Here is a 72,089-nt window from a genome sequence, read left to right on the forward strand (position 1 = left end):
CTCACCACTCAAGTCTGCTCTCTAGTCTGATGTCCATTCATATACAAACAATGAACCAGGTCATTTACATTTATTAGTCTATACTATTTTTACATGATAATTTTACTCATACAGACATCCAAATATCTTACTAAAACCCAGAAACACCCATCATATCTACTGCTGACCCCTGGCCCACCAGTCTGGCAGCCCTGTTAAAATAAGCAGCTATGGTATGGCTGTTTTTAAAGAAGTCTCTTTAAAAAGAGTTATAGGACTATCCATCTCATAGTTCCTAGAGATGGAACACCCTCCCCTAAGCAGCTGAACTGAATGAACACCAGATGCTCTCCTTTCCCCAAATGACACTCTCCACGAAGACAGCACTGAACACAGAACCACGGGACAGAATAGAGCATTGGGCCCAGGCAGTGCACCCTGAGACTGTCAGTGTACCCTGAGACTGTCACGTTAGGCAAATGAGCAGGCGCTGATTTCCAGGGAGCAGTGTCTTGGGCTGCCTGAGGTTAAGGCATGTGTCTGCCAAACTACGGGTGCCTGTTGGAATTGGAATATCATTACCACAAAACAGGATTATCTTGAGCAACAATTCCAAATGGGATTAGAAATAACTCTTTGTTACTCAGAAACAATGGGCCATAGCAGTAGGAGTGGGAGGAACATCAAGCCCAGCACACTTTTCTGGGCACATGGTGGTGGCATTCTGGGCACTTGGCCAGCACCCTCACCCATCCTTCCTTGCTGGGGAAAACTGGGTACTGTCCTGCACTGGACAGGTGGCCACCTGTGACAAAAGCCAGCCTACATCAAGGTACCCTGCTCAGGGGTCCCATGTTCTTAGGGTCCCTGCCAGCTGCTCCTACTAGTACATCTCTACTTTCCCACCTTTGTGAGCCTATGCTCACAACAGTCCTTCTGGAAATGCTCTCCCCATGCTCCCCATGTTACCTAACAAATCCTGTCCATCTTTTAACATCCAACTCCTCTAAAAGGGCCTCTTTTCCTGCTGCCGACTCTACACAGCATCATCTCCTCCACAGCACTCTACGTGTTCTTCTCTGTGGCACTGAACACATTCTGCCTCATTCTCCAAAGTGGAACTTCTTTTATCTGTTTTCTGACTGTCAGCTTTTCAAGAACAAGGAATATGGCTTGTCTGTTTTTTACATTTCTCAAAATCCATCTAATACATCATGGGTCATCAAGAAACCCTGACAGGGCTGACCTGACTCCTAGTCTCAGCATCCTTTGGTCCATTCCATGGCCTTGCTCCCTCCCCCTTCCCTCCATAGGCAGTGTAGTCCAGTGGAAAGAGCAAGGGTTTGGGGTTCAGAAAGACACAGCTTCAAATCCTGGCTCCTTCTTTTACTAACTGGACAACCTTGAGCAACTCTGAGCTTCATTTTCTCTCCCTGTAAAATAGGAAAAATTATCCCTGCCTTTCTGGATTGCCCTGAGGATTACAGCCAATAAGTGCCTGACATGGGCCCTAGCCCTACTCTACAACATGAAGCCAGACCAAGAATAGGCTAGAAGATGGAAGAGTCTCTATGCCCCTAAGATGGGACTGACATCCATGTGATTGGTCAGGCTCCCTAAGGACCTACATTCAAGCACAGGTATACTGGTACTCTACCTGCCCCACATATGACTAGCCAGCAAGAAAGAAGAGACACCCAGGGAAGCTGCCAGTGGCCAAGCTGCAAGAGCAGCATCTGCTCTTCACTCTAAGAACACCTGTGACGCTGTTGGAGCCCATAAAGAAAGGCCTATAAAACCTCTCCTGCAGGACAGCAATCTGGCTTAGGCCATTGGTTTTTTAAAGACAGGGTTAAATGCATTCTCTCCCCTTAGTAAGGCAGAGGGAAAATAAGCAAATGCTAAAAATAAATGACTGCTGTGAGAGGGAACTGAATGGTCTTCAGCCAAGGATGGCAGCACTTTAAAATTAACAAAGCCCAGGTACCACATCCAGGAAGGCCTTGGTGAATGTATGTTACTCACTCATTAGCCGAGTTCCTCAGGGACCCTGGCCAAGCAGGGAAGGCAGTGCTGGGAACCAGTTCTTCTGACACTGATGAAATGCACTTGGGGAGAAAAGGCAGAAAGAGGGAGGGAGACTCCTGTGGGGAATTTCAAACAGTTCTGCTGTGCTTCATGTTCTGCCTTGCAGTTCTCACCTTCTCTGAGGCAGGGGCTTACAAAAGCCACCACCAAGCCTAAGCAGAATCAAATCAAAATCTCCACACACCAGCCTCCTTTTTCAGGATCTTTGGTCCTAAAGCACCACAATGGCCTCACTATATAGGTGGTCTCCCTGCATGAGAGTTCAGATATAAGAAACCCAAGAATGGCATGGGAGAGGCAAACTCCCAGTCTATACCCTCGACTTTCTCCTTGCTGGAATGAAGAATCATATACTTTATGAATTTATACCAGTCAGCTGTACACTACTCACAAAGTGAATTTATCACTACTCATCAGTAATTCAACTTCATGACATCACTGACAGTATGAATTCACAAGTCTTCATTTCCCACTAAAAATCAGAATGCATATCACTCTAATGTAGATATCATCAATAAGAATTCAAAACATTCCAGGTGACCATTAACAATAAAACTGATTCTGACACTACTAACACAAACTCTCAGTATGCCACTGGTCACAACTAATAATGAAAATCAGAGAGGGGTAACAGCTTTTTAAAAAGTTTTTAAAGTCAGTTTACTGAAGTATAATTTACACGTAGTGAAATTCATCCTTTTAAAGACAAAATTTAATGAATTTTGATAATTATAGACACTTATGTAACCAACACAAAAATCAAGATATAGACTATTTCTCCATCATCCCAAAAAGTTATTTTATATTCTCCTCTCATTCCCAAACCTTGGCAACCACAAATCTGATTTCTGCCCCCTAAAGTTCTGTCTTCTCCAGAATGTCATATACATGGAATTACAGAGTAGGCAGCTTTTTGTGTTGGTTTTAACTTGCCATGATATTTTTGTTGTTGTTATTTAGCTGTTTTTACTCTATGGATGTCCTACAATTTGTTTGTCCATTCACCAGTTGATGGGCATTTACGTTATTTCCAGTTTTTGGCAGTTAAGAATAAAGCTGCTATAAATATTAACATACAGGTCTTTTTTTCAGATATATCCTTTTATTTATCTTAGACAAATACCTAGGAGTTGCTATTCTTGTGTGGTATGGTAAATGTATGCGTTACCTTTATAAGAAACTGCCAAGGTGTTTTCCAATGTGGCTATACCACCATGCATTCCTATCAGTGATGTATGAATATTGTTCTGTACCTTTGTCAGCACTTGGTATTGTCAGTTTTCCTAAATTTTAGCTACTGTAGTAGGTGTGTAGTGGTATCTCATTGTGACCTGAATTTGCAGAGTATGTTTCCATGTGCTTATTTGCCACCCATCTCCTTTTTGGTGACATATCTGCTCAGATGTTTTGCCCATTAAAAAAAATTGAATTATCTTTTTATTATCAATTTGTAAGACTTCTTTGTATGTTCTGGGTACTATTCCTTTATCAGATATATGTTTTGACATCTTCTTTTCATTATGTATTGGAAATTATAAGAATCTAAGTCATACCATTTTTCTTCCAAACCACTATCCTCTGCACATACAATAATTAAGGGACTAGGAAAGACTTAAACTTCCAATTTACAAACATGATAGTACTGCTGGAACAGAGGGTCAAGCAGCACTTAAAACCTGCTAAAACTCATGAGACTATTTTTATCTCCATTGCAAGTACCTAACACCACCAAAACTTTAAGGAAAGCTATATCTGGAGAAATGACTGTCCTATGAACAGCTTTTGGCCTCCCAGGCTCTGCACCTTCCAAAGCCCTGTTCTGGTCCACCAGACTTCTGGAATGGTCAACAGTTGTCACACTCCATTGCTGGCCATTGTTCACTGGGAAAGGGAGGAGGCTCCCAATCCATCCCTCAGTGGAAGAGCAAATAGTGGGGCCTGTGGCTGCTTGGACATCAAAGTTGAGCAAACAGACCTGGCAGGCCCTGCCTCTCCACCTACACACTCTGCAAATGCCATCTGAAGGAGCTTCCCCAAGGGGGTCATGACTTTCAGCTTGTCATGGCACACATCAAAGTTTGTACCACCCATGAACTGGGTGCATGGGTTCGAGTCAAGTCGCCCAAAAATAGATATTCAGCCATTGTGTCCAGTTTTAATCCTGTGTTTTCCCAAGTAATTAAGCCTTCTTGCTTATGAACTTGTGACTAAGTAAAGCATCACTGAGAGGTTGTAACATCAAAGTGCCTTCCACCATCTGTCCGTGTTTGGTAAAATTGGATTTCTTTCCCTTCTTAAAGAAAAACTAATTGAATTTAGCTGAAGGCTGTATATATTTGCTCAAGCTGGGGAGGGCTATGCTAAGTCACAGTGATTATTCTGGGACCCTGTGGCTTAGCCTTTAGCTGGACTGGGTCAGAGTGCAATATAGAATGAGGCACCCAGACTCAGGCTAAACCAGTGCCTTCTGGCATGAGGCTTATAGAGGGCTCACTGTGGAGAAGGGGGCCAGACCCCAGTGACTGTTCCTTAAGTCAGCACTATACCCAAGCTGTTACTAAGGCTGGCTAAAGGACTGTCCTAGTAGAATGGTGGTAAAGCTTTGGCAGCATGGCTACTGAAGACAATGCCCATCACATTGCTCAAGTCCCTGATGTCAGCAGTCCAAGTAAGCCTTTTAAGGCAAAAGCTGTGACTGCTTATTCTCTAAATCCCCGATAGCCTAGCACATTAGCACCTGACACCACAGAGGTTTTAAATGTCTGCTGGATACACATAACAATAATATATATTTTATATATATAATGATAATATAAATACATATAATATACAGAGATATAATGCTTTCTATCCCTTTTTTGCTTTATCAGGAAATGTCAATCTAAATTAATAACCAATTTCCCTATTATCTAATTTACAGTAAAAACAGCATGGTCCCATTCATGTTGAATTTGTATATAAACACATATACAACAATCAACTGCTAGACAGAGGGAATTCGGGTGACTACTACTTTCTTTTCTATATGTTTTTACAAAAACAATAAATCTATTTTCAGAAAAGAGAATATCTGGTTCAATCTTTATAGAATTGTCTTTCTTTTAACCAATTTGATTTCTGATCTTGATCCAGTTTCCCTCTTTTATGTATATTTATATTTGTATTTTAATTTACTTCAAACTCTTTTTGAAAATAAAAAGAAAATACGTTATAAATTAAATTCTTGTGCATATTTTTAGAACATAGTTCTATAGCACTGTTATTTCCTATTCAGAACTAAAAAGAACATACAAATCTAGAAGTTCACAAGAAGTTAAGCTCCTTAAGGATAGAGACTATTGTATTCTATATCCCTAAAGACTTAAAATATTATTAAGCAGCATCAGGGTGAAATGACTGGGCTACTCTGAGGATCTCTCTCTTGAGCTTGTGGGCTGCCTACATCCTAAAGGAGGTGAAGGTTCTCTCTGCTTTCAGCCTTGAATCAAGGGTGCTCCCCTTCTATCTTCCCTTCATTGAAATCTAATTAAAAGATGGTAGCATTTCAGGCCTGACCAATATGATTCTGGAAGGAGTTAGTGATTGATTATAGAAAAATCAGTACATTTCGAACAAGGAAAAACCTATTGGCAGATTGTGCTGGTATGGATATGATAATCCTTCACGACTACTCACAGGGCACCTTAACAATGAGGCCTACTCACCCTGACCAATATACATTCTACTTTTCCTTTTTCCCATGGCACTTCTTCTAATATATTACATAGTTTACTTTGCCATTATACTTATTGTTTATTGTCTGTCCATGACTTTCTCTATCCAAGGACCACAACTAATACAGAATGAAGCTCTCTGTGGGCAGGCATCTTTATCATCAATGTTATTTCAAGTACATAGAACAGTACCTGGGCCAGGCGCAGTGGCTCAAGCCTGTAATCCCAGCACTTTAAGAGGCCGAGGTGGGTGGATCACGAGGTCAACAGATCGAGACCATCCTGGTCAACATGGTGAAACCCCATCTCTACTAAAAATACAAAAAATTAGCTGGGCATGGTGGTGCGTGCCTGTAATCCCAGCTACTCAGGAGGCGGAGGCAGGAGAATTGCCTGAACCCAGGCGGCAGAGGTTGCGATAAGCCAAGATCACGCCATTGCACTCCAGCCTGGGTAACAAGAGCAAAACTCTGTCTCAAAAAAAAAAAAAAAAAAAAGAACAGTACCTGGCAAACAGTAGGAGCCAAAAAAATCTGTGATATGAATACATAAATCTAACCCAAGAGTATGCTATTTTTAATAAAAATCTGTCCTCCCTCGATGGTGGAAAAAAGAGAAGGGCACAAAATGGATACTTAATTTGTCCAACTAATAAAAGCCAACACTCTCACTTTGCTCAACAGGCATCACTGATTTGCTAATAGCTCTGGATAAAGACAGAGCAATCAGTTAAACCAACAACTCATTAGATTCAAAGAGCTGTGTCCCCGAAAGCACAAGTACTAGCCATCTGATCACTAATTGACAGTATTCTTAAGCATCATGTTATTTCCTATTCAGTCTCAACCTCGAAACTACTACACACAGAAGGGAACACATCTCTCCACCTCTCCTGTAGCACCACTGGCTATTTCTTGCAGAGGGAAACACCTGCAAGCTGGGGGGAAAGACTAGTGCATGTGGTGAAGTACCAGTGGTGTAGAATTAACAGGTGTGTTTGTGTACAGAGGTTTAATGGGGGCATCAGAGACTAATAACCCACCATTTATAACCTGTAGCACATACATTACCTCACTGGATTCTCAAAAGAATATGGTGAGAATCTACTCTGCTGCCGCATTAAGTCTCCTCTCACCCTTTGCTTTGGTGGTATCCCATAGACACTGCTCTAAAATCATTGATTACACTATACTATGTCTCTTCATCTGCGTTTGTTTTTCCCATTAGACTGCAAACTCCTGACGGTCTTGGATTCTGCAAACACTAGCACAGGGCCTGGCTCAAGGCAGATATTCACTGAATGTTCATAGAAACAATTTCTGATGAAGAAACAGGGTGTTCATGGAGTTCTGAAATTCAATTAAGGCTTGGAACCAGGACTGGACTCCAGGTCTCTCAGCTATAAAGCCTATTTATATCAATTTTGCTTTTACAGTATAGGTGCTTGAAGCTAAAGAGGGCAAATCAGGAAACTGAGTGACTGAGAACAACAAAGGAGCACAGAAGAGGGACCCATCTCATGTATGGCTAAGTCTCTCAGTCAGTCTGAGGCAGTACCGCCTCTATATTATAAAATCCCAGTTACCTCTTTTTCTTTCATATTTATAATCCTTTCAGAGGTGGCCAGTACTGGCAGATAAAAGCCTTAAATGTCTACTTTCCAAAAAAATTGAAATTGGTACCTCTAACTATAAATTTCAATGGCTGTTACTAAAGTGCCCAGTCTACTTTCTTTGAAAATTTTTTTTTGCTCTTATTTAATCAATTTCACACAATCTCAGCTAGAGCAAATGTGTACTTCATCCCAACACTTCCAGAATTATACAGACTCTGGAATTAAATTAATTAGAACAGATTGAAATGGAAAGGCAGCATCCGCACTAGGCTGGGATCTGACATCAGGAGGTAGCAGTGAGATACAGTAAAAAACACAGACCATAGCTGGGCACAGTGGCACATGCCTATAATCCCAATACTTGGGTAGACTGAGGATACAGGAGCACTTGAGGCCAGGAGTTCAAGAGCAACGTGGGTAGCACAGTGAGAGCCCTATCTTAAAAAAATTAGCCCAGGGTGGTGGTGCACACCTGTAGTCCCAGCTACTCGGGAGGGTGAGGTGGGTGGATCACTTGAGCCCGGGAGGTAGGGGCTGCAGTGAGCTATTGATTGCGCCATTACACTTCAGCCTGGGTGACCAAGCAAGACTGTATCTCAAAAAACCTCAAAAACACAGTAACACAGACTTTGCAAGCAGCCAGACCAGGTTCTAAATCCTGTCCAAGTGACACAGGTAAATCACTTTTTCTCTTTGGGTTTCAGTCTTCTGAGCTACAACATGAGCATAATATATATGTTATGGAGCAACTATGAGAATTAAGATAACTGACTACACAAAGTCAACTATTTCAATCTTTATACAATAGCTACAGCCCTGAGAGAATGAGGGAGGGGGCAGGAAAACAGCAGAGCCTCTAATGGGAGGAAAAGAAATCCCCTGTCGGGGTCCGGCACGTCTGCCGGGGGACTACCGACCCACGGGAGTCCCCGAGACCGCTGACGTAGATGTCTCGTTCAACCTGAGAGAGAGAGTGCGCGGGAAAGAAAGAATATAGAAAAGTAGAGTCTGGAGGGCTGCGTGAAGATTATGGCCAAAACGCAGCAAATTTATTTTTGTGGGTTACAGCTTTTATACCTTTTGTCTTGTTTACATTTACCTCATCTCAGCAGAAAGAAACAAAGGGGAAAACAGAAAGGAAACAAACTCCATAAAATAGATATCCGGGGCTTGTGATATCCTGCTCAGGAAGCAGTTTAAGGGGGCTAGTGGTAGTAGTTTACATTTCAATGATTTTACATTCCAAAGATACAATGGCGCCCTTAAGGTGGCTGGTTAAACCTGTTTTTCATCAGGAGCTAAAACAAAGGCTTGGGTCCAGGGAAAATATGGGCAGAGGTCTCTGCTCCTCTTAGACATTTCAATTGCAGCAAGTTTATTGCTTACACAGAGACTGAAGGGGGACATGGAAGCAGACAGCACAATGTCCTCATAAACTGCAGGCCTTTGCTTTGCATTCTGTTGTTGCTTTTAGTGAGTCAGCTTACGGCCTTGTCTCACTCGACAGCCCTCGAGGTGAGGAAATACAGTACAGGTCCAGCAGCCAAACTGAGGCAAGTCATGAGCCCTTGGCCCGAACACCACATCTCCCGTTTTTTTACTTTGAAAATGAAGTGTAAACAGCTTCAGTTGCATCTCTCGGAGGGTGGAGAACACAAGATGGAAGACACATGGCAGGCACAACATTAAGCATTACTATTATTAATATGTAGGGTGTAGTACATTGAAACAGACCACACAGGAATTTCATGTCCAAGCAGCAGTCAGTGGCAGCTGTCACCTTCACTAGGAAGACAAGCTAGATGGACAGCATTGTGGGGTAACACTCAAAAAGCCTCAGGAGGGATTGCCGGCTGGGCACATCCCCGGTGTTTGCTGGCCTTACTGCGGCTGTGCCTGTCTTAGGTTGTCCTCCCCTGAGGATCTTACCCGTCATTGACTAACCAGCCATCCCTTCAGGTCCAGCATCATAGTCAATATTATCTTTAGAGGCTAATGGCCTTGCAAGTAATATTAGATTATATGTCACTGAGGAGCACATGCACCCACATTTCTTCAGCTTGAGCCCGCCACCTCTGCTAGGACTGACATTCTGTGTGCCTCTTTTTTGTACAAACACCTCAAATGTTAGCTAACGCCTATTTCACTGTCTAACTTTAAATGATGCAGTTTAGCTTCTAACTTGTCATCAATAGACATTTGAGATCCCACAGCAATAGAAATATTTTTGGCTAAATGATTTGCATATACAGCAGTATTAACAGATTTTGAAAGACTAACAGCAGCTGTAGCTGTAGAAGCTATCACAGACACAATGGCTATAATTCCAGCAATGAGTATACCAAGGAAGCGTTTTTGACGCCGAAGGAGCAGAGATTGGGTTTTGTAAAACAGAGAATATGAATGTTCATCATACCAAGGACCTGAGATATTTAGAGGAAGCATAACATACAGGGGTTGATGAACAACAAGAATTGTGTTAACAGGGAACATAGGCCCAAAAGGCATCAGGAGAATCATAAGTAGGCACAGTGTGTGCTAACATAGAATCACAAGATAAAATGGCTAGCATGGCTAAAAATAGAGTAACCGGATTAAGAGAATGTCCTTGCTGACGAACAATGTGTGACACATCAGCCACTAGGTGTCACATCTGGGTCCAAGTCGGGACTGGAACCTTTTGAGGAGGTGTCGGCTGGTGCCACTGGCGATGGACACGGCGGGATGTCGTCCTCCTTAGGCGTAGACGTCGGATTCTCAGGGGAAGGAAGTTCGGTGAAGTCATCTGAGGGCTCGGCTGATGAGGAGATGTCAGTCGAGGAAGAGGGATGGTCACTGGCCTCGGAGAGGACTGTCTTCTTCGGGGCATGCTTGACGTGTCGCTCAGGCACCCAGATAGGTGAGGGGGCAGACCTAGGAAAAACACAAACGTGACCTCTGCCCCAAACTAATACAGGGTCAGGGCCATTCCATTGATTAGAAAATAAATCTCTCCACAACACCATAGGCGTGGCTGAGCCCTTTGGGTGCCAGAAACGATCAGCTGCTGAATGACCTTCTGCATCAAGGGTTAAAAAATTTAGAACATAAAGAGCATGTCGAAGTACATCATGTGGAGACTTGTAAAAGGAAGGAGGTGAATTATTTAGTTTAAGTAATAAAGTTTTGAGGGTGGCATGAGCACGTTCAACAATTCCCTGTCCCTGAGGATTATAGGGGATTCCTGTCTTATGAATCACCTGGAATTGAGAGCAAAAGGTTTGGAATAAAGAGCTGGTGTAAGCTGGAGCATTATCAGTCTTCAAAATTTTTGGTGCACCTAGGTTGGAGAACACTAGTAGAAATGAGCAGTCATGTCTTTGACTGCCTCTCCTGTATGGGGTGAAGCTATTATGAAATGAGAAAAAGTGTCAATAGTTACATGCACATATTTTAAATGACCAAAAGAAGCAATATGGGTGACATCCATCTGAAAGATGTGGCCAGGTTGTAGAGCACGAGGGTTTACTCCGGTATGTGTGGGTTGAGGTAAGTGAGTCACACAAGCAGGGCACTGCTTAACAATGGCACGAGCCTGTTCTCTGGTGATCTGAAACTGCAGTCACAGGCTACGGGGGCCCTGGTGGTGCAGGGCATGGGACATCTCAGCCTGTCTTAGAGGAGAAAGGGCAGAAGCGATTACCGGGTGCGTGAGAGCATCAGCATTCCTGTTGCCTGCAGAGAGAGGACCGGGTAAATCAGTATGTGCATGAATGTGACCAATAAAGAATTGATGAGTCCGCTTGCGGATAGTCTGCTGTAAAGGAAGAAGTAGGTGTATTATAGCAGAACTGTCAGAAAATGACAAGGGTGCTGTCTCTAGCAGATTGATCAGGTTAACCACATATTGACTGTCAGAGTATATATTAACTGATTGACCACAGGTGGAGAGCACATGTTGGACAGCAAGCAATTCTACCCTTTGGGTGGAAGTTTCAGGTGTCTGGAAAGAAAAGGGAACGTCATCAATTTGTCCAGCGGCAAGTCCGTTTGAGGAACCGTCTGTGAATGCCAAAGTGGCCTGAGAAATCGGCTGCAAAGAACATGTCTTGGGGAAAATAAGATTACATTTGGAATAAAAATGCAGTATTTTGTCTTTGGGATAGTGGCAGGAAAGCTGCCCTGTGAAATTTGCAAGAGCTAATTGCCATGAGTCAGAAAATGACCACAACCAAGATTGTTCTTGGGTGGTGTAAGGAACAATCACAATAGGTGGGTCAGAGCCAAAGAGAGTGAGTGCCCTGAGGCGGCCTTTGGCAATTAGCATAGATACTAAATCGTGATAAGGAGTGGCAATATGAGGCCGACTGGCAGAAGGTGGAGCCACTCTAAGATTCCTTTTTGCCAGAAAAGACCTGTGGGGGTGTAAGAGGTGTGTAAAATGCATAAACACCAAGACACTCCAGTAGTGACACGGTTTAGTTTTTGTTCTGAGAGCATCTTGCACCAATTGCAAGGCATGTCTAGCTTCAACAGTAAGTGTCCGGGGAGACTTTGGGTCTGCGCGGCCTCTGAGCATATCAAAAAGAGGCTTAAGCTGACCAGTAGTTAATTTAAGACTAGGCCTGATCCAGTTAATGTCTCCCAAAAACTTTTGGAAATCATTCAGCGTACTGAGATGGGCAGTAGATAAGACAGGAGTCTTATAGGACACTTGATTGGAGTCAATGAGGCGACCCAAATAATGGAAAGGAGTTACCTTTTGGACTTTGTCAGGAGATATAACTAAGTCTGAATTTGTAAGGAGGTCGCTTAAAGCTCGAAAGGCTTCCTGTAGGAGGCCAGGGGAAGGAGCTGCCAAAAGGAGATCATCCATATAATGTAACAAAAGGACATCCGGATAGCACTCATGGACGGGTGCAATTACCTGAGCGACAAATTTCTGACACAAGGTAGGGCTGTTCGCCATACCTTGAGGAAGAACTGTCCAATCATAGTGCTCAAAAGGCGTGTCAAAATTGGTTGCAGGAACACTGAAGGCAAACCTGCAGCAATCTTGAGGTGCCAAGGGGAGGGAAAAGAAGCAATCTTTCAAATCAATGACTAGTAATTCCCAATTTTGAGGAACAACAACAGGCGAAGGGAGACCAGGTTGCAGTGGTCCCATGATTTCCATAATTTCATTCACTTTCCTAAGGTCTTGTAAAAGTCTCCATTTACCAGATTTCTTTCTAATGACAAAAATAGGAGTATTCCATGGACTGGCAAGTAGTATTAGCATTTTCATAGGCCAATTGTTTTGTAAATAATTGAGCTGACTCGCTATCTCCAAATTGCCGTTTGACTGCCTGCATTAATTGAGAGATAAAATTTTGGTAGGGTTCCTAATTTCCCTGTTTAATTTTGGTAATTTCATCAGTAAATTCTCCATGAGTGGGAAGCTTTCTCCAGGCACACAAAGCTAAAGCATTTACCTGCCCAAACGCCGCTTCTGGGAGGGCAACTTGTGCCTGAACACTTTCATAATCACCTGTACCTTTTAACATCTGTAAATTAACTCCCACTCTTTGTCTCTCATTCCTTTCCATCAACTCGAAAGCGGCATCATCATAATAAGCTTTCCACAATAAGTAGTCGCCACCTGAAAGGCAGGCATTGGCGATGCGATGCCAATCTGCAGGGGTCATGGCCTGAGTACCAAAATTTTCGAGTAAAGAGAGAGTATAAGGTGCAGTGGGTCCATAATTAGTCACTGCCTCCTTGAAATCTTTCATGAATTTTGGTGGAATAGGTTCATAATGGCAAACAATCTCGCCGTTTTGATTGGTCACCTCTATAACAGGACAGACGAGGTGGAGGTCAGAATCGGGAAATCCCTGTTTCATAGACTCAAAGGCACAAGTAGTTGCAAGGATAGGTTCTCGTGGCGTAGAGCACACCACAGGCTTAGAGGAAAGCGTAGTAACAGCAGGGAAAGCTTGAATAGGTTTGGAAAGCGAAGCCAGAAGCCTGGATAATTCCTCGAGGGTAGGAATCGAGGGCACAGCTGAAGCCCTTACCTGCGCGCTCTCTGAAGCGCTGATTTCTGCTCTGGCTCCGATCTTTTCGTCCGGAGCTCCCCCATTTCTGGCTTCAGGTCCGACTCCGAGAGCGGAATCGGGCTTGTTTAGAGGATTGCAAGGTGGTAAATTACCGCCGCCCCCTCCACCATCAGGGTTAGATTTGCAAGAGAAAGAAGAGGAACTAGAAGCAAGAGAAACACCAGGGGAGCAGTGAGGTGGGCAGACAGCCTGGCGCAGGTGAGGCCAGACCGAGAGAAGCAATTCTGCCTGCGGAGAAAATTGATGAGCGGCGGCATATTCCTCAATCTTAGTTCCTATTTTACTCCACGTCGATTCATCTAACGATCCCTCCTCAGGGACCGATGGACACAATACATAAACAATCTCTAAAAACTTAGAAACATGTTTCTTTTTTACTTCAACACCTCTATTTCTTAACATTTGATGTAATAACTTCGTGAACATTAACTTATTTTTGGACTCAGACTGCCCCATTTTACTCCAGATAAATTTTGAGTCCAGAACTACAAGAACCGCGGTTTTACCTTGTCTCCTTTGATTTGGGGTGCATCACTGTACCTCTCGTACTCAGGTCCCTGTTCCAAGGCGCCAGATTCACCTCTCGTACTCAGGTCCCTGTTCCAAGGCGCCAGATATCGGGGTCTGGCACGTCTGCCGGGGGACTACCAACCCGCGGGAGTCCCCGAGACCGCTGACGTAGATGTCTCGTTCAACCTGAGAGAGAGAGTGCGCAGGAAAGAAAGAATATAGAAAAGTAGAGTCTGGAGGGCTGCGTGAAGATTATGGCCAAAACGCAGCAAATTTATTTTTGTGGGTTACAGCTTTTATACCTTTTGTCTTGTTTACATTTACCTCATCTCAGCAGAAAGAAACAAAGGGGAAAACAGAAAGGAAACAAACTCCATAAAATAGATATCCGGGGCTTGTGATATCCTGCTCAGGAAGCAGTTTAAGGGGGCTAGTGGTAGTAGTTTACATTTCAATGATTTTACATTCCAAAGATACAATGGCGCCCTTAAGGTGGCTGGTTAAACCTGTTTTTCATCAGGAGCTAAAACAAAGGCTTGGGTCCAGGGAAAATATGGGCAAAGGTCTCTGCTCCTCTTAGACATTTCAATTGCAGCAAGTTTATTGCTTACACAGAGACTGAAGGGGGACATGGAAGCAGACAGCACAATGTCCTCATAAACTGCAGGCCTTTGCTTTGCATTCTGTTGTTGCTTTTAGTGAGTCAGCTTATGGCCTTGTCTCACTCGACAGCCCTCGAGGTGAGGAAATGCAGTACAGGTCCAGCAGCCAAACTGAGGCAAGTCATGAGCCCTTGGCGCGAACACCACAATCCCCGATCTTTCTTAGTTTTCAGCAGAACCTCCAAAGAAAAAGCCCATGGAGGAGCACTTCCTGTGGACAATAACTGCAGACTTCTCAAGATGAACAGATGGGGTAACAGAACATGACAGTAACTTGCACCTATACATATAACCACTTACAACAGGCTCCAAACATCTGGTTGCTACAGTAATGCAAATGACTGGCCTCAGGTCACAAAGCCAATGATTGAAGGAGCTGGGAATCAAAGCTATATCTTCCATGTCCACGGCTACTATAGAGTCCAATGCACCAGGTGAAGTCCAATCCCTCAGTCTGAATCCATCTCCTTGCCAGTGGAAGAAGACAGCAGGGAGGCACAACAGATGGGAGCATGCTCAGGAGGACGGACTGCAGAGATCTGCCTAAAGGAGCCCTATGTGGAAGGAGATCTCTCACCTGTCATTTCGGTTGATGGCTGCCACCATGAGTGCTGTCCAGCCAAGTCTGCCTTGCATTGACATCTGCACCTTCTGATAGCAGTCTAGAATGAGACAGAGAAATATTTTCAGGGTATGGCTTATCATGGATATAAGAGTGGCAGCAACTATAGAAGAAATGACAGTTAACAAATGGACGCTGAACGAACCTGGAAACAGAGGCCTTTGAGGACTACATTCCCAATCTCAGCTTCTCTGGTCATTCTGCCCCATCAAACCTTCCCCAGCCTCTCTCCTTCCCTTAATTCAGTCTGTCCTCCCTGTTATCTTCCTAGCCCTTGAGAAAAGAATAATCCCTTCCTATCTTAATGCTCTGACACTCTCACTCCCTTGGTCCAGAATACTCTCTCCCTGCCCCTTTGCATATTCAAATTCTTCTCTCATGCTATTTAATATAATCCTTGTGGCTTGTGGACTCCTAAGAAAGAAGCCTTCCTTGACTCATCCAGTCCACAGCTCCTCCTTCCTTAATTTCCCAATGTTAGGAACAGAATGCCAAATGACATGTCTTATCTAGTTAGTTATCAGTTGACAAAATGATCACATTTCTCAACTTTATCTGTATTGTGGTTGTTTAGAAATTGAAAATCCTTCAACCCAAGAAAAGATGGAAATAGATTAGGTTCCTAGGAGAGTCCACATAGACCCTGTGGGAATCTATATGCCAGTGCCTAACATGTTGTAGAAGCTTAATAACTGTTCAATAAATTAACAAACACAGAATTTAAAGTATCCCACTAAAAGTCAAAAATTTGGCTCCCAGGAATAAGGGACCCAACAATGTAGGGGTGGGTAAATAGAATGAACTCTTACTGAGCACCTTCTACAATACAAGCAGGAACTATCCCAGGTACTTTACATTCATGATTCTATGTGCTCTTCATACCACCTAAGGAGCTAAGAGTAATCTCCTCTTTTCAGGGATAAGGTAACAAGCTCATTGAGGTAAAATGACTTGCTTAAGGTCATACAGCTGGTTAAGGGGCAGTGCAGTGACTGGCTGGCAGTGACTCTAAGCCAGGCTTCTTCTCACCTCACCACCCTTCCTCTAGACAGAACCTGGCTCTAGATAACATGAAAGATAAAGACTACATTGATGTCAGTGAATCAGTATGACATGTGCTTGGTCCTGTGCTAGAATCTGGATGAGGGTGAGGAGAATACATGGCTCAAGACAGTATATCAAACAACACAGTGCTAAGAAAGGGCAGAAGGGGTTGGGGAAACTAGGAGGCTGTCTGTCTTTCAGTGGGTTCTAGCCAAAGGGCAGAGAGTCCAAAGGCTTGGGCTTGAGTCCTAGCACCATTCTTATGCCACAATCTATAGTAAATGTCCTTACAGATCAAGTCGAATAAAATCTCTGTGTTGCTGATGTTAGCAGGTAACTAAGGCTTGAGAGGATGAGAAACATCATGTACTAATGCTTCTTTCAAACACTTTCAAAACCACTGTCAAAGCCCAAGAGGGAGACACACCACAACTGCATGTCTCATGAGTGCTATGAATGGGACTTTGGGTTGCAGGTGCATGTACCAAGGGAACTTAACCTAGTCTCAGTGGTCAAAAAGGCCTCTCTGAGGTGGTGCTGATAAAGGGGAACTGGCCAGACAAAAGGGAGTAGAGGAGGGGAAGGAGTGTTCCAGGTAGAGGCAGTCTTCTTCACCTACAGCAGGCATGGGATATATGAGATCCCGTAAGAGGTTTGGTATGACTGGGCACAAAATGTTAGGGGAGAGTATTAAGAGAGATTAGGAAACCTTCCTTTTTTATCTCTAGTTTGGAGGATTTATTCCGGTGCAGGTCCTTTACTATATATAATGTCAAACTTCTTTTATGCAGAAACCATTTTCTATGGCCAAGAACCCTGTCTAATTTACAGAATCTCCTCTCCTTGTCTAGCAGACCATGTGTTCCAGTAGAGCGTGCATGGTTCTGATAATAACTATCATCCCAATTGGGATGGCCTCACTTCTTTGACCCTCAGTCTAAAAGCCTAGAAAATCAGTATAGCCTTTTAGTAAATCAGAGGCTTCTGAGGGAAGAAACTTGAATTGTGTCTTGAAGAAGCAGAAGAGTTTAGAGAAGTGGAAGGAAGTGCATGTCAATCAAGGCAAGAAACAGGATATGACTGCGAAGCAGGAAAGAAACATTCAGAGACCATCAGGCAGCTCCACCTGGGTGACAGTTCACAGCAGAGAAACAGCTGCTGATGTATGCAGAGGCAGCACAGGGCCTCAAATGTCAGACTAGGAGGCCAAGGCAGTGGGCATAAACCTGGTTAAGCTATGAGCTCTTTTGTGACTATGATTGAATTTCTTCCAGAAAAGTGCATAGGAGCACACACACTCAAAGAATATTTTTTTTTACATGTAATGATCAGGTGTTCACAGCCCCCATGAAATCAGTAATGGACCCTAGGATGAAAGCTCAGTCTAAAGGTTTGACAGATGCATGCTACCACCCTGCACTCCCACATCTAAGAGGCCTATCACACATCTCTCCCAGCAGCTCTTGCTGTGGAGCCTTTGAGAGAGCCTCAGAATGCTCTTCAAAACAGGTTCCAATCAGTCACCATCAATCCACTGAAACTAGCACAGAGAGAAAACCTACTTGGCATTCCTTAGCTTCCCACCAAAGGCAGTGAGGTTGTCATTCAAGGTTTTGGGGAAAAAAATTATAAATTAACCTAATTGCTAAGCAGGCTGAATTTGAAAGGGGGGAGGGTACAAAATGGGGATAAGAAGACCAGTCTGGAGGCTGCTGTTGTACAGACCTAGGCAGAGGAGAACTGGGCAGGAAAATAAGAAAGGAGAGTGTAACTAGGATAAACTCAGAGTGACTAAAATCCCTCATGCCTCAGAGTAAACAGTGACCAATGTTCCCCTGCCTGGGCCCTGAAAATTGTGGAGGCAACATTGTTCCATAGGTAGGGCTGAAGAAAAAAGATTGAAATGCCTCCTCCTACTGTCCCTCAAGGGCTGAGTGCAGTCTAATAAAAAGAAATGGACAAATAAAGGGTGTTGGAGTAAGTCAGACCTTGATTTGAATTCTGATACAGCTAGATAACTCTGAGCAAATCAAGTCTAATTTTCAGTCTTCTGACCTTTGGGATAATAATCTCTAATTTGTAAGATCCCATCCCTGGCATATAGCAGATACTCAATACAGACCCTACCATCCTGTCTCACTTCCATCATTTTAATGGAACAAAGCATAGTGCTCTCAAGCTGGTAGTGGCAGGTTGGCCAATACCCAGGGATTCTAAGATGTGGTCATAAGGATGACTGGATAATTCAGTGAGGCTGGCTCTAGGCACTGTGTTCATTCATTCAGAAATCAAGTACACACACACACTCTGTGCCCAGCCTCTTGCTGCCTACTGAGGAAGAGAGAGAGAGAGATTCTTGCTTTCCAAGACCTAAGCCAGGCATGATTTATCTCTTCTCTTCCTGACTTCCTTCCTACTTTTATACATACATATACACAGGTATGTACCTGTGTGTGTGTATGTATATAAAATTCTGCTTATAACTTTAAGTATGCTCATATTGCTAAGTATGCAAGAACTCCACCTTTTCTAATTGTTGCATAATTCCCCATGGTGTATGTCCACACTTTCTTTCTCTGCTTTCTTAGGCATACCTGCCCAGGAAGCCTCTATGTCCCAGCCACCAAAAACAATGCTAACAGCATATCCTCTCATATGTCCCCTTTTTGACCTGTGTGAGCATTTCCCTGTGGCATGTACTCAGAGTGAGATCACTGCATCCTGGGGTATGTGTGTAGTTGATTGACTAAATAGTGCCAGGGTCTTCTCCTGAATAGCTGCTCCATTGACCCTTCCACAAGCAGGACAGAGGTGTGCCTAGGTAACCCTCTTCCTGTCAACACGTGGCCATAGCCAGCTTTCTAATCACTGCCAGTCTAATGGGTGGGTATAAAGGGCTATCATATTATTCTTTTATTTTGCATGTCTCTGATCACTAATAATTTTGAGCTATTTGTTATATGCATGTTTGCATTTTGGGATTTTCTATATATTGCAGAGTTTTCTATTTAAAGAGAAGGAACTGCTGGAAGAGGCACTTCTCTAAACCTGCTATCATTTCAATGAAAGAACATATGGAAGACTCAGGAGACCTGGGTTCTAGCTCTAGCTCTGCCACCTACTATTCTAACGCCCTGAAGGAAAGCACATCATCTTGCTAAGCTTCATTCTCTTCATAGGTCCAATGAGGATCACAATCCTCCCAGTGTCAAAGAAGTTTTAGAAGGTGGCACTGAAATATGAAGGAAAGGGCTCTACAAACCTGAAGGGCCATTCATAGGAGGAAATCTTGGTGTTCCTCAGTGAGACTCCTGCTTTTCAACCCTGCCCAGCTCCTTGACTGAGCATCATTCTTTGCAGTTTCTTGGGGTTGAGATGTAATGATAAAAAAGAATGACCCTGGAGTACAAAGGCCAGAGTTCAGATTCTACCTCTGTCACTTACTAGCTGCAAAATGGAAGACATTAATTCCTCTCATGCAAAGTGGTTGTATGGATTAAAACAGAACTCCCATGAGGAGTGGTGGCACCTGGTAAATCAAGAAGGGACCACAAGAGAACCCCCAACAAGAAACTTTTCCTCTTCAGAGCTGTGTGCCCCCCACCACTACTTTTGGACAGAGCAGCCCATAAAGTTGCGATTTTTACAAACCAGGTCTCCTCAATTTCATTGTGTTGCTTTGCAAGTGAATGCCCAGTAGGCAGTCATTTCAAAGTCCTGGGCCTGCTAGGGGACTGGCTGCCTGCTGAGAGTGGCTGAAAGGGCCTTTGAGGCACGAGAAAGCACCCTTGCTCTCCCCTGAGATTTTCACCAATAGACAAAATGTGGCAAGTGAATTAATCACTTTTAAAAAGAGCAATGCTTGTGACAGAGTACAGTGTCTCCAAAAAGGTTAGGATTCCATCATCCCTGAGATGATGAGGAGAATGCTTAATGCAGGCTGCCACTCAGGGCAGAGCAGCCTGTGTCCAGGGGCTAGAAAAGCAGAGTGGGCATGGTGGGCCTTTCTGGGCTCACTCCAGACTTGCAGAGGGCCCTTTCCTAATGAACTAGGTCTCCTGCTTGGCAGGGCAGTAGGTGAACCTATCTGAGGATTGCCCAGGGTAGTTGACAGAGAATAGACCACATTAGATGTCCAGAGTTGAAGCCAGGCATGGCGGCTCACACCCGTAATCCTAGCACTTTGGGAGGCTGAGGTGGATGGATTACCTGAGGTAAGGAGTTTGAGACCAGCCTGGCCAACATGGCAAAACCTCATCTCTACTAAAAATACAAAAATTAGCTGGGCACAGTGGTGGGCACCTATAATCCTAGGTAGTCAGGTGGCTGACATATGAGAATCACTTGAACCCAGAAGGCAGAGGTTGCAGAGAGCTGAGATCATGCCACTGCACTCCAGCCTGGGCAACAGAGAGAGACTCCATCAAAAAAAAAAAAGTCCAGAGTTGAATCCCAGCTCCTGCACAACTCTCAGACAGTAGAGTGGGTAAGAAAAATCAGTAGGAAAGATCTTATTTCAAAAGATTAAAAAATAAAAATAAAAAAGGAAAGATCTTGTCTCAAATCCAGGCTCTGGCAGGCGGATCACCTGAGGTCAGGTATTTGAGAACAGCCTGGCCAACATGGTGAAACCCTGTCTCTATTAAAAATATAAAATATTAGCCAGGCATGGTGACAGGTACCTATAATCCTAACTACTCAGGAAGCTCAGGCAGAAAAATCGCTTAACCCTGGGGGCAGTGAGCCAGAGATCTGTGCTACTGTATTCCACCATGGGTAACAAGAGCAAAACTCCATCTCAAATAAATAAATAACATGAATCCAGGCTCTGTCACTTACTATGTGAGGAATGGTGGATGAATGAGTGACTTCGCCTCTCTGAATCTCAACTGCTTCCTTCATTTACATGCTAGCTCCTGCTCTCTAAGCCTGATTCTGCATCTGTTAAAAAAAAAATGGAAAGTACCCCAGCAGCCCTACTATATATGTCACATAAGGGTGCTATGAAGAGACAGTGCTATTATATATGTCACATAAGGGTGCTATCAAGAGACAGTGAGACAAAATATGTAAAAATACTTGGGATGCAATGAAGTACTGCACAAAATAGAGTAAGAAGAGCTTATGCTATCTTATCACTTTCCAATTTGTGTTTACTCGATTTTAAAGAAGTGACAGAGTAAACCAGGATGATACATGAAAAGGTATACACAGAACTTGGAACATAATTAGTGCTCAAAATTACCAGAGGACAGATAAATGAACTGTCTAAAATTCCCAGGCAAGAGCAGTGGCACGAAAGGGAAGCTTCCCTAGCCCAAGAGCTGAAGATGGTCACAGGAGAAGGACAAATCAATCAGGAAAAACATAGCCTGCTCCCATCCACCAGTGATCCTGGAGACCCCAGCAGGCAAAAGACCAAACAGATGACAGCTATTACCTGTGATTGGGGAAGGGGTGATGAAGAAATCAAGCTTTCTCTTTCTGCTGTGAATGCCTCTGTATTGTTTGAAGTTTTGTTTTTATAACAATGACCATACTATTACTTTTTTAAAATAAAAGTTTCTTAGGAAAAAAAAAAAAACTCCTATACTTTCTTTTAAGAAACCTTCCCTACGATGGCCTGTTGCCACCACAAGTCTGTGCTAACCTGTATCAATGCAGTTATCATACTGTTCACATGTCTAACATCCCCAGTAGGCAGCATGTCCTTCTAGGAAACAAGGACTTGTCTTCATCTCTCTGCTCCAGGTGCCTGCCATAGCAGGTGGCACACCACAAAGCTCAGGGTCTGAGGAAATAAATGTCTACAGCACTTACTGACATTAACCTCTCACCAGTACTTCTATCTGGTTGGAAATTACCCGTTTTATAACTGTATGCTCATCTTTTTCAAATAATTTAGGCTTCTATGTATATGTAGGAGGGGGTGGGTTCCAATTGGACCCCACCTCGGCCCAAGCCTTCCAAGCTGACCAGGTTGCAATGATGAGGGCAGTCCCGAGTGCCCACCCCACGGCGTGAAGCACCCTCCTCCTACAGCCGATCCGATCAGGAAGGCCGGCTGAAAGAGGTTTAGAGGTCAGAACTGTCCGACTTCTGGGCTGCTTGTGGCAGCCTCCTTCCGGGACTGTCCCGGGCACCGCCTCCAGCATTGTCCTGTGCGGCTGCGGCGGGAGAGCGGAGGCGCGTCACAAGCACAAGCACTGAGCCGGGGCTCGCGTCACAGTGACAGCCACCGTGTCCTCGGGAACCGTCTGTGCAGCTTGAGAAAGCAGGAGCCCACTGCGGCAGTGTCACCGTTGGCCGACGGACCCCCCTTTCACTGCGATCGTCTCCATGGTCCCGCGATTTCCGGAATCACTCTTGGCGGAACCAGGCTGAGAAAACCTCCAGCCGAGCCTCAGGGATGCCCAGGAGGGCGATGGATCCCCAAGGATTCCCTAGATGCTTCAGGCCTGCCCAGATGGTGTTGGGGTCCGTCTCCTTGAAAGCTGTCCCTACTGGGATTTGCAGGTAAGGTCAGCCTGTGTGCTGCAGGGCTACCCTATCCCCGAGGGGCTTTCAGGAAGAGAGCAGAACCCCACAGCCTCAGGGGCTGCCTGTGACTGTTGGATTTCTCCACTTGGCTTAGTGTGTGAGTGTGTGTGTGTGTGTGTGTGCGCGCGCGCGCGCGTGCATGTGTGTCTGTTTGTATGTCTCCATGTGTGTTCACATGTGTGTGCATGTGCTAGCGCTGTTTGCTTGACAAGGAGTGTGGCCAGTGCACTCCAGCGCGGTTTCTCTGTAGTCTGCCTAAGTTCTGGTGCGCCTCTGTCTTTGGCCCAGTTTAGGGGCAGTGGGTCCCCACATTCTTTATGTTGCTCCTGGTTTCTAAAGCCTCAGTGTCGTGGGGGTGTGCCTTTCGCCCCGGGGACTCCTAGTCACCTGCCCATCTCGAGGGGTCAATCCTCCAGAAAGATGAGCACAGCACACCCAAAACCAAACTCTTCCAGGGGCCCTTGGTCCTGCGGCACATCTAGGGATGGCCCCGTCCTCAGGACCCCTTGAGGGACTACACCGATGTCCTTCAACTGATGTGCATTCGACCTACTGAGGATTCTTGTTCAAACACAGATTGTCATTCTTGTGTTGGAGTGAGCCTGTGATTCTGTATTTCTGGTAGGCACTCACTCAGGAGATGCCAGTGCTTATGCGTCATGATTGCTGTTTCCAGGAGCAAGTCTCGGTTTTGTTCTTGGAAGTCAGAATTGTAGATGTAGAGTCTGCATTTAAAGGCCTCTTCTGCATATAGTCTTTGGTTTTCTTCCTAGTTACTTTCATAAGATAATTTAAATGGTCATTGGCAATATAGATGGAGACAGATAGATAGTTTCTAAATTAAATTTATTTTGAATGACTCCATTAGTTGACTCTTGGTTATTAGGGGTAGATTAAATTGTATGCAGTTAACCATGGGATGAAATCACAATGGGCTTGGTATCATGAATAACTGAAATCACAGTCATGTAAGAAAACATTAATTTATTTATTGTTCTATGTCTTTCTGTCGAGAGTCGTTTGGTACCAAACCTAGCTTGGGAATGTTCCTTGATCTCAGCTGTCATGGTGACAAGGAAGGGCCTGTGCAGGACCTGAGGTATGGTAAAGGGTCATAGGTACCACGTACCGGCTCCACAGCAGGCCTCCTGGCTGGCTGCCAGGAAACCTGTCACATCACAGCAGTGAGATGCAACAGTGGCTCAAAATTCTCAGTGTTGTTACTTGAGCCGCCATTTGTAAAGTTCAGGAATCCTGCAAAATTTCTAGTAAAGAAGAGACAGTAAAAAGCCAACCATAATACCTGGCCTCCTTGGGCAAAGGTGTGGCCTTCACTCATTCAACAAAAGTTAAGTAACATCTCCAAGCCAGCATCTGTGCTGGGCACTGACAGACACTGAAATGAATCAAACATGAATCTGGCCCACAAGGAGCTCTTATTCTGAGCTGGAGATGGGAAAATGAAACAAGCGCACAAATAAGTGTGCTAAGTATGACAGGTGCTCAGAAGATGTTTTACACAGGGTCAGGGAGCACAACTCACTGTCTTGCAAAGCTCTTGAATGATAGAGTTCAAAAGAGCTCACATTTCTTGAGCTCCCTACTACACAACAGATACTTGACATTTATGATCTCATTTGATCCTCTGAAAGAAGCCCAAGTCTTACAGAGAGTAAATGACTGGTTAAGATTACAGGGCCAGTAAGTAGCAGCTGGGGGGATGGAACCCAAGCTCTACAGAACCACACTGTCTTCCAGGGCTCATATGCCCAATTCTTCCCTTCCTTCCCACATTTAGCATGCCTCAGCACACCATAGTTTTCTGATGGGATCAATCGGCTGACAGAAAATAAGGAAAAGCCTTAAGTCAAAAGAAGTTTATCTGAGGGGTGAGAAAGTTCTCTCTTCCTGCAAGTTCTCTTGCAAGTTCTAGTTCCCTTCTAGTCTCCTGCTAAGAATGGTGCAAACCTATCCTTTCTTCTTTTTGGCAGTCTTCATACCACCGCCACTACTTTCACACACTACATATTCACTTTTCAAATACTACATATTCACAAGCAAATACAATGCCTTAAAGCGTCCTATCTTTAGGTTAAAACAAGCTCTGCAAACAAATCCAATCAAAAGGTTATAGGACACTCAAGAAGCCATGAGCTGGGCGTGGTGCTCACACCTGTAATCCCAACACTTTGGGAGGCCAAGGCAGGTGGATCACCTGAGGTCGGGAGTTTGAGACCAACATGGTGAACCCCTTCTCTACTAAAAATGCAAAATTAGCTGGGCGTGGTGGCGCATGCCTGTAATCCAGGAGGCATAGGTTGTGGTGAGCTGAGATCGTGCCACTGACTCTAGCCTCAGCAACAAGAGTAAAATTGCATCTCAAAAAAAAAGGAAGAAGCCATGGTTCTTAGTAGGCTGGGCTAATTACAAGCTAAACAGAACCTAGAAGTATAATGCAGCCTCCAAGAAAGCTAATGAAAGGTCTGGCCATATTAATAGAAGTACAAAATCTTTAACAAAGGGGATGGTTGCCCTGCTCCTCACAATAGTGGTCATACCACACTGGAATTCAGAGCAGGCACCAAAATGCTGTGGCTGTATCATTTAAAAATGACTAGGATGAGGAGGAGACTGAAACCACAGTTTAGGGAACAAAGGCCCATGTGGCTTGGAGCTCTGTCTCCTAAGAGTTAAAAATCTGGAACAGAAAAAGGACGCCATGCAGTCCTAGAATACAGAGCTGAGGCCAAATGGGGGAGCTGCAAAGGGAGTTAACATATGATAGCCCATAGTGTACCAAGTGCTATGCCAGGTGCTGTCACACTATTACTTCCAAGTTTGTCAGAAGATAAAACTGTTTTCTACTAATTACAAATTGTCTTTACTTATATTACTCCAATTGCTCAGAAAGTCTTTCCATAAAGCTCCTTGTATAAAAATATGACCTATCTCTAGACTGAAACCAAAGGCCCGTAAAGCCCTAACTTTTCACCTGCACTAATTACAATTCTCTTACCAGAGCACGTTCCGTGAAAGGCAGAGATCATCATGATACATGTTTCTCCTCTTCAATGCCTAATAAGATATATTGCTCATAATGGGCCTTAAGAATGAATAAATGCCAAAGAATGGCCAGGTGTGGTGGCTCATGCCTGTAATCTCAGCACTTTGGGAGGCTGAGGCAGCCAGATCACCTGAGGTCAGGAGTTTCAGACCAGCCTGGCCAACATGGTGAAACCGTGACTCTACTAAAACTACAAAGATTAGCCAGGCATGGTAGCACCTGCCTGTAATCCCAGCTACTGGAGAGGCTGAGGTAAGATAATTGCTTGAACCTGGGAGGAAGAGGTTGCAGGGAACTAAGATCACACCACTGCACTCCAGCCTGGGCAACAGAGCAAGACTCTGTCTCAAAAGAAAAGAAAAGAAAAGAAATAAATGCCAAAGAAGATATAGAAATGGCCAATGAGCACATAAAAAGTTGCTCACGTTATTAGCCACCAGGGAAATACAAATCTAAACCATGATAAGATACCATTCCACATACACTAGGATGGCTATAATAAAAAACACTGATGACAACAAGTGTTGGTGAGGATGTGAGAAAGTAGAACCCTCACACGTTGCTTTTGAGAATGTAAAACGCTGTAGCCACCCTGGAAAATGGTTTGGCAGTTCCTCAAAACGCTAAACGTATAGTTACTCTGTGACCCAGAAATTCCACTCCTAGGTATATACTGAAGAGACATAAAAACATACATTCACACAGAAATCTGTACACAAATGTTCATAGGGGCATTATTCATAATAGCTAAAAAGTGGAAACACAAATGTCCACCGACTGACAACTGACATCCTGTATAGATGCACATCCATAAAATGCAGTACATCCATACAGGGAATATTACTCAGCCACAAAAAGGAATAAAGTACTGATATGTGTTACAACATAGACGAACTTTGAAAACATTATGCTCAGTGAAAGAAGCCAGACACAAAAGGTCATATATTGTATAATTTCATTTATATCAAATGTTCAGAATTGGCAAATTTAGAGATAGAAAGCAGATTAGTGATTGCAACATCTAGGAGGAGAGGAGAATGGGGAGTGACTACTATTGGGACCAGAGTTTTCTGGGGGCCTGGGGTGGTGTGGGAGAGTGATAACATTCTGGAAATCATGGAATTAGTGGTGCTTGTTGTGTAATCTTATACATGTTCTAAAATCCACTAAATTGCTTATTTTAAAAGGGCGAATTTTATGGTATGTGAATTATATCTCAAAAGAAAAAAGAAATGAATGTATATTCAATCAGAATCTGCCTATTCTTCAGGAGGCAGAGAGTGCCTCATACCTAGAGGCACCTAAAGAGGGCTGGATGTTGATGATCAGAGAAGCTAAGTGGGGACCTGAATACTGGAGAGGAAGTGAGGGTGGAGACAAAAGTGCCTAGGATCCTGTCTGACTCATCTAGGGGTTGTGACTGAGCCCCTGATGTGCCCTGGGAAGGATCCTACCCCTCCCCACCCCTGCTGGACTCTGAGTCCCTGGGAATTCCAGGGGTTTCCCTCAATTTTTTGTGCTTTATAATCTGCCCCAGTTCACTGTCCATCAGCAAAGGCTGGTCAAACACACAGCCTTCACAGGAGGCCTGGGTGCTATCCCTCCAAACAAAAGGGCATTCAGATGGAAGCCTCAGCTCAGTCTCAGAGAGGATTCTTATGCAGCCTTCCAGAGCCTCCCATCCACATGTATGGAGGATCCTGGAGACCAGCCTGCCCAGCTGCTGCCTAGGGCTGTGCTCTCCCACTGGTTAGCCTTGTGGAGAATAAACAAGGTTTCCGTCAACCAATCAATCAACAGGCCAGACTCCATTTGTACCATGTGCCTTCTGAGTGCCAGCTAGCCTTGTGTGAAGGTTCCTACTATGGTGAAGGTAGGAGAAGGAAGTGCCACACACCTTACTGTGACATGACATAGCAATGGTGTGAGGCAAGTCAATTATCATTTCTACTTTGCAGATGAAGAATCTAAGGTTAGAGAGGCTAGACAACTTTTCCAAGGTCACAGAACTATGAATGGTCACAGCTGGGATTTAAGCCTTGTTCTGTCGGACTCCAAAGTCCCTACCATTGCCTTCCTGCCAATGATAAGAAATCCACTTGAAGGCCAGGTGAGGTGGCTCAAGCCTGTAATCCCATAACTTTGGGAGGCCGAGGTGGGTGGATCACCTGAGGTCAGGAGTTCAAGACCAGCCTGGCCAACATGGTGAAATCCAGCTAGCTATTTTTTGTATTACTAAAAATATACAAATTAGCCAGGTGTGGTGGCACATACCTGTAATCTCAGCTACTCAGGAGGCTGAGGCAAGAGAATCACTTGAACCTGGGAGATAGAGGTTGCAGTGAGCCAAGATTGCACCACTGCACTCCAACCTGAGTGACAGAGTGTGAGACTCCATCTCAAAAATAAATCAATGAATAAAAAGAAATCCACTTGTATCTGCATCCATTGACAGAATCACAAGGAGAGGTTCACTGATTGCCTTAGAAGGACTTTAGGCCGAGGGCTCTTGCTCAGAAGGGATGAACATAAAGGAGGTAGGATGTAGTAGAGCCTCAAAGGTCAGAAGTGAGATTTTCTGAGGTTTTTCAAGAAGGGCAGAGAAAGAACGGGAACTGCAAGGCAAGCAGTTTAAGTGAATATTATAAGCCAGTAACACACTGGTTAGACTGTTTTCTATATTCTTGGATTTATATCTGTTCCTCAGTGTCCAAGAAAATTCCTTGGGGAAAACAATTCCAGTTTGTTCTGGCCATGCTGCCATGCATTGCATTTTGATTTTAATTAAGCTGGGATTTTAGAGAAGAGACAGCATTTAGGCCACAGAAATGATGGTAGGGAGACAGGACCTGACAGTCGCCCCTGCTGTTGGGCCCTGAGGGATTACAGCTTTGTGGCTTACACTGACTTAAGGGGCAGGACCATGCCCAAGATGATGCCTGGCACATACAAGGAGGAGGGCACTCCCATTAGTTCCTCATGTTTCTGAGCCATCAGAATGGTTGCTGACCATATTGATCCCCTCTCAATCCATCTCAGCTGCCACTGACATAAGAACAAAGCTCCTTCATGTGGTCTCTGATGCCCTGCAGGGCCTGCTTGTTCTAGGCTCCTGGCACCTTCCTCTAGCTGGAGTACCAAAGGCGTTTTTCAGTTCTCCACACTGGCCTTGCTGCCTCCTCCTGCAGGATTCTTGCAAATAAAAGTTCCTTGTGCCCGGAAAGCTCCTCCCACCCTATTCTACCTAGATAACTCTTCCTTATCCTTCACTTCCAACCTCAAGCTTCCTCTGACCAGGGGAAAATCTGGCTGTCACATGCTCTCCTGATTCTCTGTGTCCTTCCTTTGCAGTATTTGTACCAGCTGCAATTTTGCATTTGTAGGATTCATGTCTGACATGTACATGTTTGACTGACTACTGATTTACCAAACACCGTGCCACGCATAGTAGGTACTATTTGTTTAATGAATAAATGATTCAACTACTTCATTTTTGTTTCTCCTCTGTCTACAGGTTTATTATGACTGTAATAGCTACTAAAGTTTGCTTAACATTTCATTATTACAAAACACTTTTAGCCAGGCATGGTGGCTCACAACTACAATCCCTATACTTTGGCAGGCCAAGGCAGGAGGGCTGTTTGATCCCAGGAGTTCAAGACCAGCCTGGGCAAAATGGCAAGACCTCGTCTCATTTAAATAAAGAAAAAAAAACACAAAACATGTACATGTCAGACATGACTTTCAATGGCCAGGCGTGGTGGCTTATACCTGTAATCCCAGCACTTTGGGAGGCTGAGATGGGTGGATCATGAGGTCAGGAGTTTGAGACCAGCCTGGCTAATAGTGTGAAACCCAGTTTCTACTGAGAAAGTATGAAAATTACCTGGGCATGGTGGCAGGCAACTGTAATCCCAGTTACTCAGGAGGCTGAGGCAGGTGAATGGTTTGAACCCAGGAGGTGGAGGTTGTAGTGAGCCAAGATTGTCTGACTGCACTCCAGCCTGGGCGACAGAGCAAGATGCTGTCTGGGGGTGTGGGGGAACAAAAAAAAACTACTTTCAATAATATCCAATAAGTATTTGGTAACTATTTACGTGCACAGTGACGAACAACACAGCAATTGTCTGCTGCCTTCCAAAACTCACAGTGTTGTGAGGGAGATAAGGAAACAGAGATAACCCATCCCAAGAGATGGTGGCAAGTGCTCTCACTTATACAGGTCAGGGTACTATGGGAATCCACAGGTACTGGAGTTGGAGTTGTTAAGAAATTATTTTAGGCAGATAGAAAAAGGGGTCCTTGGGAAGTTTTTATTTTTTAAAGCATTTCCAAAAAAGTTTCTTGTAAAGCCCTGGTTCTTAGATCCAGGCTGGCAACCTTTGATATGCAAATGAAGGCCATTAAAAACTGGGTCTACTCAAACATGGCAATTCTCACCCTCTTCTTCTTGCCCTTGCCCCACATGTGCATTGCAACATGGCCACCCCTACATACCCCATGTGTGTAGAATATCCAGATGCCCTGCATTTGCATATTAAAAGACTAGGGTGGGAGGGCCAGTGATGATCAGAAGGATGAGGAATTTTTCAGACAAGGAATCACCTGCCTCGAATGCTCACAAAATCCTGGGAAGTGATCAGATAAGTATCCTCAAAAGTATTACCATGGAGGCCCCGAGGAAACTGAGAGACTAGCCCAAGGCCACACAGGGCTGGGCTCCTTTTCAGTGGCATGACCCCTCCCCTCCTGGCCCCTTGTGTTGGGCCCTGGCTGCTCTCTGCTCATGGCCAACTGCCTGCTTCTGCAGAGCTTCTAGACAGTTGACCAGTTGCTCCCACAACTCACCTACCCATGAAGTTACAGAAAAGCTGCTACTCTAATCTTCCCCAATTGCCCTTCCATCATCAGAGAACAAGCAATCAGAGGCTCAGCAAGCCACATACTCCAGAAAAGAAGCCATGCCCTGGGCCACTCTGTAGAACTGCTTGACAGGTATGAGATCTACTCGAACAAGCCGAGGGTTTCAGTGTGTGATCTAGACTCTTCCAGAAGGATTGGGATTTCTCTGAAGACTGGGGAACTGTATTTAAAAGTTCTCAGTGGGAACCCCATGAACAAGATTTGGAAGCTAAGACTTAGGGGGGTTCAGTGACATTAATGGTCACATAGTTTGTTAGTAACTATGTCAAAAGTGGAAACCAGGTCTTTTAATTCTACAACTTGTATTTTTTCTGTAACATTATGCTGCCTTTCCAACATCCTGGAAAGGCATTCAAAAAACCTGTGTGGGTTACACCCCAGCATTAAAAAAACTGTGTGATGATCTTCAGATGCTCTCACTATAAGCATCATATGACAGTAGTGATGCCCTTGAGGCCTTGACCTTTGGTCTAGAAAAAGCTTTTGTTTCAATCCACTGCAAGCCACAAGGATATTTACATACTTTCTGATTAAGAGAGCTGGATGTTTTGGTTGCTGTGATGCCATCATTAATATCTTCCCATCCAGCCAAAGTGATACAACAATCAATAAACAGACAGCCTCTCTGAGGCCTGAGGCAAACAAATGTATTTACCCAGCCAGGGTCTTGTTAATTAGATGAAATCCCTGGATCAATGTGCAGGACATTTACCTATGCTGTACCTAAGCACATTCTGGACACCTCAATCCTGGCGCATGGACAGCAAGTGCCTCAAGCCCCAAACTGGGGCATCCAGGGACAAGAACCAATCCAAGCCATCAATGCAAAGCTAGAATAAATATGTTTACCTCTCAACAATGCCCAACCCTTTCTTTCCTGAACTGTAAACCAAATCAGATTTTTTTCCCCAAAGCTATCTAGTAAACCACTTTGGGCTGGTATGAAGTTCTTTATTTTCTAAAACCAGAAAACCAGAAATCAAAACAGGACACCAAAAGAATCTCCTAAATGATAATTTAAGAGGCAGCATGGTACGTATAGCAGCAAGAGTCAGAAAGATCCATACATTCTACTGCCTAATTGACGTTTCCACATGTGTATCTCACTGGCATGTTAAATTCAGCATGCTTAAAACTGAACTCATAATCCTTCCCCCCAAACCCAGTGTTCCTCAGGGATCCTCATCTCAGTGAATGGCAAGAGCATCTACATAGATGATCAAGCCAGAAAACTGAAATTCATTAAGAACTTCTTCTCCCTAATCAACCATATCCTATTCTAGTCATTCATTTATTGAACACTTACTGTGCAGCAGGCACCGTACCAGACACTGTCCTAACCATCACCAAGTGCTATCTAGCTGACTTCCTCCATTTCTGCTGCTGACTTCTTAGTCCACATCACATCTTCTCTCATCTGGACTACTCCAGTTGCTTTTCACCCAGTCTTCTGGCATCTACCACGGATCTCACACCAATCTGTTCTCTACCAAACAAACAGAATGGTCTTTTAAAATTGCAGATCTATCAGAGAATAAATGCATGGGAAAGAATTTCAAAAAGAAAAAATAGAAAAAAATAAAATTGCAGATCTATATCATGTCACAATGTGTACCTGTTAGTCCCTCTTTCTCACACATACATATAATGGCTGAAAATTTCTCCATGGTTGCCCATGCTCTTAGGAAAAAACAACTTATGACCTACAGACCCAATGTGGTATGTTCCCTGCTTAACTCTCCAACTTCACTTGACACCACTCTCCCCCTTGCTCTTTAGGGTCCAGCCTTATTGGCCTTCTCTCAATTCCTCCACATCTTTGACTCAGGACCTTCCATCTGCTGTTCCCTCTAACCTGTCTTCCACCTTTCTCTTCATCCTCAAGAGTTCACTTCAATCTCATCTACACCGAGGCTTTGATGTAGGACTTTGATCTCTACAACTGACAGCAATACATTTCTGCTGTTGATAAATCACCCAATCTGTTGTATTGTTACAGAAGCCCAAAAAGACAAAGACAGTGGCCTTTGGTGACTAGCTTCTTTCACTTAGCATATTTTCAGGGTTCATCCATGTTGTAGCATCTATCAGTATTTCCTTTGAATTGATGAGTAATATTCTGATGTACTGTTATATATTTTTATGCAAAATGTATCAGGCCCAGAGACACCTGAGTATAGGATTCAGGCACGACCCTACACTCCTGCTCCATGCCTGGGGACCATTGTTTAAAACCATTTTCTTCTTTCTTTTCTCCGCTGTAGTTTCCTATCTAGGTGCCTCACCCAGTATTTTTCTGTTGTTCCTAGAATATGTGATATAAAGAATAACGTACAGCCAATCAATAGCTTATGTGATTCTAATGTAAATTCTTGGTAAACAACTTAGAAAGTGCCTCTTCTGCATAGCGGCTCAGGTCTGTAATACCGACATTTTGGGAGGCCAAGGTGGGCAGATTACTTGAGGCCAGGAGTTCAGGATCAGTTTGGCCAACATGGTGAAACCCCATCTCTACTTAAAAATTAAAAAAAAAAAAAGCTTAGCTGGGCATGGTGCTGTGCACCTGTAATTCCAGCTACTTGGGAGGCTTAAGTCCAAGAATCACTTGAACTCAGGAGGTGGAGGTTGCAGTGAGCTGAGATCATGCCACTGCACTCCCAGAGTAGGTGACAGACTGAGATTCTGTCTCATAAACAAAAAAAAAAGTACCTCTTATTTTCCCTTCAAAAACACACTTGCTATTTTCTCAAAACACAAAAAGAAAAAAAATAAAAGCCAAAAAAAAAGAAAAGAAAAAAGTTTTTTTAAAGAGAGAGTCTCACTCTGTTGCACAGGCTGGAGGGCAGTGGTGCAATTACAGTTCACTCTAACCTCCAACTCCCAGGCTCAAATGATGCTCCCACCTCAGCCTCCAAAGTAGCTAGGACTACGAGCACATGCTGCCACACCCGGCTATTTTTTTTTCTTTTTTAGAGGCAGATTCTTGCTACATTGTCCAGGCTGGTCTCAAATTCCTGGCCTCTAGTGATCCTCCCACCTTTCAGGCTCCCAACTATGGCCAGCCCATTTTAAAATTATCTTTTTATTGTTGAATTGTAATGGTTCTTTATGTATTCTGATTTAAGTCCCTTATCAGATATATGATTTGCAAAATAATCTCCCATTCTGCAAGGGTCTTCACTTTCTTGATGGTATCATTTGAAGCATAAAAGTTTTTAATTTTGATGAAGTCCAATTTTTGTTTCTTTCATTGCTTGTGTTTTGGTGTCACATCTAAGAAAGCTTTGCCTAACCCAAGGTACAAAGATTTACTCCTATGTTTTCCTCTAAGAGTTTTCTAGTTTTACATTTAAGCCCATGAACCACTTTCAGCTTATTTTTATATATGGCATTAGGTGAGGGTCCAATTGTGTTCTTTTGCATGTCGATATCCAGTTGTTGAAAAGACACCATTTGTTGAAAAGACAAATTGTACTTCACTTTAGAAATACATAATTATAATTGCATAATTAGTCATCTGACTCCCAGTTAGACTGTGCCAAGAGGGCAGGGATTGTGCCAGTCTTGTTCATTACCATTATCTCCCACATTCAGCCCAATGCCTAGCTCTGAATATGCACCCATAAATACTGGTCAAATGAATTAATCATTTTGTTATTAGTAATAATAACTCTGCCACTCTTTGGGGTAGGTGTTATCATCTTCACATTACTTGGAAGGTAGGTAATTTGTCCCTTGCTTTGCTGGCTCTCAAGGTTTTGACTCATGTCCGTCCTCCTCACCAGAGGGCACACAGGCTTCTCTAGGGCAGGGACCGTTTCTCATTCCTCATTTTGTTGCCACCCTCCCTCCTCCAAGTTCAGCTCAGGGCTAGGCACAAAGCACAGGCTGGAGAGACAGGCGACTGAGGGACAAACAGAGAGTCAGTCAGTCTTCTCCACCACCAGGTCCCTACCTATCTCCAGTCTCTTCTGGCCTCTGACTGTGATCCAGCCTCCAGCACTGAAGGGCATGTGATGTCCCCTCCTGAACACCCCACAGGCTGTTCTTTGCCTCGTGCTACCACATCTGTGACCCTTTTTGCCTGGAATGCCTTCCCATTCTACTTACAAAGCCCAACTGATACTGTCTATGACCAGGTGCCATTTCCTCTAGAAGCTTTCTCAGATCCCCCAGGCTGTTTGTCCTCTGGGCTCCTGCAGCCCCTGTAATTTCCTGTCTCACAGCACTGACCACCCTGTTGCCACAGTTTACCCCCAACTCTGTCATCATGGGCAGGAATCATGCCTGCTAGTGTTCCCTGTGTCAAGCAGAGGAATCAGGATATGGCAGGTGCTCTTTGTTAATTGAACGAATAAATCCTGGAGAAAAAGGGCAGGTAGACTGAGGCCCAAGATGGATCTCACCAGGCTTCCTTTATTAGAGGGCTTGAACTGATGAACAACTGAGGTAAGCACTCAGCAGAGCCTCACCCCCTGCTGGGAGAAAGGAGCCAGGTAGGGGTGTTGTCTTTCACCCAGTTTGTCCTGAAGGAAATGTGATCTCCACTGGGAGAACAAGAGGCCTCACTTTTCCCAGTCCTGACAGCTCCTCACAAGTCTCGGTCTGAGCCTGGACAGATGTGCTGCCAGTCTGTCTTGTGCCCTAGGTTTCGGGTGAGCAGTTCCTGAGTCCAGAAGCCAGGCTCAGTTCTGAGCTAAGCCCAGGAACAGGGACACTTGCTCACACTGCTGACAGGTAAGAGAGGCCAGGCTTCCACTTCCCAGGAGCCAGAGATGGATGAACTTAAGTGCCTCAGGGTAGAAGGGAGGAAATGGATGCCACACAGGAGGGAGGGACGGAGAAAACAGAACAGACCTGGCCTCCCTCTGATATAGCCAAGCGGGGTGTGAAAGTGGACTCTGGACTGCTTACTTCAGGTACACACAGGCTGGATGAAATCTAGCCCACAAACTTCTTAATATAAAGAACAAAGTATGGCGAGTGGCATTCAGCCCTACTTCTTCAACCTGACCTCCAACTTCTCTTCCAAAAAAAAAGTCCCCTCCAGTGACAAGCTGGCATGGCCCTTCCTTGATGACCCTCAAACCCTCCCAGACCAGAAGGGAGGGGTAGGATGAATGTGGGGGGAGGGGCAAAGAAGACAAGATCACAGCCAGCTGGGAGGAATCCAGGAAGGCTCTGTTAGGGAAGTAGCACTGGAGCTTTGAAAGGTATAAGTGGAGGATAATGAATACAGAGGGCAGAGGGCTGCTGGTGTGGAGGGCCTGCATCCAGGGCCCATGGACTGAAGATTCCAGGGCAGGAAAAAGGAGGACCAAGTCTGGGCATCGTGGCTCAGGCCTGTAATCCCAGCACTTTGGGAGGCTGAGGCGGGCAGATCAAGAGATCAGGAGATTGAAACCAGTCTAGCCAACATGGTGAAACGCTGTCATAAAAAAAAAAAAGAGAGAATCAAGCACTGACCCCTCGAGCAGAAGAGCCTCAGGCTGCTGCCTTTCACTATCAGGAACTTTCCCAAGGCTCTGTAGCTAAGGACAGGAGCTGGGGGAGGTCAAGTAGAGACAGGCACAGTACAGAGCCCCAGAGAAGTCAAGGGGGGAAGAAGGGTAAAGGACAATATTATTATTATTATTATTATTATTATTAATTATTATTGTTTGGTTGGTTTGTTTTTTTGTGGCTTTGTTGTAGGAAGGACAATATTATTTATGAGGTCTGAGTTTTGTTCTAAATACTGATATCTTTGAACGTACCGATTATAAGGTATAGTCACGTGCTACACAATGACATGTTGGTTAACAGACTGCATGTATGAGGTTATCCTGTAAGATTATCATGAAGCTGAAAAGCTCCTATCCCCTTGTGATGTTGTAGCTGTCTCAACATCACAGTGCAACAAATTACCTTTTCTGTATTTAGATATGTCTAGATACACAAATACTTACCATCGTGTTACAACTGCCTATAGTGTTCAGGACAACAAAGTGCTATACAGATTCTTAGCCTAGGAGCAACAGGCTATACAGATTAGGTACAGATTAGGTGTGTGGTAGGCTATTACCATTTAGGTTTGGGTAAGAATACTCTATGATATTCACACAGTCATGAAATTGCACTTCTCAGAATGTGTCCTTATTGTTAAGCAATGCATGACTGTATGTATAAATTAAAAATATATATACATACTGAGCATGGGATTCTATCCTATTATAAGTAGGTCTGTTGGGCAGAGGTAAGAGCCAGGACACAGAGGAAGAAATAAAGAGCAGCATGAACCACCTGTGCAGAGTCTAGGGTACAGAAAGGCTGAATAAGGACCTGTTGTAGGAATTCCAGAGTTTTTTTCTAGCAAAGATGGTCAGGCTCCTTTTGCCCTCTACTGCCCCCCGGCCTGGCTCATTTGCAGGAAGAACTACAACTGGTGGGCTACATGTCTGTTTCCTTGAGACCAGGGTCTGGGTCACCATCCCCATCCCCCATCTGCAGTGCCCAGCAGAGAGGCCCAGTCATTCTTTAATAATCAAGAATGGCTTTGGGTGAGGGGGAGGGAAGGATATGCTCATTCAGGCCTTCATCATCTTGAATCTGTCTTATTGAAACTGAAACAGGTTCTGAACAGATCAGCCCTCAGTCTTTTCCCAATGCAGTCCATCCTTCACTCATCTGCCAGTCAGCCTTACCTGGGTCATGCCCTTGCTCAAAAACTTCCCACATCTCCCCGCTGTGTAGGGAATGAGTTCAAAACTCCTCACCCTGGGTATGGCAGGCCTTGCACATTCCAGCATCTCTCAGACCACCTTCCCTCTTTGCTGACACCCTGTCGAAGTCCCACCTCGGGAGCAACAACATGTTCCCCACACCGAGAAGCCAGCCAGCAACTGCTTCCCACCTTTGCTTAGCTTGCTCTTGGCTCTATGTCTTGTATGAGATGGGGCTGAAGGCAGGTCTGTACCTTGCTCATCTCTGACTTCCTCACGTGGAGTGAAGGGAGATTCTGAGGAGGTCAACCTGACCAAGTGAGTGGGACAAGAGAAGGCAGGAGAAAAGCAGGCTAGAGCCTGGGGACACACATGAAAGGCCCCATACAAGAACAAATGTTCAGAAAAATTGTCTGAATCACACACACACACACACCATAATTTCAACTACTTTCTGTATTTTGGGGGTGGGTGTTTAATTGCTATTAGAAAAACATGTTTTTGAAAGAACTAAATAATCAATGTTAATGGAATAGGGCAGTGGCATCCCTGGGGGATGGAAGAGTAGATTCCCAACATTGCTGCTCTGCAAATGCAATGCCAAAAGGGGAAAGCTGCAGCCTGGCAGCCATTGGCAGTAGCCAACAGGTGATTCCAGGGTCAGCAAGGGTCAGCTTCCATCCCCTTACTCCCTTGTACTGCAGCAGAATGAACCAAGGCACACCTGCTTCTGGAGGAATGAAGATGCCACACGCAGCCTGCAGTTGTCAATGGCTCTTATGATGAGATGACATCTGTGGTTGGTTTTTAAGATGCATCACTGCATGTTTTTAAAACTATTACTCCATCATATTTATTTGGCTACAAAACAACTCCCAGCCCACATTTCTAAAAGTGGTTTAGTAAAAACTAAAGCTTGAACATTAATACTCAAAAGCACTCTTGAGAATCAATAATAATGCTGCAGATAAAATAAAAGGGAATCAAAGTAATAAGTCTTGGTGGGGCTGCAGCTGCTTTTCAACACTTTCTTGTATGTTCGGGAAGCTAGAGTGGGGAAGAGCACCAAGGGCCTGAAGCACTGGGTGCAGAAATAGCCACCCCAACACCTGACTTCCTGACTTCCTGTCTAACATGCAGACATGATGGCGATGAAGAGGGGTGTCCTATGGCCACCTAGGTTTATATAAAGGGCCAAGAGAGGCCAAGGTTAGGCCCAGTGGAGGCCCGTAGTTTCACCAGGAATAAGACCTCTGCACTTAACCAACAGCCCTGTAACTGATGCCCCATGCTAGCCCCAGTCTGAGCATCCATCCTGAACACAGACTCTGCCCTATACCTGGCACTAGACTGAGCTGAGCTGAATCTTGTCCTTGCTGAAAAATAAGCCTCAAATTTAACCTGCCAGTAGTCACTGGGACTAGCCAAGCCAGTGAGGCTACAGAAATGCAGTCTGTCCCTGGGCTGGGCCCAGCATGGGCACCTAGCCCTGGAGCAGGCATTTCTAGCCTCAGGCCTCCTGGCAGATGGTCTCTTCCAGCTCTGTACCAAATCCCCAAGCCTTTCCATGGATGCCCACCTGCAACCTGTCAAGGCAGCAAGCAATAACGAACACATGGCCATTCCCAAAGAAATGAGAACAAATCAGAAGTTTCAGAGAAGAACCCACAAGATATGGGGATCAGGGAGAGTGAGTCCAAACCAACCCAGTGAAGAACAAAATAGCTGAAAGATCCAGGATGTTTGGGAGCTGACTCCCTGCCTAAAGTACCTAAGGGTTGATGTGGGTCAAGGGAGCCCAGGTGACTCTGTAACTAGCAGGGAAGTCACAGGGGACAGTTCCCAGCTTAGGGTGAGGATTTCCTCCAAAGCAGAGCCATCAAACAAGAAGAGGCTCACCCTGCTCAGTCCCTCCTGTGGGGAGAGCAAGGCCTGGGGTTCAACTCACCTGCTGACTTCTTGCAGATTGTTGGCACAGGCAGCTTCCCTCAGGGCTGCATCTGAAGAGAAAGGGGGCACTGGTCAGAATATGTCCTATATTCACCTCAGGACTGCGTGGAGGGCACACTAAGACAGTGGCAGTGCTTTAGAAACACAGACTTTAACAAGCAAACTGATGCCACAATACATAACAAGAAAGCTAATCATTCCCTCCCCACATGGTGTCCACTGTTAACAACCTGACTTCCACACCTTGCTACTACAGAGCCCAAACTCGTAACTCTCTCATCAGACAGGGAGTGCAGCACAACCGCTAGCACTGCGTCTTGCTTATGATAACCAATGCGCTCTTCATAATCTATGAAGCTCTGCATAATATGCTTTATGTTCCTGTAAAAGTTATTGTTAGCCATTCCCCGACCTTGTCCACTTTCTCCCTCAACTCTAGTTCTTCAAACCACTTCTGAATGTTGATGTGAAAGGTCATAAACCCAAAGGGAAAGGTAGAATGAGGGAAGGAGGCAGGGTGCAGGGCTGTCTGAGGATGGAGAGGGCCTCAACTAGGAGTCTTGGAGATCTGCCTCCATTCCATACCATTCCACTACCCACCATGTGACCATGGCAGCTCCTCTCCCTCTCAACCACAGCTTCCCTGACTGCAGAACAGAGACCTTTGCCCTGCCAGCTTCACAAGGATGTCAAAGAGATGAAATGACAGTTGAGACATCTGCAACCCCCGTAGTGCTAAGCCCAGGGAAGGGAGACCCAAAGCAGAGGGTCTGGATACAGTGAGACCTGGGCTCCAGCCCAGCTCTGTCGCTTACTTGCTGTATGACCTAGCCCACTCATCTAACCTCCTGAGCCTTAGTTTCCTTATCTGTACAACAGAGATGAAACCCACCTTATCATGCATATGAAAGCCAGTCCTGTGGTTCAGACATGCCTCCTGGCCTAGATTCCAGTAAAGGGTCCTTTCTAATTACTTTACCAGATTGTACCCAAAGCACATACCCAAGCATGGCTCAGACAGCCACCAGCTGGGAGGGGAATCAAGCCTTCCTTAGACATGGCTGTGTCCACTCTCCCCTCACTCCGCAGGAAAAAAATGTGGTTTCTGCAAGGTTGCAGATAGGAAGGAGTTAAGAACTAGGGCTGCCTGGCTTCTGAAAGGGTTCAGTTTCTACCACACTGCACTGAGGGCCTCAGGTCAAAGCCCTAATTCAGGGGTCAGGGTAGCTGGCAAGTCAATTCCAGCAGGAACTGGTCACGGTTTTGACCATTATCTATTTTGTAAATAGGCCCTGGTATTCTTGCTGGAGTTCAGGCTACAAAGTCCAGTTTGGAACCCCCAGGAACTTCTTAGGCAAGACCTCACCAAATACACTGGACTCAACATTCCCTGCTCATGAACCTTCCATGTCTCTCCACTGCCTAGAGAAGAAATTCCAACACCCTTATCCAACCCACCACCAACTGGCATCCAGGCCCACTCCATCTGTTCTCATCTAATTCCAAAGACCTTATCCTCCAACCAAGCTGGCCACTCTGCTAGCCCCTGCACATACCACGGTGACCTGAAACTGTTATTTCCATCCCTGAAGCCTTTGCATAGAATATAATCCAACTCTCACACATTTACTGGGCATCTACTAAGTTCCAGACACTGTGGTGGGCAAAAATGATGTCTAGGTATAAGGGAAAGTTGCTAGTATAACCTGGGGGGGAGGGAGAGAGAGAACATCTATTTCCTTGGGGCTCACAAGGTCACTCTCCTTTTCATCCTTCAGAACTTAAGTTTGAATTTCTCATCCTCTGGGGGCCTCCAATACTACTGGAAGGCTTTCCTCACCCTACTGGCCCTCTCATCCCCCAACCAACACATAGCACCACTCACCCGCCCTGCATTCCAACTGCCTGCACTGTCCTATTCACTGATTTTGTGTTGTTAGGGCTTCCCACACAGCTAGCCTAAAACCAGACAAACAGAGGGTATCCCACAAAAACGCTGAAGGTTATAGGATTATGGCATGCCTAAGCTAGATGCCCTTAGTGTCGTCTTCAACACCCTCATTTTGTAGATGAGGAAACGGAGGACCAGTGAGGAAAAGCAGAAGTCCAAATTCACAGTGGGAGTTAGACACAGAACCGAAACAAGATCCTGTTTTGTCTCTCCCAGACCAAAGTCCTTCCTTTACAACTGGCCACATCAAACGAATAAAAGTAAAGGCACTCCCCACTCCCCCAACTCTTGCACCAAATTCTCAGAGCTTCAGATGCATGGAATCCATGGACACCAGGCCTCAGTCTTTCCTCTTGAGGAAGGACTAAGAACCTGAATGGCTGGACTCACACAGGTTATAAGTCTGACTCTCTGTCCCCTCTCTCAGTGGCTGCTCTGCTCCATGCATCCAGATGAGATGCTAATAGAGATCAGCCATCCCCCCCCTCCACAGTTGGCCCTGGGCCTCCAGGAATCCAACCTCCTTCTCCTGCCAACTATCCCACATGGCAAGACCACCTCACAGCATGTGAGACCAGACACAGCAAAATCCTGAGACTGACAGACTCAGGCCGCTGAACTCCAAAAGGGGTTAAAGTCGCAGTATTGTAAAAATGTTGAGAAATTATCCTTCACTATATAAAGAAATTGAGGTCAAGCTGGCGTTAGATCCAAGTCAGGTTCTTCCTGACTCTAGCACCTCTGGTGGGCGGGGATGGGAGGGTGGCGGGGTGGGAGATGGCAACTTCTCTAAACCATCTAACGGTTGCCCTTAAAACACCCCACAGTTTCCACTTCCTGGAAATCTCAGGAAAGAGGAATTGGACCAAGCAGAATATCAGAAACATAAGGGGACCATGCTATAATAGATGTTTAGTCCAGTATCCCATTGAATAGATGGATAAAATGATGCCCAGCAAGGGGAGGCGGACCTATGATAGGAGATTATACAACTCCGAGATGATGAGCTCTCCAGGGCAACACCCTGCCCCTGTAACCAGATGATGTCTGAGTCCCTCCAAGACTCGGGCTCTAAGGATCTAAATTTATTAAGTACCTCCCACCCTCCTAAGATACGAAGTTAGGACAATCTTCCCACCTCTTCCTTCCTCAAACCCAGATCTCATAATCACCCTTGTTGGACGGACTCTTGCTGTAGCAATGAACCACAAGCGCTGTGGCCAGGCCCCACATGCCCAGTCCAGTCCTGCTGGGGACCTCGGTCCAGCTGTCCTGTCCTGGGAGTGTTTCTTTCGGGCCAGGAAGGCGTCCCCAAATGGTAGCTGCGGGGCATTTGGTATCGAAGCGTCCTCCATGGCGCCCCCCAGTGGCTGCCCCGCATCCAGAGAACAAGGCTGGCTATATTCCAGGGCGCCCCCTGGCGGCTGCCCTCAGCCACTGAGTCTCCCCGAGAGCCCCGGTAGTCACATTCTGGCCGAAAGCACCTCCATGGCCCCGGAGCACAGGGTACCTGAGTAGCTGGAGGAGTAGCCGTGGCGCCAGTGCTTTTCTCCTCAACACCAGGGACCCCAGCATTGTGACAGCTGCTTCAATAACCCCGTGGTGCCGGCCCCTCTGGGGCCAAGTCCAACATGGCTGCTGCGGCGCGTTCGAAGACGCCGCGAAAGGAGTGGAGTTACGCACTACCTCACGGGAGGGGTAGTCCACAGTCCTACGTCTTTCCCCAGCTGGTGAATAAATAAACTACGCTTCCCAGAAGGCTGTGGGATTGCGTTATAATGATAGCTAACTTATAGAAGCCCGGAGCATGTTGGGAAATAGAGTTCGGGTGAAGGGGCGTGGGGATTGGAGTTGAAGATTCGAATCCCAGGACTTCTTTCCTAGGTTAGTTGAAGTACAGGACACAATCTTTTTTTTTTTTTTTGGGACGGAGTCTCGCTCTGTCGCCCAGACTGGAGTGCAGTGGCGCGATATCAGCTCACTGAGCCTTCCTCTCCTGAGTTCAAGCAATTCCCCTACCTCAGCCTCTTGAGTAGCTGGGATTAAGGCGCCCACCAGCACATCCAGCTAATTTTCTCATTTTTAGTGGGGACGGGGTTTCATCTCGTTGACCAGGTTGGTCTCAAACTCCTGACCTCCAGAGATCTGCCCGCCTCGGCCACCCAAAGTGCTGGGATTACAGGCGTGAGCCACAGCGGCCGGCCCACAGTTTTTGACTGGTGTAAATTACACAAGAATCTTTAGCTGAGGTGTATTATGAAACTTATGCTTTAGTTTAGCCTGTTTCTTTTTTCAACCTGGATGGCCTTTCAAAACGATGTTTTGGGTAACAGCTACATCTGAGATAGGAATACATATTATTTTCCTTCACAGACTTCACTTTGGTTATAGAGTTGACTTCCAGTCTTGCTTATGTTATCATCGTTTTTATTTATTTATTTATTTATGAGATGGGGGTCTCACTCTGTCGCCCAAGCTGGAGTGCAGTGGCGCCATCTCTGCTCACTGCAACCTCTGCCTCCCTCCCCCATGCCCAGGTTCAAGAGATTCTCTCACCTCAGCTTCTGGAGTAGCTGGGATTTCAGGCTCACGCAAGCAGACTCAGCTACTTTTTGTATTTTTAGTAGAGACCATGTTGGCCATGCTGGTCTCGAACTCCAGACCTCAAGCTATCGACCTGCCTTGGCCTTCCAAAGTTCTGGAATTACAGGTGTGAGCCACCAAAACTGGCCCCACTTGTGTTATTTTCAAAGGGCTTTCACATTGGGTCATCTCATCTGATCCTCAAGGCAGCTGTGTGAGAAGCTGGGCAAGAACTGTTATTCCCCTCTACAGCAAAGGGAATTGAGGCTCAAAGGTGAAAAGACTTGCCATTAAATCACCTGGATTAATGCTCAGGCCTTCTGACTTTGAGCACATAGTTTCCATTAACACCTGTACTCCCATCCCCCGCCCTCCACCTGCCCCCTGCGCCTTTCCCAAACTGAACCCATAGGTAGTTAAAGAACCAACCCTAATGTCCATCGATGATAGACTGAAATGGGAAAATGTGGCACATATACACCATGGAATATTATGCAGCAATCAGAAATGATGAGTTCGTGTCGTTTGTAGGGACATGGATAAACCTGGAAACCATCATTCTCAGCAAACTGACACAAGAACAGAAAATCAAACACCACATATTCTCACTCATAGGTAGGTGTTGAACAATGAGATCACATGGACACAGGGAGGGGAGCATCACACACTGGGATCTGTTGGGGGGAAATAGGGGAGGGAGAGCGGGGTGGGGAGTTGGGGAGAGATAGCATGGGGAGAAATTCCAGATATAGGTTATGGGGAGGAAGGCAGCAAATCACACTGCCATGTGTGTACCTATGCAACAATCTTGCATGTTCTTCACATGTACACCAAAACCTAAAATGCAATAAAAAAGAAAAAACAACAACAACAAATTAACCAGGCACAGGGGTGTACACCTGTAGTTCTAGCTACTCAGGAGGCTGTGGCAGCAGGATCCCTTGAGCCTGGAGATTAAGGCTGCAGTGAGCTGTGATCACACTACTGGGTAACAAAATGAGACCCTGTTCCAAAAAAAAAAAAAACCTTAAATTATAAACAAACGACCCGCCTCACCGCCATTAAAATTAGCTAGGACTCAAAGTGAATTCCATATGGTCAATAACCAATTCAAGGAACTTTAGGGCCAGGGGCAGTGGCTTATGCCTGTAATCCCAGCACTTTGGGAGGCTGAGGTAGGCAGATCATTCAAGGTCACGAGTTCGAGACCAGCCTGGCTGACATGGTGAAACCCTGTCAACTAAAAATACAAACAAATTCGCCAGGGTGGTGGTGCATGCTTGTAGTCCCAGGTACTCCGGAGGCTGAGGCAGGAGAATCACTTGAACTTGAGAGGCAGAGGTTGCAGTGAGCCAAGATCATGCCATTGCACCCGCCTGGATGACAGAGCGAGATTCTGTCTCAAAACAAACAAAAAAACAAAAAGCTCTTAGGTCACATTTGGAAAGATTTTCAACTCAGGAGGGCTTCCTTTTGGTCTGCTTGGAAAGCAAGAATTTATATTAGGTTCCAGTTACCCCACCTTGGCCCTAAGCTTCTAGCTGTTCAGATTCATTTAGTTTGTAAGAAGGTGACTGAGGGATATCTGAATGGGGTTTAGGAGGCAGAAAGTGAAGAATCAATGCAGTTGCTGTGGTCAGCTACCTCTGGCATGGAGCTGAAGGCCATTCTGTGCACACATCCTATAGGTTTCTGAGAAAAAACTTTTCCAGGAAAACAAAACAACAACACACATACATTTTTAAGCAAATAAGTAAATAGGTAGCAGCTGGGCTTTTCACTGTTGGAGAAAGAAGTTATAAATAAGAAAAGAAAGCTAAAATGAACCTTGTAGTATTGAACTAGAATCAGGTGTACCAGCATAAAGTCATCATTTTAATTTTATTTTTATTTAATTGATTAATTTACTTTTTGAGATGGAGTCTTGCTCTGTCACCAAGGCTGGAGTGAAGTGGTGTGAGCTTGGTCACTGCAACCTCCACCTCCCAGGTTCAAGTGATTCTCCTGCCTCGACCTCCCAAGTAGCTGGAATTACAGGCATGCACCACCTCCCAGCTAACTTTTGTATTTTTGGTAGTGACAGGGTTTCGCCATGTTGGCCAGGATTGTCACGAACCAGCCTTGTTGGTCTCAATTGATTATTGACCATATGGTTTTGCTATATTGGCCAGGCTGGTCACAAACTCCTGACCTCAAGTGATCTGCCCATCTTTGTCCCCCAAAGTGCTAGGATTACAGGTGAGAGCCATCACACCCAGCCATAAAATTTATGGTTTTAAAAAATATAGAGAGACAGATCAATACAGAAATATAATTTTTTTTTAAGGACGGGGTTTCACCATGTTGGTCAGGGTGGTCTTGAATGCCGGACCTCAGGTGATCTGCCCGCCTTGGCCTCCAAAGTGCTTGGATTACAGGCATGAGTCATCATGCCCGGCCAGAAATATAGATATTTTTAAGTATGTATGGGTTGATATATTAAATATATTACCTAGTTCTAACCTCTGATAGGGCCTAGAAGCAATGACACCCTACAAATTGAACACACCTAACACCCAGATCTAAACAGCCTTCTCCAATAAATCAGAAACGAGTTACCCTTGGTGAATGGTTGTTTTTAGGACTGGGCAGAGAAAATACAAAATGAGTCAACAACATCTTATGTGCCAGGAAGATGGGAAAGGCTCAAAACCCGATGCAGGCCTGTGAAAAAAACACAGGAGACAGTGTGAAGGAGTTCATAATGACCTAAGTGGGAACAATTTAACTGAAGAGTAATGACAGTGTGGGGTTTTGACTCACAGAGTAAAACAAATATGATATAAATAATCAAATAAATAAATGGATAAATAGGGGAGGAATGAGGGAAGAGGCAGCTCTTTCTTACAGTGGAAGTTCAATCAATAAATGTAGAAGAAAGAGAAATAGAGAATTATCACTAGGTCAACACTGCAGTAATAAAAATTTCCGGCTGGTCACAGTGACTCATATAGTGACTCACGCCAGTAATCCTAGCACCTTGGGATGCCAAGGCAGGAGGAGGAGGAGGAGGATTACTCAAGCCCAGGAGTTGGAGACCAGCCTGAGAGACAAAGTGAGACCCTGTCTATACAAAAATATAAAATAAAACAATTAGTTGGGCAGGGTGGTGCTCACCTGTTGTCCCAGCTACTTGGGAGGCTGAGGCAGAAGGATTGTTTGAGCCTGTGAGGTCAAGGCTGCAGTGAGCCATGATCACACCACCGCACTTCAGCTTGAGTGACAGAGCAAGACCCTGTCTCTAAAAAAATAATAAAAATAAACATTTTAGGCAAAATCCATGGATGATGCTAAAATTAGTGGAAGACAAGGAGGAGAAACAGAATTCATATAGTCTCAAAAGTACTTCCTTCAAGATACTACAATAACTTTACAGTGGGGAAACCTGGCAGACACCGATTTAACTACATGATCAAGGTAAACATCACCCATAATAAGACATATATAGAACAGACAAAATGAATCCCTTGATATGAGGCACTGGGAAGGACACAACATCATTTCTGTGCATTCTTGTCAAGCATCTATAACCTCATTTCAATCATGAGAAAATATCAAACACATATTGAGGGACATTCTGCAAATAATTATTGTGGTATTTGTATTCGCTTTCTATTGCTGCATAACAAATCACCATAAACTTAGTAGCTTAAAACAATTGCTATCTAATATCTCACAGTTTTTATGGGTCTGGAGTCTAGCATATTTTAATTATGCTTTACTCTGGGTCTGAAATCAAGGTGCTGGCCAGCTGCATTCACATCCAGAGGCTCCATTACAGAAAGGTAGTTTTCCAAGCTGCCTTACATTGTTGGTCAAAATAATTTCCTAGCAGCTGTAGGACTGAGACTGAATTGCTAGCTAGCAGCAGCTGAGACCCTCTCTCAGATCCTGGAAGCTACTCTCAGGTCTTTGCCGTGTAACCTCTTCCTTAGATTCTGTTGAATTTTTTTTCTTTTTTGTATTTCTTTTTCTTCCTTAGATTCTCTCATACCTGCAAGGAAGCTCTCTGACTTTAGGAAGGGCCTAGTTATTTTAAAGGGTTCACCTGATTAGGCCAGGCCCACCCAGATAATCTCTCCTTTGATAAATCAAAGTCAACTGATAAGTAATGTCATCACAGGAGTGATATCTCATTAAATTCACAGGTTCTGCCTGTACTTGGAGTGTATACAAAGTGTGTACATTCAGCAGTGGAAACCTTAGGGATCATCTTAGAATTCTGCCTATCACAGTGCTCTTCAAAATGTCAAGATCATGAAAGATAAGGAAAGCCGGAGGGGCTGGTACAGACTGGGGATTAAGGAGAAATAAATACTAAATGCACTGTGTAATTACGGATAAAACCAGGGAACAGAAAATGAACATTAGTGAGAAAACTGGTGGATTTCAAGTAAGTTCTAAGGTTTAGTGAATATTGTACAAATGTTAACTTCCTGTTCTTGATCACTGTATTATGGTTATATAAGATGTTCACATTGGGGAAGTGCAGTGGGGGATATAAGAGAACTCTGTGTACACTTTTGTAACTTTTAAGTATAAAATTAAATTTTGTATTTTTAGTAGAGAGGGGGTTTCACCATGTTGGCCAGGATGGTCTCGATCCCTTGACCTTATGATCCACCCACCTTGGCCTCCCAAAGTGCTGGGACTACAGACTTGAGCCACCACACCCAGCTCTGTACACAATTCTTAACATACGTAACAAAAATCTAAAAAGCCATGTATTGTAATTCTTTTTTAGTTAATCCAGTGACTTTCCAGCTTAAAATTTGGAAGCAAATTTTCCTTAAGAGGTTATTAAGTCCCCGTATCTTCTTCACACGTTGATAAGCTGTTACCTACGTCCCAACAATTCACAACTAATTAACTCCAGATGGATTAAACACTTAAACATAAGACCTAACACGATAAAAACCCTAGAAGAAAATCTAGGCAAAACCATTCAGGACATAGAAGTAGGCAAGGACTTCATGACCAAAACACCAAAAGCATTGGCAACAAAAGCCAAAATAGACAAATGGGACCTAATCAAACTCCACGGCTTCTGCGCGGCAAAAGAAACAGTCACTAGAGTGAATTGGCAACCAACAGAATGGGAAAACATTTTTGCAGTTTACCCATCTGACAAAGGGCTGATATCCAGAATTTACAAAGAACTAAAAAAAATTTACCAGGAAAAAACAAACAAGCCCATTCAAAAGTGGGCAAAGGATATGAACAGACACTTTACAAAAGAAGACATACATGAGGCCAGCAAATATATGAAAAAAATGCTCATCATCACTGGTCGTTAGAGAAATGCAAATTAAAATTAAATTGAGATACCATCTCACGCCAGTTAGAATGGCGATCATTAAAAAATCTGGAGACAACAGATGCTGGAGAGGATGTGGAGAAATAGGAACACTTTTACACTGCTGGTGGGAGTGTAAATTAGTTCAACCATTGTGGAATACAGTGTGGTGATTCCTCAAGGACCTAGAAATAGAAATTCCATTTGGCCCAGCAATCTCATTACTGGGTATATATCCAAAGGACTGTAAGTCGTTCTACTATAAGGACACATGCACACGAATGTTCATTGCAACACTGTTTACAATAGCAAAGACCTGGAATCAACCCAAATGCCCATCGATGATAGACTGAACAGGGAAAATATGGCACATATACAACATGGAATATTATGCAGCGATCAAAAATGATGAGTTTGTGTCCTTTGTAGGAACATGGATGAACCTGGAGAACATTATTCTCAGCAAACTGACACAAGAACTGAAAATGAAATACCTCATGTTCTCGCGCATAGGCAGGTGTTGAACAATGAGAACACATGGACTCAGGGAGGGTAGCACTACACACTGGGATCTGTTGGGGGGAATAGGGGAAGGACAGCGTGGGGTGGGGATTTGGGGAGAGATAGCATGGGGAGAAATGCCAGATATAGGTGAAGTGGAGGAAAGCAGCAAATCACACTGCCACGTGTGTACCTATGCAACTATCTTGCATGTTCTTCACATGTACTCCAAAACCTAAAATGCAATAAAAATTGAAAAAAAAAAACCAATTCACAACTGAATAGCATGGACACTTCATATTCAAAATTTTAATCGTTCACAGCACAGTAACAAAGTTATTAGGAAAACAGGACTACCACACCAAAGATGTTACAGAGTGCACACAATTCTGACAGGGAGAGCCCCGATCAGAGTGGTTTTCCTTAGGAACCAATTCTACTAAAAAACATGGAAATAGAAGTAATTTAAAATGTTTAAGAGATTAAATGCAGGACTGACTCCATATTGCCATTTAATATGCTTTGTATTATAGGATATAAAATCTAACCCCCCATCTGTGGAATGTTAAGCTGATACCTGAGACAGTGAAAGCCTCTCAGAATTCAATATTCCACACTATTTTCTGATTGTACCAAAAAATAACCAGAAAATGATTTCACCTCTTAGAAAAAAGCATTTACACTTAAAAAATGGGATGAGGTGGGATTCTCTCCTTCTTAAAACTATCTCTAGAGCTACCGAAAAACTTGCATTTACAAAACAGAGACCACTGCTAAGACATGATACATGGTATTAATCAGATTTGGCTTCTTTCTCTCCTGCTTCATCAGAAACTGGACTCTTCTCATTTATTGTTTCCCCGTTTTCTGCAAGTAAATCTTCTTTAGTTTCTTGGTTAGCCACTTCACGCTGTTTTCCATTTGCTCCCCTTTCCCGTTTGGTTTGCACTGTTTTGTCTGAAGCTTTACCATTCAGGGCTGCCTTTTTCGGCTTCGCTTCCACTTTTGCAGGCGGTTTCGCTGATAAGGGCGCGAATCTTCTCTTGGGCTCCACCTTGGCTGACCCTTCGGCGGAGCTGACCTTCCTTTTGGGCATCCTGGCGGCAGAAAGGAGCGTGCCAGGTGCCTTTGCGAAGCTGGGCTGCCTGGCCACTGCCACTCCTCCTGCGGCCTGAGCTCAATGATACATTTCTCAAAAAATACTTTTTATTGTCACAACCTGGGTTCCTGCTCACTACTGACATCTAGCGGATAGAGGCCATAAATGCTGCTAAACTTTCTGCAATGCACCCACCAAGCTTTTATTTCATCACAGCAAAGCATTATCTGGCTCAAAATTTCAATAGTGCTAAGGTTGTAAAATCTAAACCAGAATCTGATTTTTTTTAAAGATCTCGATTCTAATTTCTAAGACAGTAAATATAAATACAGATTCTTTGGGATTCTCAGTAATTTAGGACTTAAAAGAGTCTTGAGGGTGAATGAAAACACAAATAATTTGCTTTAATATTTTAGTAGACACAACACAGCTTACGACGTCTATAGCTGTGAACTAATGCTGAGCCTGATATTATAAACAGGAATTACCTGGAATAACAAGAAAGGTTTTAAAAGAGCTCACCTTTTCTTCATGTGATAATATATCACTAAGGCCACACTATAGAAAGAAAAAAAACCCAAAACAATAGATTTTATTATTTGTTGGGCCTAAAGACTTTTTTTAAAAGGGGGAGGAAGAAATTATCCCAGTGGCCCTGAAGTTTAAATCTTCTACTTCAGAACAGTACAATTAAGGCATTATATTCTTGTTTTAGTTTTTTAACAAAAATAGGAGGACCAAAACGCTAGGCAATATACTCTTAGAAGACACGTTTCTGTTGATGATTATAACATATAAATAATAACCGATTTCCCTTTAGATGCTCTTCTACCCACAAAACCTTTCATCCCATGCAACTGTACCACTATATACATATGCTTAAATTTAAGCCATACAGTGGGTTTTTTGAGGTTGTTACGCCCTGCACTTTAGTTTATTTAACTCTCTCCTGCCCATCCACGTTTTATTATTTTTTAAAAATTAATAATCAAAGTGTTTTATACCAAATTAAATCCTTTAAAATCACTTTTGTATAATTAGAAACATGTTAGTAAACCTAAGTACCCATAAAACCAATGATAGCTCTGTGAAAATACGCAGCGCTAAGAACAATGCAGCACTACCACTACACGGTATATTATTAATGGCAGGTACTCTCAATTAGTTCAAATAAAATATTTATGAACTGATAAAACTTCAGATATACATTATTATATTTTTATGTTATCCTCAGACACTATGTATCAGAAAACAAGAAGTTATCTTACATAAGTTATGTTCTTCCATCTGCCCACAGCATCTAAAATGAGGCTCAAATAATTGAGGGAAGGCAAATCTAAATTTTAACAGTAGGTCTACATAATATTTGCACTTTTTTTTTGGAGACAAAGTTTCACTCTTGTTACCCAGGCTGAAGTGCAATGGCACAATCTTGGCTCACCGCAGCCTCTGCCTCCTGGATTCAGACAATTCTCCTGCCTCAGCTTCCTTAGTAGCTGGGATTACAGGCATGTGCCACCATGCCCAGGTAACTTTTTGTATTTTTAGTAGAGACAGTGTTTCACTATGTTGACCAGAATGGTCTCGATCTCTTGACCTTGTGATCCAACCGCCTTGGCCTCCCAAAGTGCTGGGATTACAGGCATGAGCCACCGTGCCAGGCCCGTATTTGCACTTTTTAAAAAGCCTGTAACATTAGCATCTAGGATGGCTATGTCTATATTGCTTCAAGAAGCTTTCCTCTCTAAAATAATTTTAAAGTTACAGAATTTGAAGTTACCTGATGAAAAGGACCAATGCTCTAAATGAAATGTAATCCAACACCATTTTACAGATTAAAAAAACAAAGCTGAAAACTGACTTGCACAAGATCCCACCAAATGGGAGGAGCTCGTCATCCTAAACTCAAAACAGGCAGCGGCTATCAAACTTTGTGACACATTGGAATCACCTGAGGAGCTTTAAACACTGCCTTTCTTTTAACATGAGACATTTTGATTTAATTAGCATTGTTTATAACTTTGGCCATCAGGGTTGTTAAAATTTTCTAAGTCATTCCACTGTACAGCAAGGTTTGGGAATGATTGAGTTGGGTTAAAGTCGGAACCTTCTGGGATGCTTTTCTCCATATAAGGATGCCTCACATTCATCCCTATTTTCCTAAAGGGCTCTGAGTGCCTAGTTGAAGGAAAGGTGGAGGTAGGAAGAAGCATGTGATTGCAGACATATATTTTAAGAAAACTTGCATAAGTAACCAAATGTGGTCCATGCATTCCATTGAGAACAATGTACTACTCACCTATAAAAATATTTTCCAAAACTTGTTCATAAAGCCACTTTCCCTATTAATTTGCACAATAAATCTTTATTTTACCCATAGTGAATATACCAAGTGGTCATTTCTCAAACTTGCTGACAGGAAATTAAAACTTGCTGTATTTCCAAAAGTAGAATTCTAAAACTTAGAGTGATGGAGAAAAAAACATAAAATGTTTTAATACTGGTTGAGCAAGATTAATATTTAAAACACTTTTGAATCACATACTAACACGTTACAATCTTCTGAATAGAAGCACAGGACTCTAGCTGAGGTACACTGATTTTTTTTTCTCAAGAATTTACAGACTTGGCTGAATACAGAAATTTAATTATTACTCAATAGGTCACAAAGTTTAGAAGTTTAAACAGAGTTTGAGTCACGTTTTTGGTGAAACACAATTTTATCTCAACCATTGTTAGAAGGGAGAGAAGAAAGTGACATTAATATGAGTGTAAACTTCCTTCTTTTAATTAAAATAGAAGTTACTAACAATTGGTTTGGCTAGAAAAGCTAGTGAATTAGAAATAAAGTTGTTGAGGGAGGACTCAAGATGACGCTGTGAGAACAACCCAGGATTGGAGCTCTCCTTGAATCCGCGGAGAGGTGAGTTGGAGCTGCATTTCCAGACTGATCTTTGTTGCCCACAGAACGGGGAAATTCCCAAGTATAAAGGAGACGTGGGATGCCTGGCAGTACCTCTGCCTGGTGAAGCCGGCAGCCTGGGTGGTGGCAGCAGGCCCTACCCAGCACTACCCACAGGGCGTGCTTGTCTGGGTGCCCTGTTGAACCGGCAACCTGAGACTTGAGAGGGCTGGACTTGAGACTGAACGGGACTTGGACAGTGGGCCAGCCCAGGGGATTGCAGGGACAGAGCGTTTGGGCTAGCCCAGTGGGACGAACAAAACCACAATTTCAAACGATCCCCGTGCAGTCAGTCTGAGACGCTCTGTGGAGGAGGGGCGTCCACCATAACCGAGGCAACCCGCCCCAACTGAGATACATGCCCACCGCTGACTCAGCCTGCCGTTGCCGAGGCAACCCGCTACAACAGAGAGACTCCGCCTCAGGGCGTGGCGGAGACCACAGCAGAACAGCAGAGCCTGCCCCAACAGGGCGAGCCTCACAACAGCAGGGTGGAGCCTCGGCAGGCAAACAGTGGCTAGTCTGCCTCCTAGCTGAGCAGAACACCTCAACGAACATCCAAAAATAAAGCCTGAACCCCCCAACACAGAGCATTTGAGAAGAAAAGGGTTTTTTAATGAGCTCTATTGCAGCAGATTCAAACATAGGAGCCTAACAGCCCTGATTGAACAACAGAGATCACAGCTCAGCAATTGAGCTCCTATAAAGTACAGACTGTCTCCTCAAGCAGCTCCCTAACCCCTCTATATCCAAAAGACTGACATTTGGCAGGCATCATCCTGGGACAAAGATAGCAGAAAAAGAAACAGGTAGCATCCCTCACTGTGCCACAGCTGCTAGAGGTGCACCCCAGACAAGCAGGGCCTGGAGTGGACCTCAGCAGTCATACAGTGAAGGGGCTAGACTGGTAGAAGGAAAACCAAGTAACAGAAATACTTCATCATCAAAAATCTGGGTGTCCACTCAGAGATTGAATTGAAAAGTCAGCAACTACGCAGACGACAAGTGGATAAATCCACAAAGATGGGAAGAAACCAGCGAAGAAAGGAGGAAAACACCTGAAACCAGAACACCTCGCCTCCTAGAAAGGACCAAAACTCCTCACCAGCAAGTGACAAAGCTGGATGGAGAATGACTGTGACGAAATGACGGAATTAGACTTCAGAAGGTGGATAATGAGAAACTTTTGTGAACTAAAAGATCATGTATTAAATCAATGCAAAGAAACTAAGGAACTTGAAAAAAGATATGAGGAAATTATAACAAGAATGGATAACTTAGAGAGGAATATGAATGAATTAAAAAAGCTGAGAAACACAATACAAGAACTTCGCGAAGCATGCACAAGCTTCAATAGCCAAATTGACCAAGCAGAAGAAAGAATATCTGAAGTCGAAGACAAACTCAATGAAATAAAACGAGAAACCAAGATTAGAGAAAAAAGCGCAAAAAGAAATGAACAAAGTCTCCAAAAAATGTGGGACTATGTGAAAAGACATAACCTACATTTGATAGGTGTACCAGAAGGGGACGAAGAGAATGAATCCAAGCTGGAAAATACTCTTCAGGACATCATCCAGGAAAATTTCCCCCACCAAGCAAGACAGGCCAACACTCAAATACAGGAAATACAGAGAACACCACAAAGATATTCCGCAAGAAGAGCAACCCCAAGGCACATAATCGTCAGATTCAACAAGGTTGAAATAAAGAAGAAAATACTAAAGGCAGCCAGAGAGAAAGGTCGGGTCACCCACAAAGGGAAGCCCATCAAACACACAGCAGATCTCTTGGCAGAAACACTACAAGCCAGAAGAGAGTGGGGGCCAATATTCAACATTCTTAAAGAAAAGAACTTGCAACCCAGAATTTCATATCCAGCCAAACTGAGCTTCAGAAGTGAAGGAAAAATAAAATCCTTTGCGAACAAACAAGTACTCAGAGATTTTGTCACCACCAGGCCTGCTTTACAAGAGCTCCTGAAAGAGGCACTACACATAGAAAGGAACAACCAGTACCAGCCATTCCAAAATCACACTAAATGCTAAAGAGCGTCAACATAATGAAGAATCTAAAACAACTTACAGGCAAAACAGCCACTTAACATCAAAAAGGCAGTATCAAATTCACACATAACAATATTAACCCTAAATGTAAATGGACAAAAGGCACCAATCAAAAGACACAGACTGGCAAATTGGATAAAAATCCAAAACCCATCAGTGTGCTGTATCCAGGAAACCCACCTCACATACAAGGATACACAAAGGCTCAAAATAAAGGGATGGAGGAAGATTTACCAAGCAAATGGAGAGCAAAAAAAAAGCAGGAGTTGCAATTCTCATCTCTGATAAAATAGACCTTAAAGCAACAAAGATCAAAAGAGACAAAGAAGGCCATTACATAATGGTAAAAGGATCGATACAACAAGAAGACCTAAGGATCCAGAACATATATGGACCCAATGCAGGACCACCCAGATACATAAGGCAGGTTCTTAATGACTTACAAAGAGACTTAGACTCCCACACAATAATAGTGGGAGACTTTAACACTCCACTGTTAATATTAGACAGATCAACCAGACAGAAAATAAACAAGGATATCCAGGGCTTGAACTCAGACCTGGAGGAAGCAAACCTGATAGACATTTACAGAACTCTCCACCACAAATCCACGAAATACACATTCTTCTCAGCACGATATCACACCTACTCTAAAATTGACCACATAATGGGAAGTAAAGCACTGCTGAACAAATGCAAAACAACTGAAATTATAACAGCCTCTCAGACCATAGTGCAATCAAGTTAGAACTCAGAATACAGAAAACAACCCACAACCGCACAGCTTCATGGAAACTGAACAACTGGCTCTTGAATGTTGACTGGGTAAACAATGAAATGAAGACAGAAATAAAGAAGTTCTTCGAAACCAATGAGAACGAAGACACAACATGCCAGAATCTCTGGGACACATTTAAAGCAGTCTCTAGAGGAAAGTATATACCAATAAGTGAACATATGAGAAGAATGGAGAGATCCAAAATTGACACCCTGTCATCAAAATTGAAAGAGCTAGAGGAGTAAGATCAAAAAACTCAAAACCCAGCAGAAGACAAGAAATAACTAAGATCAGAGCTGAACTGAAGGAGATTGAGACACGAAAAACCCTTCAAAAAATCAATAAATCGAAGCGCTGTTTTTTTAAAAAGATCAACAAAATAGACCACTAGCCAGATTGATTAAAAATAAAAGAGAGAACAACCAAATAGATGCAATAAAAAATGATAAAGGGGAAATCACCACAGATTCCAAAGAAATTCAAACCATCATCAGAGAATATTACAAACAACTCTATGCACATAAACTAGTAAACCTGGAAGAAATGGATAAATTCCTGGACTCCTGTGTCCTCCCAAGCCTAAACCAGGAGGAAGCTGAAACTATGAATAGACCAATAACAAGGTCAGAAGTCGAGGCAGCAATTAAGAGCCTACCACTCAAAAAAAGCCCAGGTCCAGACAGAGTCACAGCCGAATTCTACCATACACACAAAGAGGAGCTGGTACCATTCCTTCTAAAACTATTTCATACAATTCAAAAAGAGGGAAGCCTTCCCAAATTATTTTACGAGACCAACATCATTCTGATACCAAAACCCGGCAGAGACCCAACAAGAAAAGAAAACTTCAGGCCAATATCCACGATGAACATAGATGCAAAAATCTTCAATAAAATATTGGCAAGCCGATTGCAACAGCAAATCAAAAAGCTTATTCATCATGATCACGTAGGATTCATCTCGGGTATGCAAGGCTGGTTCAACATATGCAAGTCTATCAAAGTAATTCACCACATAAACAGAACCAAAAACAAAAACCATATGATTATCTCAATTGACGCAGAGAAGGCATTTGACAAAATACAACAGCCCTTTATGCTAAAAACTCTCAATAAACTCGGTATCGATGGAACGTATCTCAAAGTAATAAAAGCTATTTATGACAAACCAACAGCCAATATCATACTGAACGGGCAAAAACAGGAAGCATTCCCTTTGAAATCTGGCACTAGACAAGGATGCCCTCTTTCACCACTCCTATTCAATATAGTACTGGAAGTTCTAGCCAGAGCAATCAGGCAAGAAAAAGAAATAAAGGGTATTCAAATAGGAAAGGTGGAAGCCAAATTGTCTCTATTTGCAGATGATATGATTGTATACCTAGAAGACCCCATCGCCTCAGCCCCAAAACTCCTGAAACTGATAAGCAAATTCAGCAAAGTCTCAGGATATAAAATCAATGTGCAAAAATCACAAGCATTCGTCTACACCAATAACAGACTTAAAGAAAGCCAAATCAAGAACGAACTGCCATTCACAATTGCTACAAAAAGAATAAAATACCTTGGAATACAACTCACAAGGAACGTAAGGAACCTCTTCAAGGAGAACTACAAACCACTGCTCAACGAAATCAGAGAGGACACAAACAGATGGAGAAACATTCAATGTTCATGGTTAGAAAGAATTAATATTGTGAAAATGGCTATACTGCCCAAAGTAATTTACAGAATCAATGCTATCCCCATCAAGCTACCATTGACTTTCTTCACAGAACTGGAAAAAACCACCATGAACTTCATATGGAACCAAAAGAGAGCCCGCATAGCCAAGTCAATTCTAAACAAAAAGAACACAGCAGGGGGCATCACACTACCGAATTTCAAACTATACTACAAGGCTACAGTAATCAAAACAGCATGGTACTGGTACCAAAACAGAGCTATAGACCAATGGAACAAAACAGAGACACCGGAGGCAACACAACATATCTACAACTATACAATCTTTGATAAACCTGACAAAAACAAGCAATTGGGAAAGGATTCCCTGTGTAACAACTGGTGTTGGGAAAACTGGCTAGCCATGTGCAGAAAGCAGAAACTGGACCCCTTCCTGACACCTTACACTAAAATTAACTTCAGATGGATTAAAGACTTAAACATAAGACTTGACACCATAAAAACCCTAGAAGGAAATCTAGGCAAAACTATCCAGGACATAGGAGTAGGCAAGGACTTCATGAACAAAACACCAAAAGCATTGGCAACAAAAGCCAAAATAGACAAATGGGACCTAATCAAACTCCACAGCTTCTGCACAGCAAAAGAAACAGTCACTAGAGTGGATCGGCAACCAACAGAATGGGAAAACATTTTTGCAGTTTACCCATCTGACAAAGGACTGATATCCAGATTTTACAAAGAACTCAAACAGATTTACAGGAAAAAACCAAACAAGCCCATTCAAAAGTGGGCAAAGGATATGAACAGACACTTTATGAAAGAAGACGTATATGAGGCCAACAATCATATGAAAAAATGCTCATCGTCACTGGTCATCAGAGAGATGCAAATCAAAACCACATTGAGATACCACCTCACGCCAGTTAGAATGGCGATCATTAAAAAATCTGGAGACAACAGATGCTGGAGAGGATGTGGAGAAAAAGGAACACTTTTACACTGCTGGTGGGAGTGTAAATTAGTTCAACCATTGTGGAAGACAGTGTGACGATTCCTCAAGGCCTTAGAAATACAAATTTCATTTGACCCAGCAATCCCATTACTCGGTATATATCCAAAGACTATAAATCGTTCTACTACAAGGACACATGTACACGAATGTTCATTGCAGCACTGTTTACAATAGCAAAGACCTGGAATCAACCCAAATGCCCATTGATAATAGACTGGATTGGAAACATGTGGCACATATACACCATGGAATATTATGCAGCAATCAGAAATGATGAGTTTGTGTCATTTGTAGGGACATGGATGAATCTGGAGAACATCATCCTCAGCAAACTGACACATGAACAGAAAATGAAACACCGCATATTCTCACTCATAGGCGGGTGATGAAATATGAGAACACATGGACACAGAGAGGGGAGTACTAAACCCTGGGGTCTATTGGGGGGAATAGGGGAGGGCTAGTGGGAGGGGGAGGTGGGGAGGGATAGCCTGGGGAGAAATGCCAAATGTGGGTGAAGGAGAGAAGCAAAGCAAAGCACACTGCCATGTAGCACACTACCTACGCAACTGTCTTGCATGCTCTGCTCATGTACCCCAAAACCTAAAATCCAATAAAAATTACAAATAAAAGAAATAAAGTCGTTAATAAGCTACTTTTATAGAATGAGGAATAAAATGACATACATCCTGTATGAAGACAAAAAAGGTGAAATGAAAAATAAAGACATTGATATTCTAAATTAGCACTTAGTGAACTGTCTTCCATGTTGTGGAAATTAAACGCTCATAATCCAAGGAGATGATAATGGTGCTCTCTAGACAACCCCAACAAAGCTGGTGTTGTTGCTTTTAAAATAAATTTGAAAGGCTCATCTCAGGCTATTACAAAAGTGCATCTTCAATTATGCCCTAAGAGGTGTTCATGCAAAATGAAGGAAAGTCAAATGCAGATACACTATGGTGCTAGTGGAGAAAAAGATGTTCTTTCTTCCAAGATTAATGTCAAAAGCAGTATGCCCTAATAGATTTGGGCCTATAACTCATAAAAAAATAAAAACAACTTTTTCTTGGAAAAACATTCAATCAAGGACATCTATCTTACCAATTGTATTCAACATTGTCATAAGGTATAAAGGCATCAGATAAATAACTACACTTTTCCAGGGACTGAGTATTTACTAAGTAATTTTTCCTTCCACCATGAAGTCTAAAGCTAGAGGAGAAACTGAAAATTAAAACTGAAATTTTTTTTTGATAATTAATATTTAGAATCTGAAAATCCATATATAATTGACACCAATTTCTTAAACTGCTTGCTGCAAAGAACAACTAAATGGGTGAAATCACTGAGGATGGCTGAGATGATTTTAGAATAAGGGGATCTGTCCCTTGACATCACAGTTGTACTCACGATTTTACTGTGGTTGTACGATGAGGCTGGCTGGGCTGTCACCTAGGTATACGGTTGAACACAAGCTGTAATTTTTAGTAAAATCTTTAGTAAAATGATTAGTAGATACCTGAAGTAGAAGGGATATAGAAAAAAATCACACTCAGTTAAACCTATAAAAGTGTACTTTCTTCCATTGGTTAAAATGTCAAATGACAAAGCGCTAAGGTATTTCTTACACTTTGTGAACTGTCTGAGTGTGGAATCATATGCACTCCATGGGAAACCTTTAAAAAATTTTTTTAATTATTATTTATTATTATTTTTTATTGTATTTTAGGTTTTGGGATACATGTGCAGAACATGCAAGACAGTTGCATAGGTACACACATGGCAGTGTGCTTTGCTGCCTTCCTCACCTTCACCCATATTTGGCACTTCTCCCCAGGCTATCCCTCCCCAGCTCCCCCACCGCTGTCCCTCCCCTATTCCCCCCAATAAACCCCAGTGTGTAGTACTTCCCTCCCTGTGTCCATGTCTTCTCATTTTTCATCACCCGCCTATGAGTGAGAATATCCGGTATTTCATTTACTGTTCTTGTGTCAGTTTGCTGAGAATAATGTTCTCCAGGTTCATCGATGTCCCTACAAAGGACACAAACTCATCAATTTTGTTTGCTGCATAATATTCCATGGTGTATATTTGCCACATTTTCCCAGACCAGTCTATCATCAATGGGCATTTGGGTTGATTCCAGGTCTTTGCTATTGTAAATAGTGCTGCAATGAACAGTCGTGTGCATGTGTCCTTATAGTAGATAGATTTATAGTCCTTTAGATATATACCCAGTAATGGGATTGCTGGGTCAAATGAAATTTCTATTTGTAGGTCCTTGAGGAACCGCCACACCGTATTCCACAATGGTTGAACTAATTTACACTCCCACCAACAGTGTAAAAGTGTTCCTATTTCTCCACATCCTCTCCAGCATCTGTTATCTCCAGATTTTTTAATGATCGCCATTCTAACTGGCAGGAGATGGTATCTCAACGTGGATTTGATTTGCATTTCTCTAATGACCAGTGATGATGAGCATTTCTTCATATGTTTGTTGGCCTCATGTATGTCTTTTTTCATAAAGTGTCTGTTCATATCCTTTGCCCATTTTTGAATGGGCTTGATTGTTTTTTTCCTGTAAATCTGTTTTAGTTCTTTGTAAATTCTGGATATCAGCCCTTTGTCAGATGGGTAAACTGTAAAAATTTTTTCCCATTCTGTTGGTTGCTGATTCACTCTAGTGACTGTTTCTTTTGCTGTGCAGAAGCTGTGGAGTTAGATTAGGTCCCATTTGTCTATTTTGGCTTTTGTTGCCAATGCTTTTGGTGTTTTTGTCATGAAGTCCTTGCCTACTCCTATGTCCTGAATGGTTCTGCCTAGATTTTCTTCTAGGGTTTTTATGGTGCCAGGTCTTATGTTTAAGTCTTTAATCCATCTGGAGTTAATTTTAGTGTAAGGTGTCAGGAAGGGGTCCAGTTTCTGCTTTCTGCACATGGCTAGCCAGTTTTCCCAACCCCATTTCTTAAACAGGGAATCCTTTCCCCATTGCTTGTTTTTGTCAGGTTTATCAAAGATTGTATGGTTGTAGATATGTTGTGTTGCCTCCGATGCCTCTGTTCTGTTCCATTGGTCTATATCTCTGTTTTGGTACCAGTACCATGCTGTTTTGATTACTGTAGCCTTGTAGTATAGTTTGAAGTCCAGTAGTGTGATTCCTCCAGCTGTGTTCTATTTGCTTAGAATTTACGTGGCTATGCGGGATCTCTTTTGCTTCCATATGAAATTCATGGTGGTTTTCTCCAGTTCTGTGAAGAAGGTCATTGGTAGCTTGATGGGGATAGTGTTGATTCTGTAAATTACTTTGGGCAGTATAGCCATTTTCACGATATTAATTCTTCCTAACCATGAACATGGAATGTTTCTCCATCTGTTTGTGTCCTCTCTGATTTCGTTGAGCAGTGGTTTGTAGTTCTCCTTGAAGAGGTCCCTTACATTCATTGTAAGTTGTGTTCCTAGGTATTTTATTCTTTTTGTAGCAATTGTGAATTGCAGTTCATTCTTGATTTGGCTCTCTTTAAGTCTGTTATTGGTGTAGAGGAATGCTTGTGATTTTTGCACATTGATTTTATATCCTGAGACTTTGCTGAAGTTGTTTATCAGTTTCAGGAGTTTTTGGGCTGAGGCGATGTGGTCTTCTAGGTATACTATCATGTCGTCTGCAAATAGAGAAAATGTGGCTTCCACCTTTCCTGTTTGAATACCCTTTATTTCTTTTTCTTGCCTGATTGCTCTGGCTAGAACTTCCAGTACTATATTGAATAGGAGTGGTGAAAGAGGGCATCCTCGTCTAGTGCCAGATTTCAAAGAGAATGCTTCCAGTTGTTGCCCATACAGTATGATATTGGCTGTTGGTTTGTTTTAAATAGCTTTTATTACTTTGAGATACGTTCCATCGATACAGAGTTTATTGAGAGTTTTTAGCATAAAGGGCTGCTTAATATTATCAAATGCCTTCTCTATGTCAATTGAGATAATCATGTTCTTTTTGTTTGTGGTTCTGTTTATGTGGTGAAGTACATTTATAGACTTGCATATGTTGAACCAGCCTTGCATCCCCGGGATGAATTCTACTTGATCATGATGGATAAGTTTTTTGATTTGCTATTGCAATCGGCTTGCCAGTATTTCGTTAAAGATTTTCGCATCTATGTTCATTATGGTTATTGGCCTAAAGTTTTCTTTTCTTGTTGAGTCTCTGCCAAGTTTTGGTGTCAGGATGATGTTGGTCTCATAAAATGATTTGGGAAGGATTTTTTTTTATTATTATTATTTGGAATAGTTTCAGAAAAAATGGTACCAGCTCCTCTTTGTGTGTCTGGTAGAATTCGACTGTGAACCCATCTGGACCTGGGCTTTTTGTGTGTGATAGGCTCTTAATTGCTGCCTCAACTTCAGACCTTGTTATTGGTCTATTCATAGTTTCAGCTTCCTCCTGGTTTAGCCTTGGGAGGACACAGGAGTCCAGGAATTTATCCATTTCTTCCAGGTTTACTAGTTTATGCGCATAGAGTTGTTTGTAATATTCTCTGATGATGGTTTGAATTTCTGTGGAATCTGTGGTGATTTTCCCTTTATCGTTTTTTTATTGCATCTATTTAGTTGCTCTCTCTTTTCTTTTTTATGAGTCTGGCTAGTGGTCTGTCTATTTTGTTGATCTTTTCAAAAAACCAGCTCTCGGATTTATTGATTTTTTGAAGAGTTTTTCGTGTCTCTATCTCCTTCAATTCAGCTCTGATCTTAGTTATTTTTTGTCTTCTGCTAGGCTTTCAGTTTTTTTGGTCTTGCTCCTCTAGCTCTTTCAATTTTGACGATAGGGTGTCAATTTTAGATCTCTCCACTCTTCTCATATGGGCACTTTTTGCTATATATTTTTCTCTAGAGACTGCTTTAAATGTGTCCCAGAGATTCTGGCATGTTGTGTCTTCGTTCTCGTTGGTTTCGAAGAAATTCTTTCTTTCTGCCTTCATTTCATTGTTTATCCAGTCAACATTCAAGAGCCAGTTGTTCAGTTTCCATGAAGCTGTGCGGTTCTGAATTAGTTTCTGAATTCTGAGTTCTAACTTGATTGCACTATGGTCTGAGAGACTGTTTGTTATAATTTCAGTTGTTTTGCATTTGCTGAGAAGTTCTTTACTTCCAATTATGAGGTCAATTTTAGAGTAGGTTTGATGTGGTGCTGAGAAGAATGTATATCCTGTGGATTTGGGGTGGAGAGTTCTGTAAATGTCTATCAGGTTTGCTTGTTCCAGGTATGAGTTCAAGCCCTGGATATCCTTGCTAATTTTCTGTCTGGTCGATCTGTCTAATATTGACAGTGGAGTGTTAAAGTCTCCCCCTAATATTGTGTGGGAGTCTATGTCTCTGTAAGTCATTAAGAACTTGCCTTATGTATCTGGGTGCTTTTGTATTGGGTCCATATATATTTAGGATCATTAGCTCTTTTTGTTTTATTGATCCTTTTACCATAATGTAATGACCTTCTTTGTCTCTTTTGATTTTTGTTGCTTTAAATTCTATTTTATCAGAGATGAGAATTGCAACTCCTGCTTTTTTTTTTTTGCTGTCCGTTTGCTTGGTAAATCTTCCTCCATCCCTCTATTTTGAGCCTTTGTGTATCTTTGCATGTGACATGGGTTTCCTGGATACAGCACAGTGATGGGTTTTGGCTTTTTATCCAATTTGCCAGTCTGAGTCTTTTGATTGGTGCATTTAGCCCATTTACATTTAGGGTTAATATTGGTATGTGTGAATTTGATACTACCATTTTGATGCTAGCTGGCTGTTTTGCCCATTAGTTGATGTTGATTCTTCATTTTGTTGATGCTCTTTAGCATTCACTGTGATTTTGGAATGGCAGGTACTGGTTGTTCCTTTCTATGTGTAGTGCCTCTTTCAGGATCTCTTGTAAAGCAGGCCAGGTGGTGACAAAAATCTCTGAGTACTTGCTTGTTTGCAAAGGATTTTATTTTTCCTTCACTTCTGAAGCTCAGTTTGGCTGGATATGAAATTCTGGGTTGAAAATTCTTTTCTTTAAGAATGTTGAATATTGGCCCCCACTCTCTTCTGGCTTGTAGAGTTTCTGCTGAGAGATCTGCTGTGAGTCTGATGGGCTTCCCTTTGTGGGTGACCCGACCTTTCTCTCTGGCTGCCCTTAGTATTTTCTCCTTCATTTCAATCCTGGTGAATCTGATGATTATGTGCTTTGGGGTTGCTCTTCTTGCAGAATATCTTTGTGGTGTTCTCTGTATTTCCTGCATTTGAGTGTTGGCCTGCCTTGCTAGGTTGGGGAAATTTTTCTGGATAATATCCTGAAGAGTATTTTCCAGCTTGGATTTGTTCTCTTTGTCACATTCTGGTACACCTATCAAACGTAGGTTAGGTCTTTTCACATAGTCCCACGTTTCTTCGAGACTTTGTTCATTTCTTTTTGCGTTTTTTTCTCTAATCTTGGTTTTTCATTTTATTTCATTGATTTGATCTTTGACTTCTGATATTCTTTCTTCTGCTTGGTAAATTCGGCTGTTGAAACTTGTGCATGCTTCGCGAAGTTCTCGTGTTCTGTTTTTCAGCTCCTTCAATTCATTCATATTCCTCTCTAATTTATCCATTCTTGTTATCATTTCCTCGAATCTTTTTTCAAGGTTCTTAGTTTCTTTGCATTGATTTAGAACATGTTGTTTTGGCTCACAAAAGTTTCTCATTACCCACCTTCCTGATTCCATCATTTCGTCACAGTCATTCTCCGTCCTGCTTTGTTCCCCTGCTGGTGAGGAGTTTTGGTCTTTTGTAGGAGGCGAGATGTTCTGGTTTTGGGTGTTTTCCTCCTTTTCACTTTGGTTTCTTCCCATCTATGTGGATTTATCCACCTGTCGTCTGAGTAGTTGCTGACTTTTCAATTGGGCCTCTGAGTGGATGACCAGATTGTTGATGATGAAGTATTTCTGTTACTTAGTTTTTCTTTTACCAGTCTAGCCCTTCTGCTGTACAACTACTGAGGTCCACTCCAGGCTCTGCTTGTCTGGCGTACACCTGTAGCAGCTGCAGAACAGTGAGGGTTGCTATCAGTTCCTTCTTCTGCTATTTTGTCCCAGAATGATGCCCGCCAAATGTCAGTCTGATCAGTTTTTTTTTTTGAGGTGACTCTTTGCATATACAGGGGTCAGGGAGCTGCTTGAGAAAACGGTCTGTACTTTATAGAAGCTCAAGTGCTGAGCTGTGAGCTCTGTTGTTCATTCAGGGCTACGTTAGGCTGCTACATTTAAGTCTGCTGCAGCAGAACTCATAAAACCCCTTTTTTTCCTCAGATGCTCTGTCTTGGGGAGTTAGGGCTTTATGAGTGTCTGTTGTACCGTCCTGCCCAGCTAGGAGGGAGTCTAGTCACTATTTTCCTGCCGAGGCTCCACTCTGCTGGCATGGGGTCTGCCCTGTTGCTGCGGGCTCTGCCCTGCTGCAGTGGTCGTTGCCCTGCCACCACGGGTTCCACCCTGCAGCAGAGTCTCTCTGTTATGGCAGGTTGCCTCGGCAACAGCAGGCTGTGTTAGCAATGGGAGTGTACCTCAGTAGGGGTAAATTGCCTTGGTAATGGCAGAAGCCCTTCCCTGACCAAGCTTCACCATCCTGGGTTCAGCTGGCCCGCAGTGAAACTCTCCACCTGGAGTGTTTTAAATCACAGTTTTGTTTGTCTCTGTGGGGGTGAAACCCACCGAGCCTGCTCACCTGGCTCCCTACCTCAGAGAACCTTCTTTTTTTTTTAAGTTGAACGGTTGACTCTCTCCCAGGTGTTTCAGTCGCCTGCTGTTCGGGCACTGGGATCTGTGTGATTTCCCATGCAGCAACCCACTGCGCTGGCCCAACCGCCACTTCCCAGGTATCTCCTGGTCTGGCTCGCTGTCCAAGTCCTGTTTAATCAGATGGGTATGCTAATCTGCCCTCCCAAATCTCAGAGTGCCAGTTTAACAGGGCAACTGGACCAGTGCATCTCGTGTCTCTCCTACACCTGGGAATTTTTTCATTCTGTGGGCAACAAAGATCCGTCTGGAAATGCGGCTTTGGCTCAACCTCTGCGTGTTCACTGAGAGCTGCAATCCTGAGTTGTTCTTACTGAGCCATCTTGAATCCTCCCCCTCTGAAGATTTTTAAATTCCGCAAAGGATGTTTGTGAAAAGGGTTTTAAAAAACTGCCCTTAATATGGTACTATCATCAGACCCGGCAAGCATCTATTTTGAATTCCCTTTATAAATAAAGAAAAATGTTTAAAAGAAGATTTCAGTGTTTTTTAAAGTATTATTAAAAAGCTGAGTTTTTCTGTTTCTATTATTTACTGACTACAATAAATGTAGTGCACGAAATAATATTCGCACAAGAGCATTTTATTACAATGAATGAAGACTAACATTACAATGACTAAGTTACTAATCCTAAATGTCATCTTTCAAAAGACAGTGGAATGAAACAAGTGTTTTAGATTCAGAGGCTCTGTGTGCAAAGCTGCTGCATCACCAACAATAGAGAAAGCCATAGGATTCTCTAGTCTGGTTTTCTTACTTGGAAGATAAAAAAACTATCACTTTAAGCCAGGCACGGTGGCTCAAGCCTGTAATCCCAGCACTATGGGAGGCTGAGGCGGGTGGATCACAAGGTCAAGAGATCAAGCCCATCCTGGCCAACATGGTGAAACCCCGTCTCTACTAAAAATACAAAAATTGCCTGGGCGTGGTGGTGTGCACCTGTAGTCCCAGCTACTCTGGAGGCTGGAGCAGGAGAATTGCTTGAACCCAGGAGGCAGAGGTTGCAGTGAGCCAAGATTGCGCCACTGTACTCCAGCCTGGTGCCTGGCGACACAGTGAAACTCTGTCTCAAAAAAAAAAAAAAGACTATCACTTTAATATTCTCTCACACCCTGAAAACAGATAACATAGATCGCTCTAGGAATTTAACTTTCACTTCATGTTTCAATAACTGCCAGGACATCACTCAAATGAGACTCTTGGAGAATATTTTCCATGCATTTCAGAAGTTGATTTATTTTATTCCTCAAGTCATTTGACCTGCACGGAGGCATTTTTCTGCCACAGATTTTTCTGATGCTCTCTGCCAAGGATCCTTTTTTTTTTTGTCCGAGAAACCTTGACCCAATTATAGTAGAATGATTTATGGTTCTTTGAGTATATACCCAATAGTGGGATTGCTGGGTCAAATAGAATTTCTATTTCCAGATCCTCGAGAAATTGCCACACTGTCTTCCACAATGGTTGAACTAATTTACACTCCCACCAACTGCCTAAGAGTGTTCTTATTTCTCTACATCCTCTCCAGCACCTGTTGTCTTCCAAGTTTAAAATGACCACCATTCTAACTGGCATTAGATAATGTCTCAGTGTGGTTTTGATTTGCATTTCTCCAATGACCAGTGATGATGAGTATTTTTTTATATGTTTGTTGGCCTCATATATGTCCTCTTTTGAAAAGTGTCTGTTTATATCCTTTGCCCACATATGAATGGGGTTGTTTGTTTTTTTCTTGTATATCTGTTTTAGTTCTATATAGATTCTGGATATTAGCCCTTTGTCAGATGGGCATATTGCAAAAATTTTTTCTCATTCTGTTGGTTGCCAATTCACTCTAATGATGGTTCTTTCGCTATACAGAAGCTCTGGAGTTTAATTAGACCAACCTAAATTTTTATACTGTATCAAAGAGGAGGGGTTTTAAGACTAGCTGAGTCTCTAAATATGTCTTCCCATGTGTCCTTTCCCAGAAAAATGTACTAGAGCACATGCTAGTAGCATGTACCTGTAGTCTCATCTATCCAGCAGGCTAAGGCAGAGGATGACTTGAGCCCAGGAGTTTGAGGCTGCTGTTAGCTATGATTGTGTTACTGCACTCCAGCCTGGGCAACAAAGTGAGACCCTGTCTCAAAAAAATTCTCATTCGTTCTGCAGAAGGAAACACAAAATCTAGGACTCAGGGAATCTCACACAAGAGGGAATTTATGTGAGATCTCAGAAGACTTTCAAAAGATAACTTAGAAAAGCAAGCATGGAGCACATCTAAGGAAGGTCACTCTACACTGAACTAGGATAACAAAAGCCAAGGAAATTGTCTAAGAGAAATATGAAACAGTTGCATTTGAGCAGATAAAGAATATTTTCAATAGGCATGTAACAAGTGTTACCACACTTGGTACAAGAATAAAAGAGAACAGGTAAATGAATATAGTCAGACGGTTCATTCTATGCTAAAAAATACAGGATGTGAAAGCAAAGAGACCAGCCAGGGGCTACTTATTGAATTTGGCTAAGTAAACTAACATAGGCTGGGAAAAGGATAATCTGGGAGAAGAACAGAAGCGCTCAGATGTCAGAACTGTTTAAGACAATGAAGGATGTGCAATGCAGAGGCACAGCTGAAACACTGTATGACTTAGCAGCACGTAATGCTGGCATAAGCAGAATCAAGTAAATATTACTGATTTAATGAAAACGTGCTGCAATTGGAGAAAACAGTGGGAGAAAAATAAGGTCACGTTGTAGCCAGAAAGCTGTGCTGTTACCTGCTATGACAGAAAGTTCATAGACAGTGCTGCAAATTAACTTAGCGATTCTAATTTTGTTGTTTATTTTAAGATTAAATAAGGATCTTTATACCATAACCAGATTCTTAAAATTTAGCTTACATGTCCTTGAAAAAGTGGACATACTAAGCCAAAGAGTTCACTGCATAAATTTGATACTTGGAAAGATAGAAGAGATTTACAAAGTCCACAAAAGCAGTTCTATTCTACAGCATTGACTCCTCATTTTATGTTATTATTTTTTAATCTTATTTTATTTTATTTTTTGAGACGGAGTCTCACTCTGTCACCAGGATGAAATTCAGTGGCACGATCTTGGCTCACTGCAACCTCTGCCTCCTGGGTTCAAGCATTTCTCCTACCTCAGCCTCCCGAGTAGCTGAGACTACAAGTGCACACCACCATGCCCAGCTAATTTTTGTATTTTTAATAGAGATGGGGTTTCACCATGTTGGCCAGGATGAACTTAATCTCTTGGCCTCATGATCTGCCCGCCTCAGCCTCCCAAAGTGCTGGGATTACAGGCATGAGCCACTGCACCCGGCCTCTCATTTTATTCTTAAGGAATCAATATTTTACAGCAAACTATGAATTTCTTAACTTTGTGACTATTTACTTACATGGTTTATGTGGTTGCTCTTTCTCCTTTCACTAAGAATAAAAAAAATCAGTTCTGATTCAAATATTATAAAATAAAAGTAGTTGCTAACATCTGATTGCTTTCCCCTATGCCAGTGAGACAAAATTCCATTAAAAATAATTTCCAATAATTGATAATTTAAATGACATGGTATAATAAATCTCATAAAGTATGGGCCAGGTGTGGTGGCTCACACCTGTAATCCAAGCACTTTGGAGGCCAACGTGGGTGGATCAGCTGAGGTTGAGAGTTCAAGACCAGCCTGACCAACATGGTGAAACCTTGTCTTAAAAAAAATTAAAAACATAAAAATAAATCTTATAAAGTAAAATATATAACATTGATTTTACTTTTTGTCCTAACAGATATTCTATTACATTCATAGCTGGGGTTGGTGGCATACACCTGTTATCCCAGCTACTCAGGAGGCTGAGGCAGGAGAATTGCTTGAACTCAGGAGGCAGAGGGAGGTTGCAGTGAGACAAGATTGCGCTACTGCACTTTAGCTCTGGGCGACAGAGCAAGACTCCGTCTTACAAGGGGAAAAAATATTCTATTACATTCAAATAAAAAAATCCTCTTGTAAAAACAAAAGCATAACAAATTAAGCTAGATGAGAAATTTAGCTAATAAGTAAGTTTAACTCTTGCATATATGAGCCACGATTTATTAGTATTTTCTCATTCCGCATTTATACATGGCTTACTTTAATTACCAGAATCTAAGAGGTAGCAGCTTTAAGAGCTGGTTCACAGCCCAGGAATCCCATTATTGGGTATATATCAAAAGGATTATAAATCGTTCTATTGTAAGGACACATACACATAAATGTTCATTGCAACACAGTTTACAAGAGAAAAGACCTGGAACCAACCCAATCGATGATAGACTGGACAGGGAAAATGTGGCACATATACACCATGGAATATTATGCAGCCATCAAAAAGGATGAGTTCATGTCCTTTGTAGGGACATGGATGAACCTGGAAACCATCATTCTTAGCAAACTGACACTAGAACATAAAATCAAACACCATGTGTTCTCACTAATAGGCAGGTGTTGAATAATGAGAACACATGGAAACAGGGAGGGGAGCATCACACACTGAGGTCTGTTGGGTGAGATAGGGGAGGGATGGGGGGTTGGGGAGTTGGGGAGAGATAGCACGGGGAGAAATGCGAGATAAAGAGAAGGGGAGGAAGGCAGCAAATCACACTGCCACGTGTGTACCTATGCAACTATCTTGCATGTTCTTCACATGTACCCTAACACCTAAAATGCAATTTAAAAAAATAATTTAAATAAAAGAACTAGTTTACAACCAAGTACAACCAAGATACACCAGAAATTCTGTAAGCATCTCAAACCATGTATTGGTAATCTACGAATATGTCATTAAGAA

General features: G+C 43.1%; 1 protein-coding gene and 1 pseudogene across 2 annotated transcripts; both read right to left on the minus strand.

The window, feature by feature from the left end:
• Window positions 1-8,402: 8,402 nt before the first annotated feature.
• LOC144580794 (uncharacterized) lies at window positions 8,403-43,070 on the minus strand. Of its 2 annotated transcripts, XM_078359890.1 has the most exons (5): window positions 42,953-43,070; window positions 39,490-39,541; window positions 15,225-15,309; window positions 13,982-14,171; window positions 8,403-10,308 (listed from the first exon to the last, which is right to left on the minus strand). In XM_078359890.1, exons 4-5 carry the CDS (start codon window positions 14,005-14,007, stop codon window positions 10,029-10,031), a joined length of 306 nt encoding a protein of 101 aa, XP_078216016.1. In that variant the 5' UTR covers window positions 14,008-14,171; window positions 15,225-15,309; window positions 39,490-39,541; window positions 42,953-43,070; the 3' UTR covers window positions 8,403-10,028. The 2 variants fall into 2 exon arrangements, with proteins under 2 accessions (XP_078216016.1, XP_078216015.1); XM_078359889.1 differs by having other exon boundaries at window positions 8,403-14,171.
• A 7,584-nt stretch (window positions 43,071-50,654) lies between these two features.
• Window positions 50,655-51,072, minus strand: LOC100412369 (high mobility group nucleosome binding domain 1 pseudogene; annotated as a pseudogene).
• Window positions 51,073-72,089: the final 21,017 nt, after the last annotated feature.

Source organism: Callithrix jacchus, chromosome 22 (genome assembly GCF_049354715.1).
Source record: "Callithrix jacchus isolate 240 chromosome 22, calJac240_pri, whole genome shotgun sequence".
Classification (NCBI taxonomy): Eukaryota; Metazoa; Chordata; class Mammalia; order Primates; family Cebidae; genus Callithrix; species Callithrix jacchus.

Coding starts and splice junctions, on each gene's coding strand:
- LOC144580794 (XM_078359889.1), bottom strand. CDS start 13,931: ATGGGGCAGTCTGAGTCCAAAAATAAGTTAATGTTCACGAAGTTATTA.